At 30.8% G+C, this 72,089-nt stretch overlaps 1 protein-coding gene and 2 long non-coding RNA genes across 7 annotated transcripts in view; all 3 read left to right on the top strand.

Moving 5' to 3' along the window:
- The first annotated feature begins 16,389 nt into the window (after window positions 1-16,389).
- LOC142220434 (transmembrane protein 135-like) lies at window positions 16,390-59,168 on the top strand. 5 transcript variants are annotated; one of them, XM_075289572.1, is made up of 6 exons: window positions 16,390-16,835; window positions 50,878-51,052; window positions 51,122-51,931; window positions 52,228-52,368; window positions 52,439-52,605; window positions 58,629-59,168. In XM_075289572.1, exons 2-6 carry the CDS (start codon window positions 50,906-50,908, stop codon window positions 58,759-58,761), a joined length of 1,398 nt encoding a protein of 465 aa, XP_075145687.1. In that variant the 5' UTR covers window positions 16,390-16,835; window positions 50,878-50,905; the 3' UTR covers window positions 58,762-59,168. The 5 variants fall into 5 exon arrangements, with proteins under 5 accessions (XP_075145687.1, XP_075145689.1, XP_075145691.1 ...); XM_075289574.1 differs by lacking the exon at window positions 16,390-16,835 and adding an exon at window positions 28,897-28,986; XM_075289576.1 differs by lacking the exon at window positions 16,390-16,835 and adding an exon at window positions 44,562-44,697.
- LOC142237798 (uncharacterized) lies at window positions 40,099-40,574 on the top strand. The gene is made up of 2 exons (XR_012722575.1): window positions 40,099-40,316; window positions 40,379-40,574. It is a non-coding gene; the product is annotated as an uncharacterized LOC142237798 (long non-coding RNA).
- Window positions 59,169-69,140: 9,972 nt separating the features above from the next.
- Window positions 69,141-72,089, top strand: part of LOC142220433 (uncharacterized) — a 12,184-nt gene continuing 9,235 nt past the window's right edge. The window contains exon 1 of the long non-coding RNA XR_012717872.1: window positions 69,141-69,198. This is a non-coding gene — a long non-coding RNA (uncharacterized LOC142220433). The remainder of the gene's footprint in view (window positions 69,199-72,089) is intronic.

Here is a 72,089-nt window from a genome sequence, read left to right as displayed (position 1 = left end):
TTTTCTATAGAAACAAAATTTTTACAAAATTTTCTATAGAAATAAAATTTTGACAAAATTTTCTATAGAAACAAAATGTTGACAAAATTCTCTATAGTAATAAAATTTTGAGAAAATTTTCTATAGAATAAAATTTTGACAACATATTCTAAAATTTTGCAGAAATTTTCTATAGAATAAAATTTTCTATAGAAATACAATTTTAACAAAATTTTCTATAGAAATAAAAATGTGACAAAATTTTCTACAGAAATAAAATTTTGACAAAATTCTCTATAGTAATACAATTTTGAGAAAATTTTCTATAGAAATAACATCTTGACAACATTTTCTAAAATTTTGCAGAAATTTTCTATAGAAATAAAATTTTAACACAATTTTCTATGGAAATAAAATATTAACAAAATTTTCTATAGAAATAAAATTTTGACAATATTTTCTAAAATTTTGCAATAATTTTCTATAGAAAAACATTTTCTGTAGAAATAAAATTTTAACACAATTTTCTATAGAAATGAAATTTTAACAATATTTTCTATAGAAATAAAATTTTGACAATATTTTCTATAGAAATAAAATTTTGACAAAATTTTCTATAGAAATAAAATTTCGAGAAAATGTTCTATAGAAATAAAATTTTGACAAAATTCTCTATAGTATTAACAGTATAAGAAAATTTTCTATAGAAATAAAATTTTGACAATATTTTCAATAGAAATGAAATTTTGACAAACTTTTCTATAGAAATAAAATTTTGATAAAATTTTCTATAGAAATAAACATTTTAAAAAAATCTATAGAAATAAGAAAAGTTTCTAAAAATTTGACATTATTTATTAAAAACGTATTGATCCTGTTCTTCATCTATAATGTTATTTAGGATATTCTTTTGAAAAGTCTTGCGACAAGTGTAGAATTTCTGAAATTGATAAGCATGCCACTAAATATTAATATGAAAGAGACTTCCTTCAAATATTAAAGTACTAGAAAATATTTCCAAATTTAATGTCGAAAAATATATTTTCGCCTCTGAAAAAACATATTATTAAATTCATTACTGATCAAAACGTATTGAATGAATGTAAAATAAACATTAAAGATGATAAAGCTGTACACTTGTATAGAGGTTCATAATTTCATAAAAGTAAAAACGATTCAAATCAAATCGGTACCCAAATCATCTATAATATATCTTTGAAAGTTTCGACTTTGAATTTCAGCTGGCTGGAGTAGTTTTTGTGGTGGGAACTGCTATGTTAGAATTTATAATATATTTTTGGTGCTTTTTTCCCTTCGGGAGTTGGCATCACTGCAAAATTCAATTTCCATTGAAACTGTTGTCAAAATTTTATTTCTATAGATAATTTTGTCAAAACTTTATTTCAATAGAAAATTTTGTCAAAATTTTAATTCTATAGAAAATTTTGTCAAAATTTTATTTCTATAGAAAATTTTGTCAAAATTGTTTTTTCTATAGAAATTTTGTCAAAATTTTATATCTATAGAAAATTTCGTTTCTGTAGCAAATTTTGTCAAAGTTTTATTTCTATAGGAAATTTTGTGAAAATTTCATTTCTATAGAAAATTTTGTCAAAATTTTATTTCTTTAGAAAATTTTGTAAAAATTTTTTTTACAAAATTTTGTAATTTTTTTTTTAGAAAATTTTGTCAAAATTTTATTTCTATAGAAAATTTTGTCAAAATTTTATTTCTATAGAAAATTTTGTCAAAATTTTATTTCTATAGAAAATTGTGTCAAAATTTTATTTCTATAGAAAATTTTGTCAAAATTTTATTTCTATAGAAAATTGTGTCACAACATTTATTTATGCTGCGACCTGAAAAAAAACTTACATATAAAATACCAATTCGATTTAAACAAAGAATTACTTAGAAAACGCTAATTATTAGGCGAATATGTTTGTCATGGGTATAAATGGTTTTTTATTCTGTTTTATAGTCCACAGAAGAAATAAAGTAAAACACAAACCTAAAAAAATATTGTCCGTGGAAAGAATAAGAAACTAACTGATAGTTTCAATTTTGGCTCTCTATAAAATAAGCTGTTGGGTAAAGAGGGGAAGAGGATATGGAATGCATGTAACTCATGTTGACGGCAACGGAAACTCTCAGTGTTTGTGTGTGTTTGTTTTTATCGGAAGAGAACGTAAAATCGAACTCTTCTTTTCTCACTTGCAGTTTTGGGTTTTTGGTCCCCTTTATACCACCACACCCTTGTAGATTTATTTTGCCGCTCTTCCCTTGTCAATGATGGTGATGCTCTGTAAATCACCTTCTTTATTCTCCACTATGTTCTCTCGCCATTTTTTTTTTTGTGGTGAACACTGTTAAACAATGGTGAATTGAATTGAACGGTAAACCACAAGCAATGTATGCTCATCATATTTAGTCTAAAACTTATTTTATTTTCCTACCACAAGAACTGCTTATGGTTGATGTATTTCTAGTAAATAACGCAAAATTTCATACTCACTAAAACTACTTCCACAAAAGTACAGCACGTAAGTGATCTAACATCGTGGGTATAGTTTTTAACATTGTTATATAGTCCACAGGAGAAATAAAAAAAATACACACACACACAACAACAACATATACCAACTTTTCATAACACACTACACGATCTACACGATACGAGCATAAAAACCGAACTGTTGGTTTAGTTTTTGGATGACAATAAAATAACCTGTTGAGTAAGGAGTGAAAGCGGATATTAAACGAATGCAGCGCAGGGTTGATAAAGTTGACACTTTTGTACTTTTCTGATACATTTTTACTGCCAAAGGCACCATGGCACGACCGCAAGCCATTGGGTACTTTTTCATCAAAATTACTTTACACAGAGTTATTCTGCCTTAAATTCTTATAATATTATATATAGGACATTGAAGAAATAATGATATACCAAAATTAGGATATTTCAGTTTTTATGATAGGATCTCAACATTCATGAAAAGAATATTGTCTATACCACATCGTCCGCAAAGGACCAAGAAAGAGACTCAGGGGCCATGTCCGTCTGTCTGTAAATACATTTTTGTGATCAACGTATAAACCGTAGTCCAATCGACTTAAAATTTGACATAAGTATGTGTTTTGGATCAAAATAGATTTTGCAGGAAATCTTTTGAGATTTATATATAGCTCTCATATATATCTTTCCCCCGATATGCACTTCTATGGCCATGGAAGCCAGAATTTTACCTTGGTATGCTTAAATTTTGCACAATGAGTACAGTTGAGCGCCTCAAGTGTGCCAAATTTGTTTGAAATCGGTCCCTCATATATATCTATATTTGGACAGATTTACACTCATATGACCACCGAAGATCAAAATTTTACTCCGATAAAGAAATAAAATTTTCACAGAGGGTAAAGTAAACATTTCAGCATAATTTGCCTAATTTAGTCAAAATCGCCTCAAATTTAAACAAAGCCTCTATATATGTATAACAGGTTGGCTGATAAGTCCCCGGTCTGACACATAGATGGCGTCGCTAGTATTAAATGCATATTATTTTTATATAGTACCAACCTTCAAATGATTCGTGTCAAAATTTGATGTCTGTAACTCAATTAGTTTGTGAGATGGAGCGTCTTTTGTGAAGCAACTTTTGTTATTGTGAAAAAAATGGAAAAAAAGGAATTTCGTGTTTTGATAAAATACTGTTTTCTGAAGGGAAAAAAATACGGTGGAAGCAAAAACTTGGCTTGATAATGAGTTTCCGGACTCTGGCCCAGATATCAATCAAACAATCAACAATAATTGATTGGTATGCAAAATTCAAGCGTGGTGAAATGAGCACGGAGGACAGTGAACGCAGTGGACGCCCGAAAGAGGTGGTTACCGACAAAAACATCAAAAATATCCACAAAATGATTTTGAATGACCGTACAATGAAGTTGATCGAGATAGCAGAGGCCTTAAAGATATCAAAGGAACGTGTTGGTCATATCATTCATCAATATTTCGATATGCGAAAGCTCTGTGCAAAATGGGTGCCGCGCGAGCTCACATTTGACCAAAAACAACAACGTGTTGATGATTCTTAGCGGTGTTTGCAGCTGTTAACTCGTAATACACCCGAGTTTTTCCGGCGATATGTGACAATGGATGAAACATGGCTCCATCACTACACTCCTGAGTCCAATCGACAGTCGGCTGAGTGGACAGCGACCGGTGAACCGTCTCCGAAGCGTGGAAAGACTCAAAATTCCGCTGGCAAAGTAATGGCCTCATTTTTTTGGGATGCGCATGGAATAATTTTTATCGATTATCTTAAGAAGGGAAAAACCATCAACAGTGACTATTATATGGCGTTATTGGAACGTTTGAAGGTCGAAATCGCGGCAAAACGGCCCCATATGAAGAAGAAAAAAGTGTTGTTCCACCAAGACAACGCACCATGCCACAAGTCATTGAGAACGATGGCAAAAATTCATGAATTGGGCTTCGAATTGCTTCCCCACCCACCGTATTCTCCAGATCTGGCCCAGCGACTTTTTCTTGTTCTGAGACCTTAAAAGGATACTCGCAGGGAAAAAATTTGGCTGCAATGAAGAGGTGATCGCCGAAACTAAGGCCTATTTTGAGGCAAAACCGAAGGAGTACTACCAAAATGGTATCAAAAAATTGGAAGGTCATTATAATCGTTGTATCTCTCTTGTAGGGAACTATATTGAACAATAAAAACGAATTTTGACCAAAAAATGTGTTTTTCTTTGTTAGACGGTGGACCTTATCAGCCAACCTCTTATGTCTTTCCGATTTGGGTGAATATGACCAAATTTTCCTTGTAAACTAGTTACCGCTATGTCGAAAACTTGCAAAAATGATTAAAATTTCCTTATACCTCTGATCCATAGCTATCGACAAATAATTCATAAATGCACTTTTGCGAAATTTTATAAAAATACAAAAAGTGAAATTGATTTAAATTTTAAATTTTCCTTTGTAGAAGTGTAAAAAAATTTGTCCAAATCGGTATAGATTTAATATACGTATACTTTTACAATAGTCTTTAAATTTGATATTTTGCAATTATAGCACTTTTTGGTTTCGAAAAGTACATTTCTAGTACTTTTTCGTTTATATAATTTATCATCACTGATGCAACGCATATTGACAGCAACGGAAGCTCTCTCAATGTTTGTTTCTTTTTTTTAAGAAAGAGAACCATAGACCTTATAATACATAGATGAGCCATGGGTGTCAAACTATGTTTGACAGTTCCGAAGATTAAGAATAAACGAGCAAAATAAGAGCACGCTTACAATCTCTTTCATTTTCCTTTTTGTAGTTTGCCAATTTACACAAAATTAGAACGTTTATGATGCAACAGAGGATTTATAAATAAATTAATATATTAAAAGTTCATATTTGAACAAAAAATTATGACCAAAATCGCGAAAATACGAAATTTAATTTTGAGCAGCATTGCTCTTTACGAACAACACAAAAGCAAATGCACGAAAATTAATGTTTGGGACTGACTCTTTACGAAAAAATCAAAACGAAATGTCAGAAAATTAATTTTTGGAACGACATATTTTTTTAAAGAGAATAGTGGATCATCTATGTATTAAAAGGTCTATGAAGAGAACATACAGTTAAGATCTATTTTTCTCACTGGCAATTCTTGTTGTTTTGTTTCCCTTTAGGATTGTAATATAAAGGCCGGTACCATGTTCGGTTTTCGATTTGAAAGCTCGAAAATCATAGAATTTTCATATGAAAAATAAAGATCGCACAAAAGCACAAAATTAATAAAAGTAAACAAAAACCTTTTTAAATAGCTCTTTCGAAATTATACTGAAACATTTTTTAGAAAGCCTTAGGCCAGAAATTTGTATTTCTTTGCTTGTTATTATGGAAAAAAAAAAAAAACTGTTAGTAATAGATGGGAAGCGGATCTACACAGAGCTAATATCTTCATTTTCGAGTGAAAAATCAGAAAATCTGCATTTTTCGTGTTTTTTTTTTCTTTTTTTTTGAGAGAGATTCGTTAAAATGCCGATAAATCAACAACATTGGCAGCACTGGTTTTAAGTTTGTTATTATAAATGAGAACAAAACCCAAAAATGCGAGTGGGAGAAGTAGAGCTCAAATTTATGTTGTTTTTCGATAAAAAAGAAACCAAACAAACACTGAGAGAGCTTCCGTCACCATCGATATAAGTTACATGTGTTTAATATCCGCTAAGGGTTGATAAAGTTGGCACTTTTTTGATACAAAAGCACCATGGCAAGACCGCGAGCCATTTGGTACTTTTTCATCACAATTACTATATAGAGTTATTGTGTCCAGGTTAGAGGTGTGCACGTGAGTAATATTGTGCTCACGCTCACGCTCACGCACACTCACGACGGAGAAATCTTATTCACGCACACTCACGCACGATATTTTTTGGTAGGACTCACGGTCACGCACGCTCACGAAAAGAAAATTTATACTCACGCACGAAAATCTTTTAAATTTTACCTATAGAACCTGACTGAAAACATGAGTATGGTTAAAATCGAGTGCGATATAAAACTCTTACCACCTAGGATGTCACTAAAATTATAAAAGAATTCAACTCGTAAGCATTTTATGTTCGTAAGCGGGATTATTTTCGTGAGCGTGTTTTTCCGAAATTCGTTACTCACGCACACTCACGAAGATATTATTTTCGTGACTCACGATCACGCACGACATTTGGTTGGTGAATCACGCTCACGCACACTCACACCGTTGCCGTCAGCGTGACTCACGACTCACGCGTGAGTCACGAAAATGTTCGTAAGTCACAACAATTTCGTGTCACGTGCACACCTCTAGTCCAGGTATCAACTCAATTTTTAAGATTATAAAAAGAGGAAATATACACATGGTCTATTTAGCAATAATTCTCAGAGCCGACCCCTGAGTCGATCTAACCATGGCTGTCTGTCTGTGAAAACATTTTTGTGATCAAAGTCTAGGTCTTAGGTTTAGTCTAATCGACTTCAAATTTGGCTTAAGTATATGTTTTGGGTCAGAATAGAGCCCTATTGATTTTGGAAGAAATCACTTCAGATTTAGATATAGCTCCGATATACACTTATATGACCCCAGAAGCTACAATTTTACCCTGATTTGCATTAACTGTTTCACAAGGAGTACAATTGATAGTGTAAAGTGTGCCAAATTGGTTGAAATCGGTCTCTTGCTGGTCAAAATTTTACTCCGACTTACTAAAATTTTTGCACGGAGAGTACAATTAATATTACAGAAATTGCAAAATTTAGTCAAAATTGGCTCATATTTATACCAAGTCCACCATATACTAAATGTATATAATATAGCCACACTTTCCTTGTAAAATCGTTACTGCTAAGTCGAAAACCTGTAAAAATTACTAAAATTTTTCTATTCCTCTAATACATATCTATCGACCGATAAATAATAAACCCAATAATCGCAAGCATTGGAGAAATGCTTATATTCAATACGCTTTCAAACATTTTCTCAAAGAATTTGATTAGAATTTAATTTGAGAAATTGTTGAGAAAATCGCGTTCTCAACAAAAAAAAAACAGACATTACACGCAAAGAAAAAAAAAACGTTTGGAAAACGTATACCGAAAACGTTTTTCTTTTGTTAGAGTTTTTTGAATTGCTTCGAAAATTTTAAACTTTTATCACCAAAAAAAAAATTCGTTTGTTACAACATTTTTATTTTTTCAATAAAAAAAAGTTATTTTTGAAACAACAACACAGTCTATTTCATTTATATCAAACACTGTTCTTTTCTGACTTTAGGTCTTTAATAAGACACATTTTACAGTTCAAAATTTAATATACTACAATGTAATGTTGAACATTTTTTCGGAATCTTCCGAATATATGAAATATATGAAAAAAAAAACAAAAAAAAACTTTGGTCGAAGCAGGGATCGAACCCACGACCCTTGGCATGCAAGTCGGACGTAGCAACCAGTGCTCCACGGTGCCAAACTAAATATTTGTTTCTGTTAAATAAACTTTGTTTATTCGGTTCGTGGGCGCCGCAAGCTATGCTATATAAATATAACTTATATGGATATTTATCTATTGATGACCATAACAGGTACATAGCTCAGTGGTTAGTGTGTTGGTTTACAAAGTGCATGGTCCGCGGTTCGATTCTCCGTCCAGGCGAAAGGTAAAAAAATTTTAAAAATTTATAAAATCGTATAATTACTTCTACATTGTTGGTATAGGCCGGTACTATGTTCATTCTTGCGAAAAAATTTTATGGAAACCATTATTTCGCACATAGAAAGCGGCATTTTTTTAGGTAGCTTGGAACGCTATTTTACAGGGAGCGATATTGGATTAAGTTGGTGGTTGTTGCTTGTTTTTACAAAATAACATTTTATTTTTCCTTGGGCAATTGATCAGCTATTCCTTTGATCCTTTGTATAGTTTCGGAACAAAAATATGGTCCGTGTTTGATTTATAAACCCGCACAAATAGTTTTTAATAAATAAATTATTTCTTAATTCACATTGCCAATGGCGCCGTGCTATAAACGTCAGTTTTTCAACACGAAAAAACAAAGTATCACAAATGGAAAAAATTTCGCAAATTTTTCGCATGTTTTGGTTTTGTATGGAGTTTCAACGCGAAAACCGAACAGAGTACCGGCCTTATTACAGGAAAAGGTGTTAAGAACTAAAAAGCCTCGTGGATGTGAGAAAGATGTGAGGGAAAATGCAATTAGCAAGAAAACAATGTTTTTTTTTTTGAGTTTGTCTTTATGAAATTGTTTTTACATCCTGGAAAAGAATAAACGTTTATCACAAAAAGTATATACTTTTCTTCCAAATACACTTCCTTACAGCGAAAAGCAAATGAGAAACGAACTTTGTTTGTCTAAAATTTCGTTTGGGAGGAAAGAATTATTTTTTTTGCGTGTACCCTCAACAGTAGAATTCAACACGTTAGCAACAATTTCTCAACATATTAGCAACAACTTTTCAAACTAAATTTCATTTTAATGCTTCAAATCTATTGGAGAATTTTGTTGAAAGCAAGCAATTTGCAAGGCCATTTTAATTAATGTTTAAAGGCCGGTACTATGTTCATTCTTGCGAAAAATTTTTATGGAAACCATTATTTCGCACATAGAAAGCGGCATTTTTTTAGGTAGCTTGGAGCGCTATTTTACAGGGAGCGATATTGGATTAAGTTGGTGGTTGTTGCTTGTTTTTACAAAATAACATTTTATTTTTCCTTGGGCAATTGATCTGCTATTCCTTTGATCCTTTGTATAGTTTCGGAACAAAAATATGGTCCGTGTTTGATTTATAAACCGGCACAAATAGTTTTTAATAAATAAATTATTTCTTAATTCATATTGCAAATGGCGCCGTGCTATAAACGTCAGTTTTTCAACACGAAAAAACAAAGTATCACAAATGGAAAAAATTTCGCAAATTTTTCGCATTTTTTGGTTTTGTATGGAGTTTCAACGCGAAAACCGAACAGAGTACCGGCCTTAAGAAGGGATTCACTATCAAATTGATACGGCGTTACCTATGAAAAATGCTCATCCTTGTGTTTGCTGGGAATGCCAAATATCAAAAAAAATTTTAACTCACTTTCAAAATACTGAATTCGGATCACATTTAAAAAAGTGATGCAAATTCAGTGCAACGGCTGTTGAAATGGTGGATATCCGTCCTATAACAAGCCCATGGTAAATTCATCGCTTCTGCGCCAATTTTGCAACACTTCCGAAACCAAAAAAATATTTTCACTACTTTTTTGCCGACGCTTTTTTGCTAGGTATGATACATTTCATGTTTTTTTTATACATTATTCCTGTAAGTCAAATGAGTCTCCATCTTTTATGATTTAATAAATATGGTAAAAGTATAAGATAAAGAATATAGACGTGCATTTTTCTCTTACAGTAGTCTTTAAATTTGACATTTTATAATTTTAGCACCTTTTGGCTACGAAAAGCAGCGTTGCCAGAATTGTTTCACCAAAAACCGCTAGATTTGTACAAAAAACTAGCCAAAAAAGGCTAAAAAATGTTAAAAAATAGCTAGAAAAAAAGCTAAATTTTTTTTGTATCAAAAGTCAAATTTTTGATTGAAATTTAACAAACTTAAAGGCTTTATTTCACTTAAAATGCATGTTGTTTTAATTGTATTCATTTTTTTCCATTTCTGTGAGACTGTAAGAAAATCTAAGTCATATTAGCTCTGTTTGCGTACTCGATACATTTTGACAATCACAAATTTTTACTGGAAGTCCTTCATTTATATTTCCTAGTAAAAACTTTTTTCCCCGTAAACTTGCAATTATCAGCTGGTTAATCATCAACAAGTCCAATATCACATAGAGCTGAATTAGAAAATATCAATATATTTCGTTTTAACTGAATTAATGATAAATTCGTTATTCGAAAATTTCCCATACAAATCTATTGTTGTCCAATTTTCGTAAATGTAAATCCATTCCATGAATAAATAGCAGATTTGTTTTAGATTGCATTTTTTTGATGTTAAAAAATAATACCACATTCAAAACTTTATTTCCTTAATTATTTCTATGTTCGGTTCCAAAGATTTTGTACACTAATGATTTTGGTATTGATTCCGAGTCAAATTTTAATTTATTCGTTTTTTCAGCTTTTTCTGCATGAGCTATCACAGTGCTTTAAAAACGTGCTAACGACAATATTTTTTCAGTGTACAAAGCAATTGACATCTATTTTTTTTAATTTAGTAATATCATAATAACTTTAGAATACGTATTATAATAACATAAAAAGGATAAACGAGTCAAATGCTACTATTCCTAATAATTTACTGACAGTTTATATAAGGAATTTGTATGGTAATAGTAGATTTAAAGTTTACGATAACTTTTATGAATACGAGGAAAAAACTTTACAACACGGTGTATTTGCTGCAAAAATGCCCGCATAATGGCTGGAATAATTATTAAGGCTTCAATTGAGCTTTGAAATATGTGGAAACCCTTTTTCTGGCAGCAAGACTTAGATAAAAACGAAGTTTTATCCACATTTCAATAGGAACATGTCGAAAATAAAAAAAGCTAAAAAAGCTAAAAGGGTCATGAAAAAAAGCCAGAAAAAAAGCTAAAAGCTAAATGCATTTTTTTTCCCGCTAAACGTCTTCAAAAAAAGCCAAATCTAGCGGGAAAAAAGCTAAATTGGCAACGCTGACGAAAAGTACTTTTTAATACATGTTTAGTACTTTTTCGTCAACATCATTTATCATCCCTGTATCCGCTTCCTCTCCTTGCTCAACAGGTTATTTTATTGTCGGCCAAAAACTTAAGTAACAGTTCGGTTTTTATGCTCGTAACGTGCAGTTCGTGTTGTGTATTATGAAAATTTGCTATTTTTGTAGTGTTGTGTGTGTGTTTTTTTATTTCTTTTTTATGAACAGTGTTAAAAAAGTATGCCCATGACAAACCTACTCGCCAACTAATTTGAATAAATCCACTTGGTGCTTTACATGTAAATTTTTGTTACTGTTCCAAGTTTTTCAAATGCTTACATAAATTTGTTGTTAATGGAGAAATTCATTTTGTCCAATACATAACTGATAGATCACTTACGTGCTGTACTTTTGTGGAAGTAGTTTTAGTTAATATGAAATGTTGCGTTATAACGCAACATTTATATTTACAACATTTTATATTTTCTAGAAATACAACATCAACCATAAACTGTTATTGTGGTAGGAAAATAAAATAATTATAAGTTTTGTATTTCTTCACACACTCAAGCTTACACTAAATATGAACATACATTGCTTGTGGTCTACCGTTCAACCAATTCACCATTGCTTAACAGTGTTCGCCACAAAATAAAGTAGTGAAATAACATAGTGGTGAATAAAGCAGAGGATGCACAGAGCATCAACATCGTTGTTAGATCCCATCCCCATTGGGGTAGCTTTGGTGAGTACATAATTTTTCGTTATTTACTAGAAATACTACACAAACTGTAAGCAGTTATTTTGGTAGGAAAAAAAAATAATATATGTATTTATTCACATATGCACAAGCATGCATTAAATATGAGCATATACAGTGCGTTTCATACAAAAGTTCTGATTAGACTGGCAAAAGCTTAAGAAACTTAACTAAATTGCCAAATATAGAATTTAATTGTTATGAAGGTGGTATGGATCCTGTTCTTAATCAATATTGTTATTTACGGTATATTTTTGACAAGTCTTGCGACGAGTGCAGAATTTCTAAACTTGACACCCAGAAAAAAGTTTAGCCATTTTATTTCCATTCAGTTAAATTTTTGTGCGAAATAATAAAATTTACTTGTTTCAGTAAAAAAATCCTAAACTGAAAGCAGTTAGGAATAGTTCATTAACTACAATAGGGCATGGCATTTTACTAATACCGTTTTCTTCGCTGGGTATAAGAATTTACTACTGAAAAAGAAAATTTTATTCACTGATAACAAAGCATTCGTAAAAATAAACAAAAACCGAACTAAAACCAAGTTTCCTTAAATTTAGTAAGATTTCTTATAAAAGGATAATTCTGACTTCCTTTATTATAGAAAGCTTATCATACATACGAATAACACTTGGCATCAAACATATTTTAGTTCATTCGTACTAAGAAGTATTCAATCCTTTCAAAACTTAAGGAAACACACTTGTTAGAATATAGGAAAATTTCCTACATTTCTTTTATGTACCTGTAAACGATACCTGTCATCGATGTATTTGCGCGTGGGTTGTTTTTTTTAGTTGGAATCGCGTTGTTATGGTATACGGAGAGATTATTAAAAATAATATTGTAAAATAATATAATAAAAAACAAATAAAATATATAAAATATATGTTATTTTAAATTAGTGAGAAAAATGTTCGTTTTTTGAAAATTGGTTTATAAAAAAGAAGACACCAGCAGAATAACAACCCCTTCATTCGACTTCATTTTGGAATCTTCAATTATGAGGTAATATTCAGTGACGCTAACCTTTTGTGAAAAAATTAGTTTAGGATTTTTATACCCACCACCATAAATGGTGACGGGGGTATAATAAGTTTGTCATTCCGTTTGTAACACATCGAAATATCGATTTCCGACTATATAAAGTATATATATTCTTGATCAGGGAGAAATTCTAAGACGATATAAGCATGTCCGTCTGTCTGTCTGTTGTAATCACGCTACAGCCTTCAATAATGGCGCTATCGTCCCGAAATTTGGCACAGATTAGTTTTTTGTTTGCAGGCAAGTCAAGTTCGAAGATGGTCTATATCGGTCCAAGTTTTGATGTAGTCCCCATATCAACCTACCTCCCGATTTGGGGTCTTGGGCTTATAAAAACCGTAGTTTTTATCAGATTTGCCTGAAATTGGAAATCTAGAGGTATTGTGGGACCATAAAGAGGTGTGTCAAAAATGGTCCGTATCAGTCCATGTTTTAGTATAGCCCCCATATAGACCGATCTCCCGATTTTGCTTCTTAGGCGTCTAGAAACAATATTTTCTATCCGATTTGTCTGAAATTGAAAATCTAGAGGTATTTTAGGACCATAAGGAGTTGTGTCGAAAATCGTTCGTATCGGTCCATGTTTTGATATAGCCCCCTTATAGACCGATCTCCCGATTTTGCTTCTTGGGCGTCTAGAAACTATATTTACCATCCGATTTGCCTGAAATTGGAAATCTAGAGGTATTGCGGGACTATAAAGAGGTGTGTCGAAAATGGTCCATATCGGTCCATGTTTTGGTATAGCCCTCATATAGACCGATCTCCCGATTTTGCTTCTTACACGTCTAGAAACAGTATTTTCTATCCGATTTGTATGAAATTGAAAATCTAAAGGTATTTTGGGACCATAAAGAGGTGTGTCGAAAATTGTCCGCATCGGTCCAAGTTTTGATATAGCCCCCATGTAAACCAACCTCCCGATTTGGAGTCTTGGAGTCTGTAAAACCCGTAGTTTTTATCCAATTTGCCTGAAATTGGAAATATAGAAGTATTTGGGGACCATAAAAAGGTGTGCCGAAAATGGTGCTCATCGGTCCATGTTTTGGTATAGCCCCCATATACCGATTTTGCTTTTAGGGCTTCTAGAAACTATATTTACCATCCGATTTGCCTGAAATTGGAAATCTAGAGGTATTTGAAGACCATAAAAAGGTGTGCCGAAAATGGTGCTCATCGGTCCATGTTTCATATAGCCCCCATAGAGACTGATTTCCCGACTTTGCTTCTTGGGCTTCTAGAAACTATACTTCTATCCGATTTTCCTGAAATTGAAAATCTAGAGTTCTTTTGGAACCATAAAAAGGTGTCCCGAAAATGGTGCCCATCGGTCCATTTTTTGGTATAGCCCCCATATAGACCGATTTCCCATTTTGCTTCTTGGGCTTCTAGAAACTATATTTACCATCCGCTTTGCCTGAAATTCTTGAGCTACAATAAACTGTATTTATTACATGATTTGCCTGAAATTCGAAATCTAGAGGTATTTTTAGACCACAAATAAGAGTGCCGAAATTGAGGTATATCGGTCCATTTTTTTGGTATAACCCCCATATAAACTGATCTCTCGATTTTTACTTCTTGGGCGTCTAGAGACTATATTTTCTGGCCGAGTTGTTTGAAATTGAAAAACTGGAGGTATTTTAAGATTACAAATATGTGAGTAGCAAATGGTGCCTATCGGTCCATGTTTTAGTATAGCCCCCATATACACCGATCTGCCGGCTTTATTTCTTGGGCTTCTAGAATCCGTAGTTTTTATCCGATTTGCTGGAAATTAGTAATCTATAATAAAATTTTAGACAAACGAAATTTCTTTTTCTTATAAAGTGTTTTCGTTTATTCCACGATTGTCTCTAAAATTTGTGTCAAAAGAAAACACTTCTTTCAGGGTATAGCAGGCGCACTGATAATGAAAATTGCTTCAAACTGAAAGTAAAAGTTCCAGATTTTACTCATCGTATTTAAATAAATGCGGAAAAATATACAGATTTAAGATTTTAAATCAAGGCGTAATTTCAACATATATACGATATGTTTATATTTTCTTTAAAACTCAAACAAAATTGGTTCTCATAAATCCAGAATCTTATCTGGTCTTCATAGGTAGAATCTATAAAGTTTGTCTTCGGGAGCTGGCTCGTTTTTGAGAAGATTTGTCATCAAACCCCCTACAATTCTATATATTATCAAGTAACCCACTACGACGAAGAGTTTTCATTGTAAACTATTATACTTGATTCATGGCGGTGGGTATTTAAAATTCGGCCCGGCCGAATTTACTGCTTTAAATACTTGTTTTGTTTATATTTGTAGGTATTGAAATTGTAAAAGGTAGACAACATAGCTAGGCAGCAACTTATTCAACGTGAAAGTTACTACAAGAAGAAAATAATGTGTTTTAATATTTCAAGGCCAGTCGATGCTGTTGATTCTTAATAAATATTTTCAATATATTAATAAAACATGTCTTTTATTGAAGAAAAAATGCCTACATAAATACATAAAATTGTATTTAAAAACGAAAGTAAGAAGTTCTAAATTTGATGTAAAAAGTTTACCACAAATATGTAAGATTTGTCCAAATGAATGAAAAAAGTTCAATAAAATCATTCCATATATGAATTCATTTCAGTTAAATTTTGTTCATTCTGTAGTATAGTGGTACATAAATATAGGAAAATGTTAACTAATATATGGAATGCATTCTACCTAATTTCTACGAAAATCACATCGTTCAAACAAATAAAAATGTCTTTGGCGCTATACGAAGTTCAACTTTCTTCACAATGAGTTAATTTTAACTTAAAGAAGTGGTCACTTTTTTCTGGGTGCACCTTTATGCAAATCGTCTTCTTTTTTAATTTTCAATTATACAGCATATAATTTACTTCATTTGATGAGCACTTTCTTTTTCATCTTTCTCTTTCTTCGATATTTAACAGTATTATATACTGGTTTTCATTTATAATTTCGATTATTTTAGCAGACGCAATAAAAACACATCTATTAATTGTTTTACCACCAGTTTAAATTGCCAACTACACATAAACCGCCAATTGCCAACCAATAGAGTATTATTTTGTGTTGACAACATTCTATTAATTGCTCTACAAACACTTTAAATTGCCAACTACACATAAACCGCCAATTGCCAGCCAATAGAGTATTATTTTACGTTGGCAACATTCTTGTAACTGCTTTGCCAATTAGTAAACTACTCCCCCCAATACGACGAACATGTGCCAACATATGTTCCATATCGCCATATTCACCACTATACTTGTGTCAGCTGTTGCTCTATTGTCAAACACTAGTCACAAATTCACCATGAATGTCGTTGTTTTTATTAGTTGGTGCAATCTTATCAGAAAGAGGGAACAGTTGTGGAAGAAAATAAAAGAAAAACTAAACAAAGCAAATTTAAAGATAACTCGGAAAAATAAATAATTAAACTACAGTTTGTTTGGTGCATACATAGTACAAATCCGATTTGAATGAGTTATAGTGAAATGGGTGTTTGTTTATTTACATAGAGATGACCAAAGAAAATCAATAGGTCCTATGACCCATATATGAATTACACCGAAAAGTCATACAAAGATAGCCAAATATTTATTAATTGCTGTTGTTAATAAAAGTGTTTTTGTTTCAATATTTTGTATATTTAATATATAAAAAATATTGCAAAACATATGTGCTCTTCAATTACCTGTCTCTGGAATATACAGACTAAAAAGAAACACGCCACCATTTTCATCGATTGCAAAAATAATAAACATCAATACCAGTTCCAAGGCAAGTATTTATGTTTATTCATATACACAAACACCCAAACCCGGAAAAAAGAGGGCGATTTTATTAGCCCCGTTCGCGTACCCGATAATTTTGGATAATAATAACAAATTTTGAATGAAAGTTGTTCACCTACTGCACAAAGCCAGGTAGATAGAAAGAAATTAAATTTGATAGTTAACGAACATATTTGATAGAGAATTTGCAAGTGTTTGCTGTAAATTTTTTTCCCGGTAAAAATTGCAAGAGCTAGTACATAATTGGCAGCTGTTTTTTATACCCTGCGCCACACTGTGGAATAGGGTATTCTAAGTTAGTGCATATGTTTGCAACACCCAGAAGGAGATGAGATAGACATATGGTGTCTTTTGCAATATTACTTAGGGCCGGCCCCTGAGTCGATCTAGCCATGTCCGTCCGTCTGTCTGTGATAACATTTTTGTGATCAAAGTTTAGGTCGCAATTTACGACCAATCGTTTTCAAATTTGGCACAAGTATGTGTTTTTGGGTCAGAATAGAACCCTATTGATTTTGGACGAAATCAGTTCAGTTTTAGATATAGCTCCCATATATATATTTTGTCCGATATCTACTAATATCGCCCCAGAAGCGAGAATTTCAGCCTGATTTACTTTAAATTTTGCCCAAAGAGTGCAATTGATAGTGTTGTTCTTGTTGTAACAGATTTTAATGTAGTTTTATCCGTTTTGTTCTATCCTTTGGTAGTTCAATTAGTATCCAGATCAAAGAACTCTCCGACAAGAATGGGGTGTGTCCGAAAGCGAAAGGGTGACGAGTGTCATGTGGACCTTGATTACAGATGGGCTACACGTCAGCTACGTTGCTATCAATCAATGATATATAGGAATTGAGGCGGCTGCACTTACCTGATCTTAGTTGGACCAAGACTACCCTTGTCTACCGTGGGAGGTCTATCTCCTCCGATGCTTATAGTTTCTCACCGCTTCATCTACAGTATCCTCATGAATTCTGTTCAGACCAGTGCTGCCGCTAGTGAAAAATTGAGTGAAGTAGATTTTGGAAAAAAGTGGAGTAGATTGAATAAAATTGAAGTAGCATACATTTTTGAAATCAAAACAATAGCATTGACACTTATACCCAGCAAAAAAATTTGGAAGTTCTTCCAAAGGCACACCTTTAAAAGCACTTCCAGAAGATGCACTCCCAATGATGTTCTTTATTTTAACTACCCAGGAAGTTCTTTTAATTCAATTTTATATAACTTGGGTCTTTCATACCCATAATGGATAATTTTAACTTTTTTTGTTTCAAATTGGTTAAAAACAGTTTAAGAATTCATAAAATGGTACAAATCATTTAAATAATGTCGGCAAAAATGCTAAATCCAATCTGGAAAAATTGTGAATTTTTGAAAATATTTGAAGTCAAACTTTTCCGACAAGCGTTAGAATCCATTAAAAATTATAAAAAGTTATAAAAATTATTTATTTGACAAAATATCATATAATTTTTTAATTTACATCCAAAACATTGAATTCGGTTTACACCTAAAGAAGTGATGCAAATTCAGTGGAATGGCTGTTGAAATGAAGGACTTTCGTCCTATGACAAGCCCATGTTAAATTCATCGCTTCTGCGTCAATTTTGCACCACTTCCGGATCCAAAAAGAACATTTTCATTACTTTTTTGGCGATGAAAAATAGGGTTTGCATATGTTCAATGATTAAATCCACTATGTTCATCGTAATTATAGGAAAAACAATTAGGTAATATGGGGAAAATTTTAAAAATTTGAAGCAGAACAAAAAGTGAAGCAGATTTTTGGAAGAAGGAGTGACGAAGTAAATTTTTTGAAAATGAAGCAAAATACTTCGATTGAAGTAGTAGCGTCAGCACTGGTTCAGACCTGTCTGGAATGCTGCCTGATCTAGAGGCTCTCTTTTATAACGCTGCATCTCGCGCTCTAGAAAGTGAAGATCAACTCTTACATTCCAGAGTGGAGGTTGCCTATCCACAAGATGGTGAATTGGATGACAACTGCGATAGCAACCCAAGAGGTAATGAGACACCGTGTTCACACTTATCTGGTATGCTGCCTGATCTATCCTTTATAACGCTGGATCTCACGCTCAGATTTAGATATAGCTCCCATATATAGCTTTTGCCCGATTAACACTCATATGACAACAGTGGCCAATCTTTTACTCCGATTTAATTGAAAATTTGCACAGTGAGTAGAATTAGCATTGTAGTTATGCGTGCTAAATTTGTTTGAAATCAGTTCAGATTTAGATATAGCTCCCATATATATCTTTCGCCCGATATGCTCTTATATGGACCCAGAAGCCAGAGTTTTATCCCGATTAGCTTGAAATTTTGCACAGGAAGTAGAATTAGCATTGTAGCTATGAGTGCTAAATTTGGTTGAAATCAGTTCAGATTTAGATATAGCTCCCATATATGTTTTTCTGATTTCGATAAAAATGGTCAAAATACCACCATTTTCTTTGTAAAATCGCCACTGCTTAGTCGAAAACTCGTAAAAATGACTCTAATTTTCCTAAACTTATAATACATATATATCGAGCGATAAATCATAAATAAACTTTTGCGAAGTTTCCTTAAAATTGCTGCAGATTTAAATGGTTCCCATATTTTTATACCCTGCGCCACACTGTGGAACAGGGTATTATAAGTTAGTGCATATGTTTGTAACACCCAGAAGGAGACGAGATAGACACATGGTGTCTTTGGCAATAATGCTCAGGGTGGGTCCCTGAGTCGATATAACCATGCCCGTCTGTCCGTCCGTCCGTCTGTCTGTGAACACATTTTTGTGATCAAAATCTAGGTCGCAATTTAAGTCCAATCGCCTTCAAATTTGGCACATGTTCCTAACTTGGGTCAGAATAGAACCCCATTGATTTTGGAAGAAATCGGTTCAGATTTAGATATAGCTTCCATATATATCTTTCGCCCGATATGCACTAATATGGACCCAGCAGCCAGAGTTTTATACCGATTTGCTTGAAATTTTGTACAAACATAACACTTAGTCGTATAGTCAAGTGTGCAAAATTTGATCGAAATCGGTTCAGATTTAGATATAGCTCCCATATATATCTTTTGCCCGATATGGACTTATATGGCCCCAGAAGCCAGATTTTTGGCCGAGTTTGGTTGAAAATTTTCACTAGGAGTACAATTAGTAGTATAGTCAAGTGTGCAAAATTTGATTGAAATCGGTTCAGATTTAGATATAGCTCCCATATATATCTTTTGCCCGATATGGACTTATATGGCCCCAGAAGCCAGAGTTTTGGCCCAATTTGGTTGAAATTTTGTACAGGGAGTAGATTTAGCATTGTAGCTATGCGTACCAAATTTGGTTGAAATCGATTCAGATTTAGATATAGCTCCCATATATATCTTTCGCCCGATATGCACTTATATAGACCCAGAAGCCAGAGTTTTATCCCGATTAGCTTGAAATTTTGCACAAGGAGTACAATTGGTAGTATAGCCATGTGTGCCAAATTTGATTGAAATCGTTTCAGATTTAAATATAGCTTCCATATATATTTTTCGCCCGATATGGACTTATATGGCCCCAGAAGCCAGAGTTTTGGCCCAATTTGGTTGAAATTTTGCACTAGGAGTACAATTAGTAATATAGTCATGTGTGCCAAATTTAATTGAAATCGGTTCAGATTTAGATATAGCTCCCATATATGTTTTTCTGATTTCGATAAAAATGGTCAAAATACCACCATTTTCCTTGTTAAATCGCCACTGCTTAGTCGAAAAGTTGTAAAAATGACTCTAACTTTCCTAAACTTCTAATACATATATATCGAGCGATAAATCATAAATAAACTTTTGCGAAGTTTCCTTAAAAGTGCTTCAGATTTAAATGTTTCCCATATTTTTATACCCTGCGCAACACTGTGGAACAGGGTATTATTTTTACTAAAATGGTGTTCCACCCTAGTGCATTAGCCAACTAAAATTTTGAGTCTATAAGTTTTGTAAAAGTCTATCAAATTCTGTCCAGATCGAGTGATATTTAAATGTATGTATTTGGGACAAACATTTATATATAGCCCCCAACATATTTGACGGATGTGATATGGTGTCGAAAATTTAGATCTACAAAGTGGTGCAGGGTATAATATAATCGGTCCCGCCCTACTTTAGACTTTCCTTACTTGTTTTTACTAACATTGTGTTCCACCCTAGTACATTAGCCGACTTAAATTATGAGTCTATAGATTTTGTAGAAGTCTTTCAAATTATGTCCAGATCGAGTGATATCTAAATATACATACATTTTAATTCCAAATACATATTTGGGATAAACCTTTATATATAGCACCCAACACATTTGACGGATGTGATATGGTATCGAAAATTTAGAGCTACAAAGTGGTGCAGGGTATAATATAGTCGGCCCGCCCGACTTTAGACTCAAAAAAATGCTAAATCCATTCTAGAAAAATTGTGAATTTTTTGAAATATTTGAAATATTTGATTTTCGAACAAAGGTTAGAATGCATTAAAAATCATAAAAAATTAAAAAAAAAAAAATATTTATTTGGCAGAATATAATTTTTTTTTTTTAATTTACATCCAAAACACTGATTTCGGATTACACCTTAATAAGTGAAGCAAATTCAGTGCAACGACTGTGGAAATGGTGGATATCCGTCCTATGACAATCCCATGTTAAATTCATCGCTTCTGCGCCAATTTTGCTCCACTTCCGGATCCAAAAAGCACACTTTCACTACTTTTGGCGACGCTTTTTTTGGTGGGTGACGGTATTTGGCAGTTTTTCCGCCACAAAGTTGCTTCTTTTTAAGAAAAACTATATTTTTGGAATGCGTTCCACAAAGTTAAATTCGTTCTACAAATTTAAATTTTACTTAGCCGAGACAAAAACCACGAATTTATCTATATACCCTTAATCACTAGTAATATATTTTTGTATATAAATGATCTTATGGTTATAATTAATGATTTAATTGAAATATAACTAAACTGTTTTTTTATTTATAATATCAAATGAATATTCATTTGAAGACCCTGGGCTTGAAATGGAAATTCATTAATAGGTTTTATTGTTAGACATTTCTTTCTTTTGTACAATCAATTCTATTTTATTAATGAGGCTTATTGTTGCTTGTAAAATCCAATAAATATTATATTAAATCATGATTTAGATTAAATTAAATTTTTAATAACGAAACTTTCATACGATGTCTTTGAACTTTAAACAAAATATAGAGGAAGTTAAAAATGCATTCTATTATTCTACAATGCAAACTAACACTTTTAAACAAATGAAAGGAGGAGGTTTATATGGGTCGTAAGGTCCCTGTCCCTGTGGACTTTTTGCGCTTTTATTAATCTGTCTTCTATATGATCTCAAAAATGATGGTATATCACTTCCCGTAATAATACAGGTATAATGCAACCCCACGGCGGCGGGTTTTCTGCTCCGGATTGGCCCGATGGGTCCGACTCATCGGCCAGCGGCTGCCACATCAGTGTACGTGTGGTTTCGTCCACTTTTTGTGTTGGAGGAGGTGCATCGCGGAAAACCTTCTCCGTTAGCTTTTAGTCCGAGCCGGGATAGAGGAGAACCCCGGACCATGGTACTGTTCGGTCTACCGAAACCAACTTCACCATCGTTCGGTTTCGGTTAGGTGTAACCGGTGCTTGGAATGGGTGCACTTCCGGAATTTTTCCGGCTTAACATCGATGCGGGAGTATAGTCATACTGACTACGTGGCAGGATGATGTGCCAGTGATAGCAGAAGTGGGTCATTATATTGTGCTACTCCCCCTGACATCTCCCGCACAACAATATTCTCCGCCGCAGCATCTGACTCCCAATATTGTTGTGCTAGTTCCCGAAAGTGCATCATTTTTGCAATTTAATTACAACGGGCTCCGATGTATGATTAGCGAAATCGTAGATTTTATGAATCGGAAGAGGATCAGGGTCGCGGCGATCCCAGAGACGAAGCTATATGAATCCTGTAGCTTGCGCCATTGTGACGGATGCAATGTGCTGCGTAAGGATCGCACTAGAAATGGAGGTGGTTGCCTGGCTTTCACATGACACCGTTCCGTGCAGCGGGATAGGCCGCTTGTACCAGACACTAGTGACCCCTACATGGAATGTATGGGGGTAGCAGTCAAGTCTGGGGCTGCCGAGATAGAGCTATACAATGTGTATATACCGCCGGTTGGTAGCTGTGCTTCAGGTTATTGCCCAAACATTGAGTGGCTGTTGTGCGGGCATGACCGATTGGTTCTAGGAGACTTTTATGCCCATCACGAACTTTGCCATTCTCTCCTGGATAATGACCAGAGAGGCATAGCTTTGACAGAGCAGATAGATGACTTGCACACGGTTAACGAAGAGGCCCCCACGAGATGGTATTGCAAATGGGTCATATCGGTCCACCTTTACGTATAGCCCCCATATAAACGGATCCCCATATTTGACCTCCGGTGCCTTTTTGAGAAGCAAAATTCATCCGATGTGATTGAAATTTAGTACATGGTATTTTAACAACCATGCCAAAAGTGGCCCATATCGGTCCATAATCATATATAGTCCCCATATAAACCGATCTCGAGATTTGGTTTTGGAGCCTCTGGGAGGAGCAAATTCCATCCGAGTCAGTTGAAATTCGGTACACTGTGCTAGTATATGGCCTTTAACAACTACGCCTATGCCTATATAGCCCTCAGATAAATCGATCCCCAAACACACAAAAATTGGTCAATATGAAGTTCATAATTGTATATATCGCCCCCATATAAGCGACCCCCATATTTCGATTCTGGCTCTCTACGTACCGTGCAAAAGTCCATATCGTCCATGTATATTTTTTGTCTAATATATTCCACGTATGGACTAACTCACAATTTAGAAAACGATGTTAAGAAGTTTTAAGATACCTTGCTATCGGCAAGTGTTACCACAACCCAAGTAATTCGATTGTGGATGACAGTCCTTCGTATAAGTTTCTACGCAATCCATGGTTCGGCCTGGCCGAACTTACGGCCGTATGTACTTGTTTTTATACCCTTCACCACTACAGGGTATAATAAGTTTGTGCATTTGTATGTAACGCCAAGAAATAGTGGTCATAGACCCATCTCTTAGTATACCGATCGGCTTAAAATTAAATTCTGAGTCGATTTTGCGATGTCCGTCTGTCTGTCTGTCTGTCCGTCTGTATATGTAATTTTGTGCACAAAGTACAGCTCGCAATTTAAGTCCGATCGTCCTCAAATTTGGCATTGGGCCGTTTCTTGGGACAGAGACAATCGCTATTGGTTTTGGAAAAAATCGGTTCAGATTTAGATATAGCTGCCATATATATTTATCCCCGATTTGGTCATAGTTAGCGTGTTTATCAAACGATTTTCTTGAAATACCGTACATCCAAATATTTTATGAATCTCGAAAATCTTGCAAAATATCAGCCAAATCGGTTCAGATTTAGATATAGCTCCCATATATATATTTCGTCCGATTTAGACTCATATGACCACAGAGGCCAAAGTTTTCTACCGATCTTCGTGAAATTTTGCACAGAGGGTAGAATTGACATTCTACCAATGCTTGCTAAATTTTATTGAAATCGGTTAAAATTTAGATATAGCTCCCATATATATCTTTCGTCCGATTTGAACTTATATGGCCACAAAAGCCAGAGTTATGCCGTGATTTGCTTCAAATTTTGCACAAGGGGTACGTTTACTAGTATCGTTAAGTGTTTCAAATTTTGTTAAAATCGGTTCAGATTTAGATATAGCTCACATATATATCTTTCGCCCGATTTGGACTTATATGGTCTCAAAAGCCAGAGTTTTGCTCTGGCTTACTTCAAATTTTGCACAAGCGCCACATTTAACGGTTTTCATTAAATGTTCTACTAAAATTAAATTTTCTTCAAAATTTCTAAGAAAATTCGATTTTCATTAATTTTTTATAAAATTTTACAAAATTTTCAAAAAAAAAAAACTCAAATTATCTAAACAAATTTGATTTTTATCAAATTTTATAAGAAAATTTGGTTTTAATAAAATTTTATAAAATCTTTGATATTTTCCATTTAATAATTGTCCAATATAGTTTTTAAGAAATTCCAAAAGGAATACAAATTAGATATTGTAAAGTTAAGTCCGCTTGACTTGGGCATTTTCTTACTTGCTTTTTTATAAAATGTAAGCTAATATAGTTTTTGAAGAAATTAATTTAAAAATAAATCTTATCGCAAAAATCGATAACCAAATTTCTAAAAAAAAATAAAATAGTGGCGATTTATAGTTCACTACTGCGAAAAAATAATATTATACTTAGAACTACAAACATTTCATGTCGCCGCTTCCTCATGTATAAAATAAAATTTACCTATAGGTTAAGAAATCACCACAATTTATTTTATACCATCACATATTACCTATAGACAATATGTGATAGTATGAAACATTTTGGGTAAATTTTATTTTATACATGACAACAGATTAAGCTCTAGCCATTGCCTAATTATACCCCAGTACACTTCTTCAACATAAAAAAATGTGACGAATTTTCAATTAGTGTAAAGAATTGATAATGTTGATATCAAATGTATTGCTTTATAGAAAACAAAATTTTTGGTGTGTGTCTATTGTCCATTTATTTGTTTTTTAATAAACTGTCACTACCGTTTAGAGGCCTTCTACACGAAATTCAATTCAAAATTATTGCATTTTTATTTGAGTAGATAAACATGTCGTAAACATTGTTTTTTGAAGCAAAGTTCACGTAGGGGGGGCCAAAAAAAAGTATTAACAAATGAGTTTATTTTAAAAGCTACGTTAGAGATGTACGCGTGAGAGACAATTTACCATCAAATATTTCTAGAAAATTCCAACTCTTAAGAAAAATTTCATAACATTTTCTAGGAAAACTCGATTTTCATAAAAGGTTCTATGAAAATTCCATTTTCATAAAATTTTCTAAGAAAATCTTTTTTTTAATAAATTTTCTACGAAAAATAGATTTTTGGAAAATTTTCTAAAAAATCGATTTTTAGCAAATTTTGTTTTATAATAAAATCGATGTTCATTCAATTTCGTAAAAAAAGTAAATTTTGCAAGAAAATTTATATTTCCATCATTTCTTTTAAGAAAATTCGATTTTCATAAATATTTTAAAATACCTAAAAAACTCGATTTTTATCATATTTTCTAAGAAAATTCAATTTTTATTAAATTTTCTATGAAAATTCGATTTTCATCAAATTTTCTGAGGAGATTATCATAAAATTTTCCAACAAAAATCGATATCGATTTCTATAAAAAATAGATTTTTATCAACTTTTATAAGAAAATTTATTTTCATCAAATTTTCTAAGAAAATTCGATCTTCATTCAATTAGATTTTTTAAATTATATATAAAAAAAATGTGAATTTCTCCAAATTTTCTAAAAACAATCCATTTTCAGTACATTTGTTAAGATAATCGATTTTCATCACTTTTTACAAAATTCGATTTTTTAATTTTTTTCTGAAAAAATCGATTTTAGTCAAATTTCCTTAAATTCCAATTCTACTTTTGTTATATTATATAATAAAATGTAATTTTTTAGAAAATTCAAATTTCATAAATTTTTAAAAAAAATAAAAAATTTAATAAAATGTTCCAAAAATAAAAATTTTCATTAAATTTTCCAAAAATAAAAATTTTCATTAAATTTTCCAAAAATTCTATATTTATCGAATTTTCTTCAAACTTTCTATAGAAATACGATTTTCATTAAATTTTCCAAAAACCCGATGTTCGTTGAATTGTCTAAAAAACATTTTCGTGAAATTTTATAAGAAAATTTGATTTTCTTTCTTCTTCATTCTCAGTAAACTTTCCAAGAAAATCGATTTTCATCAATTTTTTTACAAAATTCGGTTTTTATTATTGTTTTTTTAGAGAATCCGATATTCATCAAATTTTCTACCAAAATTTGATGTGCATCACATGTTGTATGAAAATTCAATTTTCATCAAATTGTCTGAGATTTTTTTTTACAAAATTCGATTTTTATCATTAAATTATCCAAAAAAATCGATATTTATCGAATTTTCTAAGAAACCGATTTTCATCAAATTTTATAAGAAATTTGATTTTCATCAAATATTGTAAATATATTTTCCCAATTGTTTATCAAAAAAAGTTTAATTGTCCCAAATTCCATTTCTACTTTTATAATATTTATAAAAAAATGTGATCTTTTTTAGAATATTCGATTTCCTTCAAACTTTCTACGAACATTCGATTTTCTTCAAGTTATCTCAAAAAAACAAATAACGAATATCATAAAACTTTCCAACAAATCGATATTCATCGAATTTTCTAAAAGACATTTTTGGCTAATTTTATAAGAATTTTTTTTCTTCTACATTCTCAGTACATTTTATAATCGTTTTCGTAAATGTTTTTTTTTTTTTCGAAAATTCGATTTTCATAAATTTTTCTACCAAAATTCGATGAACTCACATTTTGTATGCAAATTCGATTTTCATCAAATTTTCTAATAAAATTCAATTTCCGTCAAAATTTCTAAGAAATTTCGATTTTCATAAAATTTGTTAAATTCAATTTTAATCAAAATAATCGATTTTTCGACCGATATTTTTTTAAAATGTAATTTTTATAAAAAATTTTGGTTCAATTTTTTTTTAAATATTCTAAGAAAGTTCGATTTTCATCAAATTGTCCAAAAACATTTTCAAGAAAATTTCTAAGAATATTAGATTTTCATTAAATTTTCTAAAAAAGTTCAATTTTAAGAAAAAAAAATAGATTTTCATCAAATTTCCTATAATTCTGTTATCATAAATTTTTGGTTAGAAAAGACGAATTTATTATTTTTTGTTGAAACTTCGATTTTTGTGAACTTATCGACGAAAACTCGATTTTAAATTTAAAATTTTCTCAGATTTTCATTAATTTTCTAAAAAAGTTAAAATTTAAGAAAAAAAATCGATTTTCATCAAATTTCCTATAATTCTATTATTATCAATTTTTGGTTAGAAAAGACGAGTTTATTATTTTTTGTTGAAACTTCGATTTTTGTGAACTTATCGAGGAAAACTCGATTTTAAATTTAAAATTTTCTCAGAAAATTCGATTTTCGTTAAATTCTCTAAGAAAACTCGATTTTCATCAAATTTTCCAAAAAATATTTATAGAAGTTTCGAAATAACAAAAACTATTTTCATTTATAAAAAAAATTGATTTTTAATTAATATTTTAAGAAAAAACGATTTTGTAAGGTAATTCGATTTTCATCCAATTTTCTAAGAAAATTCGTTTGTGATAATTTTATTTTAAGAAAATTCGATATATGTCTTTTTAAGAATCTTCGCTTTTCATCTCAAAAAAATATTTCCTTATTCATTTAAAAAATCTATTTTTATTTCGATTTAATCTATTTTTTTTAGGATAATTCAATTTTTTGTCAACTAAAAAAACTAATGTATTTTTTAAAAAATCAAACTTCACCTAATTTTCTACAAATTTTTTGAATGCAAATTTGATGGTTCAAACATTTCTGTGGATTTTCTTAATACAAATTGATATTCATGGAAGATTAAAACGATCTAAGTCTAAGTCGTTACCCAACATAATAAAACCTAAATTTGTTTTTATAATTTGATTCTGTTTTTTTTTTTTTTTTTTTTTTTATCGCGTTCCTATTGAAAATTATGTTTGTTGATATTTACATAGAAGAAAGTGTCCCTTATCAAACAAAAGTTGTTGGTTGTTTAACATATTCACCTATTTGATATGGTTAAATTGTTGCAACTTCATTGCGTTCTATTTGGTCTCAAGCCTATTGAGAAGTAATCGCTTTGAACTTTATCATTATTAGAGGATTAAAAGACCAAAGCTGCTACATATTGCCATGTAGAACGACCCTCTCTTATCTTATCCCTCTATTTTAGATTATATGTTATTGAGTGACCAATGTTTAGGGTTTATGTTTAAAAAAACTCAATTTAATTATTAGTTGATTTTTTGATGTGTCTTTGTGAGAAGTGTTTTTAGTGGATTATTTTTTTCCTCTAACATAATAAAAAAAATTCTATAGTATAAATAAAGGTAATTGGAGAGGAGATATGACAAAGTGCCAAGTGATTTTTTTCTAAATAGGAATAAACGAATCTGTAGATGCTTTTCTTTAATTCATTTTTCTAAAGAATATAATAAACACGCTAATATTTGTGCTTTAATCTGAGAAATTTAATTTTTTCATTTCGAAAGATATTGGGATCAAAGTCTGTGGAGATAAGATTTAAATTTGAACAACTTTTAAAATACTATTATTTACGGTTTATAAATCGAAATGAAACAAAATTTGGCCACGCCAAATGGTATGCACTCTACACCATGGATTGTGTAGAAGGTTCTAATAAAGACATTACACACCGAATTTTAACATGATCTGATGAAATTTGCTTCTCCAGGAAGATTCCAGCAGAAAAATTGGAAGTTGTTCCATAGAAACTTAAGCGCATGCTGGGATCCATCCAAAAGGGACATATCTTAAACATTAAAAATAAAAAACTTGACGCAGTATAACTCTTTTCTAAAGAAAACATTTTAAACACTTTATTATGACGCTTACTGTGTATTATGGATCTTGGTAAAATTTTGAGTCGAACTAGCGATTAACGTCCGTCTGTAGAAATCACGCTAACTTCCGAACGAAACAGGCTATCGGCTTGAAATTTTCCACAAATGTTTGTTATTGACGTAGAACAGATGGTATTGCAAATAGGCTATTCGGATCATTTTTAGGTACAGCCCCATATAAACCTATCCCCAGATTTGACTTCTGGGCACGGTTGCCGCAGTTGGTAGAATTCTACCAAAAATGGTAAATTTTTTACTGTTTGGTAGATTTTGGGAGATTTTGTAAAATATTCCTCACCAACTATGGGAAACTTCAATTTTCTATAGAAATAAATTTTTGATAAATTTTTCTATAGAAATAAAGTTTTGACAAAATTTTCTATAGAAATAAAGTTTTGACAAAATTTTCTATAGAAATAAAATTTTGACAAAATTTTCTACAGAAATAAAATTTTGACAAAATTTTCTACAGACATAAAATTTTGACAAAATTTTCTATAGAAATAAAATTTTGACAAAATTTTCTATAGAAATAAAATTTTAACAAATTTTTCTGTAGAAATAAAATTTTGACAAAATTTTCTATAAAAATAAAATTTTGACAAAATTTTCTATAGAAATAAAATTTTAACAAATTTTTCTGTAGAAATACAATTTTGAAAAATTTTTCTATAGAAATAAAATTTTGACAAAATTTTCTATAGAAATAAAACTTTGACAAAATTTTCTATAGAAATAAAATTTTGACAAAATTTTTCTATAGAAATAAAATTTTGACAAAATATTCTATAGAAATAAAATTTTGACAAAATTTTCCTATAGAAATAAAATTTTGACAAAATTTTCTATAGAAGTAAAATTTTGACAAAATTTTCTATAGAAATAAAATTTTAACAAAATTTTTCCGTAGAAATAAAATTTTGAAAACTTTTTTCTATAGAAATGAAATTTTGACAAAATTTTCTATAGAAATAAATTTTTGACAAAATTTTCTATAGAAATAAAATTTTGACAAAATTTTCTATACCAATAAAATGTTGACAAAATTTTCTATAGAAATAAAATTTTAAAAAAATTTTTCTATAGAAATAAACTTTTGACAAAATTTTCTATAGGAATAAAGTTTTGACAAAATTTTCTATAGAAATAAAATTTTGACAAAATTTTCTATAGAAATAAAATTTTGTTGTTGTTTGTTATTGCAGCTTAAAACCATACATTGAGTAAACTACAAGTGTAGCTTAACCAACAGAGGAAAAGAATGTTTGTCAAATTTATTTGGGCAAAGCCCTATAGACTGCAAGATGGTTGGATGGACGCACGTTTCGGAATTACCACATTCCTCATCAGCATCCTCTACTTGCAGCAAAACTATCAACCAATTATCAGAATAAATTCAGGCAGTTTATTAAACCCAACTATAAACAACACTTGAACCCTCCGAAAAAAGGTTTTACATTGATAGCCGGCTTATGCCGAAATAAATTCAAAAATTTTTCTGTAGAAATAAAATTTTGACAAAATTTTCTATAGAAATAAAATTTTGACAAAATTTTCTATGGAAATAAAATTTTGACAAAATTTTCTTTAGAAATACAATTTTGACAAAATTTTCTTTAGAAATACAATTTTGACAAAATTTAGAAATAAAGTTTTAAAAAATTTTTCTGTAGAAATAAAATTTTGGAAAATTTTCTATAGAAATAAAATTTTGACAAAATTTTCTATCGAAATAAAATTTTGACAAAATTTTCTGTACAAATAACATTTTGAAAAATTTTTCTATTGGAATAAAATTTCACGAAGTTTTCTATAAAAATAAAATTTTGAGAAATATGTAATCAAAAACTTCAAAATAAGATTAAATTGGCAACCGTGCTTCCGGGTCTTCATCCCATCCGGTTGAAATTTGGTAAGCGATGTTAATATATGGCTTCTAAAAATTTTGAAAAAATCGGTTCATATCGGCCCAAAATTATATAAAGGGTGATTTGTTAAGAGCTTGATAACTTTTTTTTTTAAAAAAACGCATAAAATTTGCAAAATCTCATCGGTTCTTTATTTGAAACGTTAGATTGGTCCATGACATTTACTTTTTGAAGATAATTTCATTTAAATGTTGACCGCGGCTGCGTCTTAGGTGGTCCATTCGGAAAGTCCAATTTTGGGCAACTTTTTCGAGCATTTCGGCCGGAATAGCCCGAATTTCTTCGGAAATGTTGTCTCCCAAAGCTGGAATAGTTGCTGGCTTATTTCTGTAGACTTTAGACTTGACGTTGCCCCACAAAAAATAGTCTAAAGGCGTCAAATCGCATGATCTTGGTGGCCAACTTACCGGTCCATTTCTTGAGATGAATTGTTCTCCGAAGTTTTCCCTCAAAATGGCCATAGAATCGCGAGCTGTGTGGCATGTAGCGCCATCTTGTTGAAACCACATGTCAACCAAGTTCAGTTCTTCCATTTTTGGCAACAAAAAGTTTGTTAGCATCGAACGATAGCGATCGCCATTCACCGTAACGTTGCGTCCAACAGCATCTTTGAAAAAATACGGTCCAATGATTCCACCAGCGTACAAACCACACCAAACAGTGCATTTTTCGGGATGCATGGGCAGTTCTTGAACGGCTTCTGGTTGCTCTTCACTCCAAATGCGGCAATTTTGCTTATTTACGTAGCCATTCAACCAGAAATGAGCCTCATCGCTGAACAAAATTTGTCGATAAAAAAACGGATTTTCTGCCAACTTTTCTAGGGCCCATTCACTGAAAATTCGACGTTGTGGCTCGTTAGTAAGTCTATTCATGATGAAATGTCAAAGCATACTGAGCATCTTTCTCTTTGACACCATGTCTGAAATCCCACGTGATCTGTCAAATACTAATGCATGAAAATCCTAACCTCAAAAGAATCACCCTTTATAGCCCCCATATAAACTGATCCCAAGATTTGATTTTCTCAGCCTCTAGGAGGGGCAAATTTCATACCATGAAAATTTTAGTATATGGCTTCTAATAACTTTGCAAAAATCGGTCATATCGGTCCAACATTATAGGTACGTGATGTCAATATACATTTTCTACCAATTGTACAAAAATTGGTTCATATCGGTCCATAATTATTTATAACTCAATTGGCATATATAGATGCTTGTCTAACATATACTCCATATGCTAAGAAGTCTTAAGATATCTTGCCATGGGCAAGAAACGCAATTTGTGGTGGTGAATGAGAAAGTTAGAAAACCCCATGGTGGAGCTTTATTACACACTAAAAATAATATGGTCATCATACGCAATGATATGATTTTCGCTCCTCAAAACTATGTCAAACACTGTTGATCATACCCTGATTAAATCGATCATTGACATGGATTCGTAATAAATAATTTATTTGAATTTGCATATCATTTGGGGCTCATATGCGGAACAATCCGGTTTAGGTTACGATATGCATTCAAACATATTAAGCCACTAGACTGATAGACTCCTTTTCGCAGGAACGATATTTCAAAATAGAAAGTTTTCCATTTTATGTTAGCCTGATATCAATGCACGCTGGGTTTTTCGCCTAAATTAATTATTCTATATATATTATTAAAAATTTCATACGAGCTTATTGGCCATGAAGATATAGATGATATTATTGAAAATGCCACATACCATCTTTTGGCAATAAGAAATTTTTCTTAAAAGTAACTAAAATCCTTAAAAGATAATCGTTAAATCGCTTGTTTCAAATTCGTATTATTTTGCTCTCTAAGCAACATTTTTGTGGGAAAGAAGAATTTCTTTTGTCTAAAATTTCGTTCCGGAGGATAGTGGTTTTTCTTTGTTTGTAAATGTCACTATTTTCCTAAGTTTGGTGTAGGGTTTCACATAGTCGTCCCGACTCTTTTGACCATTTGTTATGGCACATTTTAATCTGACTAAGAGTTCATCAACTAAATAGCTTAGCAATAAAATCCATTCATAATTCACAAATAATATATCCCCACCTATATTACTTGGTCCATTTCGTTTTGTACTTTGTAATCGTGTCATATACGTATATATAATACATATATGAGACATGCCATAAATTGGAATGTTGTGATATTTAAATCGACTACATGACACACTTAAAAAAGGGGGCGCTAATGCCAACTCAACTTTAGTTTAGTTCATGAAGATTAGTTGATTTTAGTTAAATTTTGGCCAATACGAGCAAATGTGCCTTATTTGAATAATTGGTTTCTTACTTTAATGATGTGAACTAAAAATAAGAAAAACAAGTATATACGGCCATAAGTTCGGCCAGGCCGAATCTAATGTACCCTCCACCATGGATTGCGTAGAAACTTTTACGAAAGATTGTCATCCACAATGGAATTACTTGGGTTGTGGTGCCACCGTGGTGCAATGGTTAGCATGCCCGCCTTGCATACACAAGGTCGTGGGTTCGATTCCTGCTACGACCGAACACCAAAAAGTTTTTCAGCGGTGGATTATCCCACCTCAGTAATGCTGGTGACATTTCTGAGGGTTTCAAAGCTTCTCTAAGTGGTTTCACTGGAAAGTGGAACGCCGTTCGGACTCGGCTATAAAAAGGAGGTCCCTTGTCATTGAGCTTAACATGGAATCGGGCAGCACTCAGTGATAAGAGAGAAGTTCACCACTGTGGTATCACAATGGACTGAATAGTCTAAGTGAGCCTGATACATCGGGCTGCCACATAACCTAACCTAACCTAACCTTGGGTTGTGGTAATACTTACCGATGGCAAGGTATCTTAAAACTTCTTAACATCGTCTTCTAAATTGTAAGCTAGTCCATACGTGGTATATATTAGACAAACAAGGTAACTATAGGTAAGTGTACAAATAATTACGAGCCCATATGGACTTTTGCGCGGTGCTTAGGGGGTCAGAATTGAAATATGGGGGTCGTTTATATGGAGACTATATACAATTATGAACCGATATGGACCAATTTTTGTGTGATTGGTGATCGATTTATCTGAGGGCTATATATAACTATAGACCGATATGGTCCTAGTTGGGCATGGTTGTTCGCGGCCATATACACACAAAAAAATGTTTTTCTGATTCAATCACGAAAATAATTGATCCAATTAATTTGTTAATTGAAATGTCTTCAATCACAGAAATGATAGTATCAATTAAAAAATTAATTGACGATCAATTAAAAATTAATTGATCCAATTAAAAAATTAATTGATACTATTAATTTTTGTGATTGATTTTTGTTTCAATTAAAAAATTTGTTGATTCAATTAAATTTTTAATTGAATATTTTTTAAAACTCAATTAAAATTTTAATTGGAAAATTTTTCGTGAAATTTGTTTCTGTGTACTAGCACAATTTACCAAGAGGCTCCAAAACCAAATCTGAGCATCTGTTTATATGGGGGCTATATCGCTTAATATGGGGGCTATATCGGTTAATATGGGGCTATATATAATTATGGACCGATATGGACCAATTCCTGCATGGTTGTCAGAGATGGTCTGTATCAATCTTTTTTAGGTTTGCGACTGTCGCAAAGTTGTAAACGTCGTAAACGTCACATACGTGTCTTAAATGTAGAAAAAGTAACAAAAGTCGCAAACTGAAAATATTTTAGTCGCGTCAGCTATGCAGCGAATTCGATGATATCCAAGACGATGGTATGTGCGAAGAAGTTTCAATTCTTAGGAATGTTCACAATTTTCGGTTTTAGTCCCCACATTTTCCCTATTGCCTTTTGCACGAGTACAGGGTAACCGTGGATTTTCTCGTCCTTTCTTAGCTTTAAGTTCAGTCTCCTGTCCAATATAACCCCAAGGTATTTTGCACACTCACCAACGGGAATTTCGATACCACCTAAGAAAATAGGCTTGACCATGGGAAAACTTTCACAAATTTCTGCAGAAACTCACAGCGAATGCTGTCAAACTAAATTAAAAAATGTTCAGGATTTCTTCTATTCAAAATTTGGTTTTCTACAGTAGGTTTACGACTTTTGCGACATACGTATTATACCGTCGCAAATGTATGACGCAAAAGTCACAGTTTGTGACAGGCCAATCCTGATGGTTGTTAGAGACCATATACTAATACCACACCCAAAAAAATAATTCTTTCCTCCCAAACGAAATTTTAGACAAACAAAGTTCGTTTCTTATTTGCTTTTCGCTGTAAGGAAGTGTATTTGGAAGAAAAGTATATACATTTTGTGATAAACATTTATTCTTTTCCAGGATGTAACAACAATTTCATATAGACTAACTAAAAAAAATTTTTTTCTTGCTAATTGCATTTTCCCTCACATCTTTCTCACATCCACGAGTTTTTTTAGTTTTTAACACCTTTTCCTGTAATACCAACAATGTAGAAGAAATTATACGAATTTATAAATTTTTAAAATTTTTTTACCTTTCGCCTGGACGGAGAATCGAACCGTGGACCATGCACTTTGTAAGCCAACACACTAACCACTGAGCTATGTACCTGTTATGGTCATCAATAGATAATTATCCATATAAGTTATATTTATATAGCATAGCTTGCGGCGCCCACGAACCGAATAAACAAAGTTTATTTAACAGAAACAAACATTTAGTTTGGCACCGTGGAGCAGTGGTTGCTACGTCTGACTCTCATGCCAAGGGTTGTGGGTTCGATCCCTACTTCGACCAAAGTTGTTTTTTTTTTTACATACATTCTACGTATGTTCGGAAGATTCCGAAAAAAAATGTTCAACATTACATTGTACTATATTAAATTTTGAACTGTAAAATGTGTTTTATTAAAGACCAAAAGTCAGAAAAGAACAGTGTTTGATATAAACGAAATGGACTCTGTTGTTGTTTCAAAAATAACTTTTTTTATTGAAAAAATAAAAACTTTGTAACAAACGAATTTTTTTGGTGATAAAAGTTTAAAATTTTCGAAGCAATTCAAAAAACTCTAACAAAAGAAAAACGTTTTCGGTACACGTTTTCCAAACGTTTTTTTTTCTTTGCGTGCACGTACCAAATTTCAACCGAATCAGATGAATTTTGCTCTTCCAAGAGGCTCCGGAGGTCAAATCTGGGGATCGGTTTATATGGGGTCTTAGAGTAATATTTCGATGTGTTACAAACGGAATGACAAAGTTATTATATAAAAAGTTGTGTAAAATTACTACAAATTAAAATAGTTCATATTTTCCTGATATGAGAGAAGTTTGAGTTAACTTGAGTTCATAAGTCTCTCAAATGAGTAAATTGTACCTGTCTCGTATAGCGCTAAATACATTTTAACAATTTTTATACCCTTCACCACTACTGTGGTACAGGGTATAATAAGTTTGTGCATTTGTATGTAACGCCAAGAAGGAAAAGTCTGAGACCCATCGTTTAGTATACCGATCGTCTTAGAATTAAATTCTGAGTCGATTTAGCGATGTCCGTCTGTCTGTCTGTCTGTTGGTGTATTTTTGTGTGCAAAGTACAGCTCGCAGTTTTAGTCCGATTGTCCTAAAATTTGGTATAGGGTCCTGTTTCGGCTCAAAGACGATCCCTATTGATTTTGGAAAAAATCGGTTCAGATTTAGATATAGCTGCCATATATATCGATCTGGTCATAATTGGCGTGTATATCAACCGATCTTCCTCAAATTCCGTATATCCGAATATTTTATGAGTCTCGAAAAACTTGCAAAATATCAGCCAAATCGGTTCAGATTTAGATATAGCTCCCATATATATCTTTCGTCCGATTTGGACTTATATGGCCACAAAAGCCAGAGTTTTGCCCTGAATTGCTTCAAATTTTGCACAAGGAGTACGTTTAATAGTATCGGTAAATGTGCCAAATTTGGTTGAAATCGGTTCATATTTAGATATAGCTTCCATATATATCTTTCGCCCGATTTTGACTTATATGGCCTCAAAAGCCAGAGTTTTGCCCAGAATTGCTTCAAATTTTTTCACAAGGAGTACGTTTAATAGTATCGGTAAATGTGCCAAATTTGGTTGAAATCGGTTCACATTTAGATATAGCTTTCATATATATCTTTCGCCCCATTTACACTCAAATGACCACGGGGGCCAGAGTTATACTCCAATTTACGTGAAATTTTGCAGAGATAGCAGAATTATTATTCTAACTATGCATGTCAAATTTAGTCAAAATCGGTTCAGATTATATATAGCTCCTGTTCATATTTTAGACCCATTTTCAATGCGATTTTCCTCCAATCGACTGGATAGTTTCCACAGAGAATATATTTAATATGATATTTAAGTGTGTCAAGTTTGATCTAATTTGGTTCAGATTTAGATAAAGCCTCCATATATTCGTTTTTTTCCGGTTTATACAAATATGGCCAAAATTCCCACACTTGACACAAAATTCTGTGATGATTTCCCCATATCTTATGACCTAAACACTGTAATGCCAGAATTTCCACAGAACGGTTGAGTTTTAAATAAGGCTCCAAGTCGCCCGACTTGACCAAATAATATATCATAACCCACACTTGACCACATATCTTCGCGAGATCTAACCAATATCCTTGTAAAATCGCCACTGATGAGTTGCAAAAATTGTTAATAGTACTAAAATTGTCCTATATCTCGAATATATATGTATCGCCTGATAAATCATAAATGATCTTTTGTACAATTGCATTAAAATTTCTCTCGCTTCCTATTTCCCATATTTTTTTACTAACATTGTGTTTCATCCCAGGGCGTTATTTAAATTGTAATTCTAGAGTTTTTGCAAAAGTACAAAAAATTGTCTCCATTAAAAGTATTTGTATCTGGAAATGCAAACCTTTATATGTTATAGCTCCCAGCAAATTTGAAGTAGTTGAGATGGTTACACAAATTTTGTCTACATAGTGGTGAAGGGTATAATATAGTCGGCTCCGCCCGACTTTAGACTTTACTTATTTGTTATATCTAATTTTTCCCCTTCAACATATGAAATTTTCTTAAATAACAGAAAAAATTATTATTTTTAATAAAATTTCTTCAATTTGACAAAAAGTATTAGCTAATTTGTAAGATGTTACAATTAAAAAACTATTTTAGTTAATTTGTTTTTTTAATCGTACACCCAGAAAAAAGTGACCACTTCTTTAAGTTAAAATGAACTCATTGTGAAGAAAGTTGAACTTCGTATAGCGCCAAAGACATTTTTATTTGTTTGAACGATGTGATTTTCGTAGAAATTAGGTAGAATGCATTCCATATATTAGTTAACATTTTCCTATATTTATGTACCACTATACTACAGAATGAATAAATTTAACTAATTTGAATTCATATATGGAATGATTTTGTTGAAATTTTTTCATTCATTTCGACAAATCTTACATATTTGTGGTAAAACCTTTACTTCATAATTAGAACTGCTTGCCTTCGTTTTTAAATACAATTTTATTTATTTATATAAGCAATTTTATCTTCAATAAAAGACATGTTTTATTAATATATTGAATATATTTATTAAGAATCAACAGCATCGACTGTCATTGAAATATTAGTTTATTATTCCACTATTTCCAATTTCCATGTGATATTATCAACTGTAAAACGCACTTTTTCATCTTCTTCTTGTACTTTTCACTTTTAATAAGTTGCTTCCTAACGATTTTGTCCTCCTTTTACAATTTCAATATCTACAAATATAAACAAGTACATACGGCCGCAAGTTCGGCCAGGCCGAATCTTATGTACCCACCACCATGGATTGCGTAGAAACTTCTACGAAAGACTGTGATTTAGTCCATACATGGTATATATTAGACAAAAAAGTTATGTATAGTTAAGTCTACAAATAATAACGAATCGATATGGACTTTTTGTACGTAGAGAGCAAGAATTTAAATATGGGGGTCGCTTATATGGGGCCTATATACAATTATGAACTTGATATGGACCAATTTTTGTGTGATTGGGGATCGATTTATCTGAGTGCCATATATAACTATAGACCGATATGGACCTAGTTAGGCACACCCAGAAAAAAGTGCCTTCGAAACTAAAGGAAAAAATTTTCATCAATATAGTTTATCCATTTTATTTCCATTAAAGTAAATTTTTGTGAAAAATAATAAAATTTACTCGTTTCAGTAAAAAAATCCTAAACTGTAAGCAGTTAGGATTAGTTCGTTAACTAGAATAAGGCATGGAATTTTACTCATACTATTTTCTTCGCTGGGTATAAGAATTTACTACTGAAAAAGAAAATTGTATTCACCGATAACAAAGCATTCGTAAAAATAAACAAAAACCGAACTAAAACCAAGTTTCCTCAAAATTAGTAAAATTTCTTATAAAATGATAATTGCGACTTCCTTTATAATAGAAAGTTTTTCATACATACGAACAACACTTGGCATAGAAAAATATTTTAGTTCTTTCGTACTAAGAAGTATGCAATCCTTTCAAAACTTAAGGAAACACACTTGTTAGAATATAGGAAATTTTCCTACATTTCTATTGTCTACCTGTAATCGATACCTGTCATCGTAATCGATGTGTTTGCGCATGGGTGTAATCGATATATTTGCGCGTCGGTTGTTTTTTTAGTTGGAATCGCGTTGTTTTGGTATACGGAGAGATTGTTAAAAAATAATATGGTAAAATAATATAATAAATAACAAATAAAATATATAAAATATTTGTTATTTTAAATTAGTGAGAAAATTTTTCGTTTTTTTAAATAAATCTATCAATGTTCGTGATAGTGTATAAAGAAAGAAAACACCAGCAGAATAACAATCCTTTCATTTGTCTTCATTTTGGAATCTTCAATTATCAGGTAATATTCAGTGACGCTAACCTTTTGCAACAAAAATGTTTTATGATTTTTTATATTTGTAGGTATTGAAATTGTAAAAGGAGGACAAAATCGATAGGCAGCAACTTATTAAAAGTGAAAAGTACAAGAAGAAGGAAAAGTGCGTTTTACAGTTGATAATATCACACGGAAATTGGAAATAGTGGAATAATAAATTAATATTTCAAAGAGATTCGATGCTGTTGATTCTTAATAAATATATTCAATATATTAATAAAACATGTCTTTTATTGAAGATAAAATTGCTTATAGAAAAAAATAAAATTGTATTTAAAAACGAAGGTAAGCAGTTCTAATTATGAAGTAAAAAGTTTTACCACAAATGTGTAAGATTTGTCGAAATGAATGAAAAAATTTCAATAAAATCATTCCATATATGAATTCAAATTAGTTAAATTTATTCATTCTGTAGTATAGTGGTATATAAATATAGGAAAATGTTAACTAATATATGGAATGCATTATTCCTAATTTCTACGAAAATCACATCGTTCAAACAAATAAAAATGTCTTTGGCGCTATACGAAGTTCAACTTTCTTCACAATGAGTTCATTTTAACTTAAAGAAGGGGTCACTTTTTTCTGGGTGCATGGTTGTTAACGACCATATACTAGCACAATGTACCAAATTTCAACTCACTCGGATGAAATTTGCTCCTCCAAGAGGTTCCAAAACCAAATCTCGGGATCGGTTTATATGGGGCTATGTACAATTATGGACTGATATGGACCACTTTTGGCATGGTTGTTAAACATCATATACTACCACCACGTACCAAATTTCAAGCTGATCGGATGAATTTTGCTTCTCCAAAAGGCACCGGAGGTCAAATCTGGGGATCGGTTTATATAGGAGTTATATATAATTATGGACTGATAGGAACCAATTCCTGCATGGTTGTTGGATACCATATACTAACATCACGTACCAAATTTCAACCGAATGGCAAGAATTTTGCTCTTCCAAGGGGCTCTGGAGGTCAAATCTGGGGATCGGTTTATATGGGGCCTATATATAATTATGGACCGATATCGACCAATTTTTGCATGGGAGTTTGAGGCCATATATTAACACCACATACCAAATTTCAACTGAATCAGATGAATTTTGGTCTTCCAAGAGGCTCCGGAGGTCAAATCTGGTGATCGGTTTATATGGGGGCTATATATAATTATCGACCGATATGGACCAATTTTTGCATGGTTGTTAGAGATCATATACCAACACCATGTACCAAATTTCAGCCGGATCGGATGAAATTTTCTTATCTTAGAGGCTCCGCAAGGCAAATCGGGGGATCGGTTTATATGCGGGCTATATATAATTATGGACCGATGTGGACCAATTTTGCACGGTTGTTAGAGACCATATACGAACACCATGTACCAAATTTGAGCCGGATCTGATGAAATTTGCTTCTCTTAGGGGCCTCGCAAGCCAAATCGGGGGATCGGTTTATATGGGGCCTATATATAATTATGGACCGATATCGACCAATTTTTGCATGGGAGTTTGAGGCCATATATTAACACCACATACCAAATTTCAACTGAATCAGATGAATTTTGGTCTTCCAAGAGGCTCCGGAGGTCAAATCTGGTGATCGGTTTATATGGGGCCTATATATAATTATGGACCGATATCGACCAATTTTTGCATGGGAGTTTGAGGCCATATATTAACACCACATACCAAATTTCAACTGAATCAGATGAATTTTGGTCTTCCAATAGGTTCCGGAAGTCAAATCTGGTGATCGGTTTATATGGGGGTTATATATAATTATGAACCGATGTGGACCAATTTTTGCATGGTTGTTATAGACCATATACTAACATAACGTACAAAATTTCAGCCGGATCGGATGAAAATTGCTTCTCATAGAGGCCTCGCAAGCCAAATCGGGGGATCGGTTTATATGGGGGCTATATATAATTATGGACCGATGTGGACCAATTTTTGCATGGTTGTTAGAGACCATATACTAACACCATGTGCCAAATTTCAGCCGGATCGGATGAAATTTGCTTCTCTTAGAGGCCTCGCAAGCCAAATCGGGGGATCGGTTTATATGGGGGCTATATATAATTATGGACAGATGTAGACCAATTTTTGCATGGTTGTTAGAGACCATATACTAACACCATGTGCCAAATTTCAGCCGGATCGGATGAAATTTGCTTCTCTTAGAGGCCTCGCAAGCCAAATTTTGGGGTCCGTTTATATGGGGGCTATACGTAAAAGTGGACCGATATGGCCCATTTGCAATACCATCCGACCTACATCAATAACAACTACTTGTGCCAAGTTTCAAGTCGATAGCTTGTTTCGTTCGGAAGTTAGCGTGATTTCAACAGACGGACGGACGGACGGACGGACATGCTCAGATAGACTCAGAATTTCACCACGACCCAGAATATATATATACTTTATGGGGTCTTAGAGCAATATTTCGATGTGTTACAAACGGAATGACAAAGTTAATATACCCCCCATCCTATGGTGGTAGGTATAAAAATGATAAAACATTTTTGTTACAAAAGGTTAGCGTCACTGAATATTACCTGATATTTGAAGATTCTAAAATGAACACAAATGAAAGGGTTGTTATTCTGCTGGTGTTTTCTTCCTTTATACACCATCACGACATTGATAGATTTATTTTCAAAAAACGAAAAATTTTCTCACTAATTTAAAATAACAAATATTGTATATATTTTATTTGCTATTTATTATATTATTTTACCATATTATTTTTTAACAATCTCTCCGTATACCACAACAACGCGATTCCAACTAAAAAAAACAAACCACGCGCAAACATATCGATTACACCCACGCGCAAACACATCGATTACGATGACAGGTATCGATTACAGGTAGACAATAGAAATATAGGAAAATTTCCTATATTCTAACAAGTTTGTTTCCTTAAGTTTTGAAAGGATTGCATACTTCTTAGTACGAATGAACTAAAATATTTTTATAAGCCAAGTGTTGTTCGTATATATGAAAAAGTTTCTATTATAAAGGAAGTCGCAATTATCATTTTATAAGAAATTTTACTAATTTTGAGGAAACTTGGTTTTAGTTCGTTTTTTGTTTATTTTTACGAATGCTTTGTTATCGGTCAATAAAATTTTCTTGTTCAGTAGGAAATTCTTATACCCAGCGAAGAAAACAGTATGAGTAAAATTCCATGCCTTATTCTAGTTAATGAACTATTCCTAACTGCTTACAGTTTAGGATTTTTTTTACTGAAACGAGTAAATTTTATTATTTCTCACAAAAATTTACCTTAATGGTAATAAAATGGATAAACTATGTTGATGAAAAATTTTTCCTTTCCGAAGGCACTTTTTTCTGGGTGTAAACCTACAGTTGCTTTCATGGCGCGTTCACTTTTTTTGGTGTATAGGGGAGAGATCACTCTCACAACCTACATTTTAAGATGCGCAATTTACACAATATTAGGGACAAATTTCTTTAAAAAAATGGAATTTGAATTAAAATAAAATTTATAATATTTGCTTCAATATTTTTTTTTATTAAATTTAGGACACAATTTTGAGAAAGTTGCCACTCTCCGTAAAAGTTCCGTTGTAAAAATTTCTTGAAAATTGTAAATGTAAATAAATGTAAAAATTTGCGCTTTTCATAAATATTTTTGTAATGAAGATTTTTGTGATTAGTGATTTTTGTGAAAGCTAAGCTCAAGTCCTTTCCAATGAACCTAGTCTCTATACCGCAAGCGGCTTAGTTTTGGAACAGTGAACCCCATAGAAAAAAATTGTTGAAAAATTATTTTGTAATTTACACTTTTCACTAAAAATACAATCACACATTACTTAACTGAGAACTACTTCACATATTGCCTCTTTTAAGGTTCGTTGGAAATATATCGGTAAATTTGTTTTGGAATGTCTCATATATATTTTTTTTTAATAATTATCTTCATCGTATGAATAACTACAGCATTTCACGGAGTGACCATTGAACCTTTACAGCAACCGTATTTGAGTTTGAATATTAAATCTAAAGCTAAAAGTCAGTAGTAATAGTAATGATAATAAATATAATGTGTATTTATCAGGTCTACCAATTGTAGTTGAATGCAAAACGTTTTTACATCATAAAACCTGTTGCTTAGTTCATTCTAAACTGATGTTAAAAAATACAAAAAAAAAAAAAATACAAAATACTATATTTGTGAAGTGATAAAGTTACACGTTTAATATTTTTTTTTTCGTAAACAATTAGTATCACGTTTTCAGATAAAGTCATTGACAGATTACAATCAAAGACAAGGAATAGTTAATCTTGAGTTACACTGACAAAAAGGTTTGTTTTGTGTGTGTGTGTGTTTTTTTTTTTTTTGTAATAAAACTAACGAAAGTTCGAAAACCACCGTTTAAGTGGCTGATATCCTAGTAAAAATGGAGCACTATTTCAGCAGGATTGTAGGGGAAAGCGGCAGTACCAACTGCTTACAAAACAACTGAATCAGCGCTGATTTTTGTGGGCGATGTCCCGATTTAAAGCAGCTTCTACATAGCGCTGATATGATTGTTCATTTCAATAGCAATATTGCTCAGAAGTGTTATAACAGGTTGGCTGATAAGTCCCCGGTCTAACAAAGAAAAACACATTTTTTTTGTCAAAATTCGTTTTTATTATTCAACATAGTCCCTTCAAAAGCGATACAACGATTATAACGACCTTCCAATTTTTTGATACCATTTTGGTAGTACTCCTTCGGTTTTGCCTCAAAATAGGCCTCAGTTTCGGCGATCACCTCTTCATTGCAGTCAAATTTTTTCCCTGCGAGCATCCCTTTGAGGTCTGAGAACCAGAAAAAGTCGCAGATCCTGAGAATACGGTGGGTGGGGAAGCAATTCGAAGCCCAATTCATGAATTTTTGCCATCGTTCTCAATGACACGTGGCACGGTGCGTTGTCTTGGTGGAACAACACTTTTTTCTTCTTCATATGGGGCCGTTTTGCCGCGAATTCGACCTTCAAACGCTCCAATAACGCCATATAGTAGTCATTGTTGATGGTTTTTCCCTTCTCAAGATAATCGATAAAAATTATTCCATGCGCATCCCAAAAAACAGAGGCCATTACTTTGCCAACGGACTTTTGAGTCTTTCCACGCTTCGGAGACGGCTCACCGGTCGCTGTCCACTCAGCCGACTGTCGATTGGACTCAGGAGTGTAGTGATGGAGCCATGTTTCATCCATTTTCGCATATCGACGGAAAAACTCGGGTGTATTAAGAGTTAACAGCTGCAAACACCGCTCGGAATCGTCAACACGTTGTTGTTTTTGGTCAAATGTGAACTCGCGCGGCACCCATTTTGCACAGAGCTTCCGCATATCCAAATATTGATGAATGATATGACCAACACGTTCCTTTGATATCTTTAAGGCCTCTGCTATCTCGATCAACTTCATTTTACGGCCATTCAAAATCATTTTGTGGATTTTTTTTGATGTTTTCGTTGGTAGCCACCTCTTTCGGGCGTCCACTGCGTTCACCGTCCTCCGTACTCAAGTCACCACGCTTGAATTTTACATACCAATCAATTATTGTTGATTTCCCTGGAGCAGAGTCCGTAAACTCATTATCAAGCCAAGTTTTTGCTTCCACCGTATTTTTTCCCTTCAAAACACGAAATTCTTTTTGTGCTGATTTTTTAAATTTTTAATTAAAAATGTATTTCAAACAATCATTTGTTAATCCAAATAAAAACTCTAAGCCAATTCAGAAAGTAATTAAAAATAGTTACCTTTTTTAATTAATAAATTAATTGAGTTTTGCAATCAACATCAATTAAGTTTTTAATTGAATCAATTAAAAAATTAATTGAAATTTACTGAAAAAAAAAATCAATTAATTTTTTAATCAAGAACTTTTTCTATGCCCAATTAAAACTGTGATTGATGCTATCATTTTCGTGATTGAAGACATTTCAATTAAAAAATTAATTGGATCAATTAATTTGGTGATTGAATCAGAAAAATAATTTTTTGAAATAATAGGTTTCTTCTAAATCGCAGTAATGCAGCATATACGAAACGGAGCTTTATCGCCAAAAATTGAAATATGTTAATCGATGCACTGTTGTTGAGTTAATACACGTCGAAAGTTGTAAAAAATACTCGCACGGAAATGTTCACGATTTAATCCCATTTTTTGGGCGGGGTATACCTGGTATACATCAGAATGAATATTTCGTTCAAACTTTCTGCAGTGATTGGGAATCGGCGATTTCCTCGACTATCTCTTTTATCTTTCTCCCTTAGTTCCGATTCGTTAACTCAAGACATCTGGGAAGGCCCATTTTCTACGCTAATCTTTCCGATCTTGAAAAGGATAAATTTTAAATAAAAGATCGTCTTTTCTATAACCAACAAGTAAGGAAATTGTATTTCTTGTTGTTTTGATTTCAGCTACAAGAGTAGCTTAACCAACAGAGAGAAATTGTTGTCAACATTTTGTCAAAATTGTGTTACTATGGCAGTTTAATCAAAATTTTATTTCCACCATAAATCTTGTTAAAATTTTATTTCTATAGAACATTCTGTCAACATTTTATTTCCATAATTGATTTTGTCAAAATTTTATTTGCATAAAAAATTTTGTCAAAATTTTATTTCTATAGAAAATTCTGTCAAAATTTTATTTATATAGAAAATTCTGTCAAAAATTTATTTCTATAGGAAAGATTGTCAACATTTTATTTCTTTAGAAAATTTTTGTTAAAATGTTATTTCTATAGAAAATTTTGTCAATATTGTATTTCTATAGAAAATTTTATCAAAATTTTATTTCTAACGAAAATTTTGTTAAAATTTTATTTCTAAAGAAAATTTTGTTAAAATTTTATTTCTATAGAAAATTTTGTCCAAATTTTATTTCTTTAGAAAATTTTGTCAAAATTTTATTTCTAAATTAAATCATCTAAATAAAATTTAGTCAAAATTTTATTTCTTTAGAAAATGTTGTCAAAATTTTATCACTATTAACTTTTGTCAAAATTTTATCACTAGAAACTTTTGTTAAAATTTAATTTCTATAGAAAATTTGGTCCAAATTTTATTTCTTTGGAGAATTTTGTCAAAATTTTATCACTATAGAAAATTCTGTCAAAATTTTATTTGCATAGAAAATGTTGTCAAAATTTTGCTTCTATCGAAAATTTTGTCAAAATTTTATTTCTATAGAAAGTTCTGTCAAAATTTTATTTCTATAGAAAATTTTATCAAAAGTTTACGTCTGTAGCAAATTTTGTTAAATTTTATTTCTATAGAAAATTTTGTCAAAATTTTATTTCTATAGAAAATTTTGTCAAAATTTTATTTTCATAAAAATTTTTGCCACAATTTTATTTCGATGGAAAATTCTGTAAAGATTTGATTTCTATAGAAAATTTTGTCAAAATTATATTTCTGCATTTTTATCAAATTTTATTTCTAAAGAGAATTTTATCAAAATTTTATTTCTGTAGAAAATGTTGTCAAAGATTTTATTTCTATAAAAAATTTGGTCAAAACTTTGTTACTATAGAAAATTTAATCAAAATTTTATTTCCACAAAAAATTTTGTCAAAATTTTATTTCGACAGAAAATTTTGTCAAAATTTTATTTTGATAGAAAATTCTGTAAAAATTTTATTTTTATAGAAAATTTTGTCAAAATTTTATTTCTATAGAAAATTTAGTCAAAATTTTATGTCTATAGAAAATTTAGTCAAAATGTTTCTACAGAAAAATTTACTAAAATTTTATTTCTAAAGAATTTTTTTTTTTAAATTTTATTTTTAAAGAAAATTTTGTTAAAATTTTATTTCGATAGATTTTTTTTCAACAATTTATTTCTATAGAAAATAGAAAATTTAGTCAAAATTTTATTTCTTTTGAAAATTTACTCCAAATTTTATTTCTATAGTAAATTTATACCAAATTGTATTTCTTTAGAAAATTTTGTCAACATTTTATCATTAGAAAATTTTGTTAAAATTTCATTTCTATAGAAAATTTGGTCAAAATTTTATTACTATAGAACATTTTATCAAAATTTTATTTCTAACGAAAATTTTGTTAAAATTTTATTTCTAACGAAAATTTTGTTAACATTTTATTTCTATGGAAAATTTTACTTCTGTAGAAAATTTTGTTAAAGTTTTATTTATATAGAAAATTTTGTCAAAATTTTATTACTATAGAATATTTTATCAAAATTCTATTTCTAACGAAAATTTTGTTAAAATTTTGTTTCTATAAAAAATTTAGTCCAATTTTATTTCTTTAGAAAATTTTGTCAAAATTTTATTTCTATAGAAAATTTTGTAAAAATTTTATTACTATAGAAAATTTTATCAAAATTTTATTTCTAACGAAAATTTTGTTAAAATTTTCCTTCTATAGAAAATTTTGTCAAAATTTTATTTTTATAGAAAATTTTGTATAGATTTTATTTGCATAGAAAATTTTGTCAACATTTTATTTCGATAGAAAAATCTGTAAAAATTTTATTTCTATAGAAAATATTTGTTAAAATTTTGTTACATAGAATATTTTATCAAATTTTATTTCTAAGAAGAATTTTACCAAAATTTTATTTCTATAGAAAATTTTGTCAAAATTATATTTCTTTAGAAAGTTTTGTCAAAATTTTTTTCTTTAGAAAATTTTATGAAATTTTATTTCTAAAGAGAATATTATCAAAATTTTATTTCTATAGAAAATTTTGTCAAAATTTTATTTCTATAGAAAATTTTGTCAAAATTTTATTTCTATGGAAAATTCTGTCAAAATTTTTAATTTCTATAGAAAATTTTGTCAAAATTTTATTTCTGTAGAATATTTTATCAAAATTTTATTTCCATAAAAAATTTTGTCAAAGTTTTATTTCTATAGAAAATTTTGTTAAAATTTAGTTTCTAATATTGTCAAAATTTTATTTCTTTAGAAAATGTTTGTCAAAATTTTATTTCCATAAAAAAAAATTCTGTAGAAAATTCTGTCAAAATTTTATTTCTATAGAAAATTTTATTTCTATAGAGAATTAAAGTACCGAGGAGTGATTCCCCAGAGAGGAGCGATTCCCATAATCTATCAAAACAAGTTGTTTCAAGTTAACAACAGCAAAAAATCTACCAGTTTTGGTAGAATTCTACCAACTGTGGAAACCGTGCTTAGCTGTGGTGATTTTAGAAGGAAAATTTAGGGATTTTGGCTATAACATATTAGCCCAATTCGGAAGAACATATGTATGGCAGCTATATCTAAAACTGACCCGATTTCAATCAAATTTAGCGCACTTGACTATACTACTAAGTATTCTCTTTGTGCAAAATTTCAAGCAAATCAGGGTAAAACTCTGGCTTCTGGGGCCATATAGGTGCATATCGGGCGAAAGATATATATGGGAGCTATATATAAATCTGAACCGATTTCTTACAAAATCAATAGGATTCTATTTTGTCCCAAAACAGAAACTTGTGCCAAATTTGGCTGGACTAAAACTGCGATCTGGATTCTGATCAAAAAAATGTGATGATGACGGACGAACATGGCTAGATCGTCTGAGGGGTCGGTTCTGAGCATTATTTTTAAAGACACCATGTGTCTATCTCGTCTACTTCTGGGTGTTTCACTAACTTATAACCCCATGTTCCGATATTCGGAATCGCAAGAATTTAGTTTTCTTGTAAAGAAAAAAATTAAGATTTTATTGCACTTAAATTCAATTTGTAATTAACCTTCTTATTAAAGAGAAACTTGTTGCAAAATTTCAAATCTATATGTTTTAGGGTTAAAAAATATCGTCAAACAAAAATTTTGCAATTCAGAATATCAGAGAACAGGGCCCATAATACCCTGTATAAAAATGTAAACTTTCGACTTTTTCGATTATTGAAAAGAGTAGAAATGTCTATTATTGGATAGTATGAAAGAGTCCCAAAGTCGACTTCTCATTACAATCGTTAATCGATCACTGGGTACCCGGGCAAGGGTAAGAGAATTTTCAATATTTTAATTTTGAGATATCACTTTAGGTCCGCGGGTACGTAGCATGCATAAAAAACGACATACGACATCACAAAGATGAACGTCTTACGTCCATGCATCTTCTCTTCGTAGTTCTTCTATTTCTAAAGTATTTTTTCTTTGTGTGTACTATAACATTGTTTTGCAAAGTCATAGTTACTTGAGACTAGAGAAAGTTCAAGTTAACCACCTTTAGTGGTCTCTTGAAATTATTTATTAAATAAAATTTTATTATAACTTTAATTGTAGATCTGTTTAAAAATGTAATGTTAGAACTATGTAACTATGTACGTATTGCGATATAAGATTGTCACGTGAAAAGGTCTTAGTCATTCAACTATGGCCTGCCTATGATGAAAGTATTCTAGATTGTGGAAAAACAAAAGGTTGTGATATGCCACTTCTAACAAATTCGGGTTTTAATTCAATAAAATTTTAGTTTTTTTCTTTAATTTCTTTACAGACGAATTTAATTCATACACAGCATCAAAATGACCGTCCAAAGTAAGGTGGCTATGACCCTATGTACCTGTAAAGACTTCCATCATCCATGGACTGACAAATGTATAAATGCTTCGGCTGGCCTTATATTATCGGCCACACCATATTGCCTTAGGGTTTATACAATGGTGTATTTGGTAAGTAATGAAAGATAGTCCTTTTGCGGCCACTCAATTCACATTTCCCGATTTCCATTTTATTTGCAGCTTTCCCTAGTTATGCGTCATAAAATTCCCACATTAGAAGATCTAAAGAAAACCGTAATGGGAATTTTACAGTCTACCGCATTTTTGGTGACCAACAGTTATGGATTTGCTTTATTCAATTGTCTTGTGAGGCATTTGCTGGGTCGCTATACATTATTGTCTGTGGCATTTATACCCACGTTTTTGGCCAGTCTCATGGCCATTTTAGTGGAAAGACCTCAAAGACGCCCATTGCTTGCCCTATATGTAGCCAATGTGGCCAGTGAATCATTATGGAAAATGGCCGAGGCTAGAGGTTGGGTTAAGTCTATACCAAATGGTCAGGTTGTTATTTTTGGTGCCAGTATTTCAGCTTTACTTTATTTGTATAGACTGGGTTTACACAAAACCACCTGCAAAGATTCACTCTTTGGTATTTTACGCATATTTGTGGGTAAAACCGAAGAAGGTGATGCCAAAGCAAAAGAAATTGAAGCATTGAATGAATCAGTGAATGCTTCAACGTCTACAAGATCTCGTCCTCCTGTGAATTTTTCCACCATCAATGGTTGGGTTCAAATATATGCTCGCTTTGTGGAGAAATTGAAAGGAAAACATCATAGCTGTAAACACAAATGTGGTTGTATCAACTATGCTGTGATGGGTGGCCTAAAACCTTTATTGGGTGGTATTGGTATACAGGTCGCTTTGAAATTGCTGATGAACATCAAGAAAGTGGTACAGAATAAAGTCAATTGGAAGCAGACCATATTCAATCAGAAAACATTGAATTTGGGTTTGTTCCTGGGTTCATTCTCATTCCTATACAAGGTAAGTTGTGGATATGATTTGTTTTTATCAAGTCAGGACTTGGACAGACCTGAAGGACAACTATGCAGTGTCACTGTGAACTCAGCAGACATACATACCTGTGACAACCTTGTCCTCAGAAAAGGTAGGAGTTCTTCTATATATATTCATATAAAATTTTAGCACTGCGGCTCCGTTTTTAAAGCCTGTAGGGTGACAATAGCAACCAGACGGACGGATAATTTTTCGAAAAATTTTAGAATTACTCTCCAATAATTACACACACACATTCTCGTGTATCTCCCCCTATTTTTCAGTCAGTTTCATGTGGCCTTAGACATGGTTTCAATCGTGATGATCCCAGATTTGCCATACCTGCTGGTTTAATAAGCAGTTTAAGCTTTTTCTATTATCCAGATACAACAGTGGCGTTATATGTCATGTGGAAAGCTCTACAGGTAAGAGAAAATATGCTTATTAAATAGTTTTTGGTTTTTTTCAAGTTGACAACACTTAATTTCCTTATAGATTATTTACAATTTGGGTATTCAAGAGAAGAAAGTACCTGAAGTTCCTGGATTCACTATATTTTTGTATGCCTTCTGTACGGCAGTGTTATTCCATTCGGGTATTTTGGAAGCACAAACTCTGAGACCAAGTTATTATAAATTCCTACAAGCCATTTCTGGACAAAGGTAAATAGATAAATAAGTTTTAGTGTTACACGAAACGAAATTAACTTGGTTCATTTAATTTTTTTTATTCGAAATTGCTTCAACCACGAAAATTATAATATCAGTCACACAATTAATTACATATTAAATATTTTATTGATAGATTAAAAATTTAATGGATTTTTTTGACATTAAAATATTTTGATCACAATTAATTTTTTAATTGGAAATAATCAAATATTTAGTTGGATTTCACCCACGGTTGTCACAGTTGGTAGAATTCTAACAATAAAATAAAAGATTGGAATTTTTTTGTATAGAAATAAAATTTTGAAAAAAAATTCTATGGAAATAAAATTTTTAAAAAAGTTACTATAGAAATAAAATTTTTGAAAAAATTTTCTATAGAAATTTTTATATCGATAGAAATCGATATAAATTTTTTGCGAAAATTTTCTATAGAAATAAAATTTTTGAGAAAATTTTCTATAGAAAAAAAAAATTTAACAAAATTTTCTATAGAAATAAAATTTTGTAAAAATTTTCGATAGAAATAAAATTTTGACAAAATTTTCGATAGAAATAAAATTTTGACAAAATTTTCTAAAGACATACAATTTTGACAAAATTTTCTATAAACATAACATTTTTACAAAATTTTCTGTAGAACTAAAATTCTGACAAAATTATCTATAGAAATAAAATTTTTCAGAAAATTTTCTATAGAAATAAACATTTGAAAAAATTTTCTATAGACATAAAATTTTGACAAAATTTTCTATAGAAATAAAATTTTGATAAAATTTTCCATAGAAATAAAAGTTCGAAAAATTTTTCTATAGAAAAACAATTTTGAAAAAAAAAAATTCTATAGAAATAGAATTTTTGTGAAAATTTTCTATCGGAATAAATTTTATTTATTTATTTTATTTATTTTTATGTTGCGAATTTTTTGCGAAAATTTTCAATAGAAATAAAATTTTAGAGAAAATTTTCTATAAAAATAAAAATTTGACAAAATTTTCTATAGAAATAACATTTTTGAGAAAATTTTCTATAAAATAAAATTGTGACAAAACTTTCTATGGAAATAAAAATTTGAAAACAATTTTCGATAGAAATAAAATTTTGACAAAATTTTCTATAGACATACAATTTTGACAAACTTTTCTATAAACATAACATTTTTACAAAATTTTCTATAGAACTAAAGTTCTGACAAAATTATCTATAGAAATAAAATTTTTACAAAATTTTCTATAGAAATCAAATGTTTGAGAATTTTTTTCTATAGAAATAACATTGTTGAGAAAATTTTCTATAAAATAAAATTGTGACAAAATTTTCTATGGAAATAAAAATTTGACAAAATTTTCTACAGAAATAAAATTCTGACAAAATTTTCTATAGAAATAAAATTTTGACAAAATTTTCCATAGAAATAAAAGTTTGAAAATTTTTTCTATAGAAATAAAATTTTGAAAAAAATTTTATATAGAAATAAAATTTTGAGAAAATTTTCTATCGAAATAAAATTTTTGAGAAAATTTTCTATAGAAATGAATTTTGTGCGAACATTTTCTATAGAAATAAAATTTTCTATAGAAATAAAATTTTAGAAAAAAATTTAAAAAAATTTCTATAGAAATAAAATTTTTGAGAAAATTTTTTATAAAATAAAATTGTGACAAAATTTTCTATGGAAATAAAAATTTGACAAAATTTTCTACAGAAATAAAATTTTGACAAAATTTTCTATAAAATAACATTTTTGGGAAAATTTTCTATAGAAATAAAAATTTGACAAAATTTTCTATAGAAATAAAATTTTTGAGAAAATTTTCTATAGAAATAAAAATTTGACAAAATTTAATTTAACATAACATTTTTACAAAATTTTCTATAGAAATAAAATTCTGACAAAATTTTCTATAGAAATGAAATTCTAACAAAATTATCTATACAAATAAAATTTTGACAAAATTTTCTATAGAAATAAAATTTTTGGGAAATTTTTCTATAGAAATAAAATTTTTGAGAAAATTTTTCATAGAAATAAAAATTTGAGAAAATTTTCTATAGAAATAAAATTTTGAAAAAATTTTCTATAGAAATAAAATTTTGAAAAAAAAATCTATAGAAAAAAAAATTTTTAAAAAAAAATTTCTATAGAAATAAAATTTTGACAAAATTTTCTATAGAAATAAAATTTTGACAAAATTTTCCATAAAAATAAAATTTTGAAAAGATTTTCTATAGAAATAAAAATTTGAAAAAAAATTCTATAGAAATGAAATGTTGACAAAATTTTCTATAGAAATAAAAGTTATGAGAAATTTTTCTATAGAAGTAAAATTTTTGAGGAAATTGTGTATAAAAATAAAATTTTTGAGAACATGTTCTATAGAAATAAAATTTTGACAAAATTTTCTATAGATATACAATTTTGACAAAATTTTCTATAAAATAAAATTGTGACAAAATTTTCTATGGAAATAAAAATTTGACAAAATTTTCTATAGAAATAAAATTCTAACAAAATTTTTCTATAGAAATAAAATTTTGACAAAATTTTCCATAGAAATAAAAGTTTGAAAAAAAATTTATATAGAAATAAAATTTTGAGAAAATTTTCTATCGAAATAAAATTTTTGAGAAAATTTTCTATAGAAATGAATTTTTTGCGAACATTTTCTATAGAAATAAAATTTTAGAGAAAATTTTCTATAGAAATAAAATTTTAGAAAAAAATTTAAAAAAATTTCTATAGAAATAAAATTTTTGAGAAAATTTTTTATAAAATAAAATTGTGACAAAATTTTCTATGGAAATAAAAATTTGACAAAAAAAATAAAATTTTTGGGAAAATTTTCTATAGAAATAAAAATTTGACAGAATTTTCTATAGAAATAAAATTTTTGAGAAAATTTTCTATAGAAATAAAAATTTGACAAAATTTAATTTAACATAACATTTTTACAAAATTTTCTATTGAAATAAAATTCTGACAAAATTTTCTAAAGAAATGAAATTCTAACAAAATTATCTATACAAATAAAATTTTGACATAATTTTCTATAGAAATAAAATTTTGACAAAATTTTCTATAGAAGTAAAATTTTTGGGAAATTTTTCTATAGAAATAAAATTTTTGAGAAAATTTTTCATAGAAATAAAAATTTGAGAAAATTTTTTATAGAAATAAAATTTTGACAAAATTTTCTATAGAAATAAAATTTTGGGAAAATTTTCCATAGAAATAAAATTTTGAAAAAAAAAAATCTATAGAAAAAAAATTTAAAAAAAAAAAAAAAAATCTATAGAAATAAAATTTTGACAAAATTTTCTATAGAAATAAAATTTTGACAAAATTTTCCATAGAAATAAAATTTTGAAAAGATTTTCTATAGAAATAAAAATTTGGAAAAAAAATTCTATAGAAATTAAATGTTATGTTATGAGAAATTTTTCTATAGAAGTAAAATTTTTAAGGAAATTTTGTATAAAAATAAAATTTTTGAGAACATGTTCTATAGAAATAAAATTTTGACAAAATTTTCTATAGACATACAATTTTGACAAAATTTTCTATAAAAATAAAATTCTGACAAAATTTTCTATAGAAATAAAATTCTGACAAAATTTTCTATAGAATTAAAATTCTGACAAAATTTTCTATAGAAATAAAATTCTAACAAAATTATCTATACAAATAAAATTTTGACAAAATTTTCTATAGAAATAAAATTTTGACAAAATTATCTATACAAATAAAATTTTGACAACATTTTCTATAGAAATAAAATTTTGAAAAGATTTTCTATAGAAATAAAAATTTGAAAAAAAATTTTGACAAAATTTTCTATAGAATTGAAATGTTGAGAAAATTTGCTATAGAAATAAATTTTTTAAGAAAATTTTCTATGGAAATAAAATTTTTGAGAAAATTTTCTATAGAAATTTTATTCGTTTGTCAACATAAATTTTATAAAAATAAAATTCTGACAAAATTTTCTAGAGATATAAAATTTTGAAAAAATTTTCTATAGAAATAAAAATTTGAAAAAAAATTCTATAGAAATAAAATGTTGACAAAATTTTCTATAGAAATAAAATTTTGGAGAATATTTTCTAAAGAAATAAAATTTATGAGAAATTTTTCTATAGAAGTAAAATTTTTGAGGAAATTTTGTATAAAAATAAAAGTTTTGAGAACATTTTCTATATAAATAAAATTTTGAAAAAATTTTCTAAGACATAAAATTTTGACAAAATTTTCTATAGACATACAATATTGACAAAATTTTCTATAGAAATAAAATTTTGACAAAATTTTCTATAGAAATAACATTTTTACAAAATTTTCTATAGAAATAAAATTTTGACAAAATTTTCTATAGAAATAACATTTTTGAGAAAATTTTCTATAGAAATAAAATTTTTGAGAAATTTTTCTATAGAAATAAAATTTTTGAGAAAATTTTCTATAGAAATAAAATTTTTGAGAAATATTTCTATAGAAATAAAATTTTGAAAAAATTTTCTATAGAAATTAAATTTTGAATTTGGTAGAATTTTCTCAAAATTTTGGTAGATTATTTTTGGCTTGTGTGGCAACCGTGATTTCATCTCCTTTTGCAATTTATTTTTTGGATTATTTGAAATTGCTTCAATCACGAAAATGATAGTATCAATCACAGTATTAATTGCACATAAAAAATAGCCTTGATTTCTTCGACATTTTCAATTAATTTTTGTTATGAATCAATTAAAAATTTATTTGATTTTGATCACAAAACTGAATTAAGCTTTTAATTATTAGAATCATTTATTTAGTTGGATTTCACTTTCCTTTTCAATTAATTTTTTGGATTGTTCAGTTAACAAATGCATATAATTTAGCACTTTCTGATGGTTTTCGATTATAATTATTTCCGAGAAAATTTTTCCATTATTTTTTTTTAATTAAAATGTTAATTGGGATAATTATTTAATTTTAATTAACAAACGTAACATTTTCTCATTTTCTTTTTTTCAATTGACTAAAGTTTTCTCATATTCTTAACTGTGTTTATTTTTTAATATGTTTAAAAATTTGATAAAATTTGTTAGATTACACTAGTTTGCAAAAATATTTTTTTCATGTACACTTGATGAGAGGCAACTTTTCTTATTCATTTTGATCTGTTGAATACGAAAAAATGTCTAAATTGAGATATCCCGTTATTTTTAGTTTTTCGCTCTTTTTTCACTAAACAAATTATATCTCGAGTTAGAAATGTCGTATATCGTTGTTGTTACATAAATGAAATGTATTAAGATGACGAATAATCGTTCATAATTGAATCTGTGATAAGTTAAGTGGTTCCAAAAATACCGATGCGAAAAGGCCACATTAAAAAAAAAAATCATTTTACAATGGACCTTTTCCGCCAGAAAAGTATAAACCATTAACAAAATGTTTTCTCTCCATGGTCGTGATGATACTCTAACGTAAGCAATAAGACAAACTACACACAAAAAAATTTTTTTCTGATTCAATCACGAAATTAATTGATCCAATTAATTTTTAATTGAAATGTCTTCAATCACAGAAATAATAGTATCAAATAAAAATTTAATTGAAGGTCAATTAAAAAGTTAATTGATCCAATTAAAAAATTAATTGATACTATTATTTTTGTGATTGATTTTTGTTTCAATTAAAAAATTTGTTGAATCAATTAAATTTTTAATTGAATATTTTCTAAAACTCAATTAAAATTTTAATTGGAAAAATTTTCGTGAAATTTTTTTGTGTGTAGAAGAAAAACGACCGAAAAATGACAAAGTTATAAGCAGTTGAGTGAACAAATCCGATGTCAAATCATGCTAATATGAGCAACTCACCCACAGAAAAATGCCTCTGGGCCACTGAGAAATTAATTTTTAGCATTAAAAAAATGAAATAAAAATTTATTTTTAAGAATTTATTTATTCATTTAATTTCCAAGGTATTCGTAATCCTAATAATTAAAATATCACTCTCCTCTTTCCCCTTTCAGATTAACCAATTTCAATTTGGAACCATTGGAAGTCTTTGGCTTAAATACCGTAGGTCAAACAAAGGAAGTATTGAAACTTCATAAAATACCACATAATAAAATTGTGCCAAAATTTTCATTGGCTAATTGGTAAATGCAAGAATCAAACAATCAATCAATCTATGTAAATAACAACTATAAATGTATGTACTAAATATTAGATACATTTATAAAAGTTTATGTACATATTCATACCAGGGGATTGGCAGAAGAAGATAATGTCAATTCCTTACACCTTAGTATCCTTGAGTTTGAAAAACAAACCATACGTTAATTTCTTTAAGAAGAAATTTTCGCAATGTGATTTCATTTTTCTAAGAAAAAAAAAAAAAACAAAACAAAAGAACAGTAACTTTATCTTGTTTTAGTGTAATATACTATTTGTTAATATTTAAACTTAATATGTTATTTGTCTTCAGTAATAATGATGATTACATTTATTATAATAATAATAATATATATTTTTTATACTTCCATTGAAACATATACAAAACAAAATAACATATGACTTTTTTTAATGGTTTTTCTAGGACAAAGCTCAAGAACTCTAAAATAATCAAATTTTAATCTCAATAAAAACACACAGCAAATGGAAAACGAATTGAAATATATCGGTAAGTTAAATTTAATTATTTATTTAGTTTCTTCTTAATATTCTACTTTATGATAATAATGAAAAATAACATTTTCGTTGCCTTTTCGGGACACTTTTCCCTTTTGGGGGTCTTACCCACTTGAAGACCATTAATTGGAAAAATATGTTAACAAGCAACGAAGTTTGAAATGATAATCTCAAAAGCCTATTTATAAAAATGCTGCAGCAGATGAGCCCAAAAGTGTGGCCACAATATAAAATGGCCATTAACATTAAATTCACTTTTTTATGGTCAATGGAAACATGATGGATGAACTAAAAAATGGAAAGCATGAAAAAATATATTTCCTTTGTGATGGTTAAAATTTATATGAAGGCATGTGAATATTACTAGGATATTTATTGGGGTTATTTATTTATTTTATTTTTTTTTTTTTTTTGGGAAATTATGATGATTTCTAAAATGTTGGGCCAGTTTATCTTCAAGAGGTGAAAGTGTTGAATGGAAAAATGAATGAATGAATTTCAGCTTTAGCTAACAATTGCTTGCAATTTCTTGGCATTATAAACAGACACATGACAAACCGCATCTTTGTTTGTTTTTTAATAGGGAATATGATATTTAATTGAAAATGCTAAGCTAATAGCTTAACAAGTTTTTGTTTAACGTCATATATCTATAGAAATAGTTTTTTTTGCAGCCGCATACTAATATCGATTTCTTCTTTGTCATTCATATATAAAATATTATGACAAGAGGTAGCAGCCCATCGTTAGAATGAAGCAAATTGGCTTTAAATTCTTTATTGCTTTTTAATAAAAATGTACTTTAAAACAAGTAAGGAAAGTCTAAAGTCGGGCGGGGCCGACTATATTATACCCTGCACCACTTTGTAGATCTAAATTTGCGATACCATATCACATCTGTCAAATGTGTTGGGTGCTATATATAAAGGTTTGTCCCAAATACATACATTTAAATATCACTCGATTTGGACAGAATTTGATAGACTTTTACAAAATCTATAGACTCAAAATTTAAGTCGGCTAATGGGCTAGGGTGGAACACAATGTTAGTAAAAAAATATGGGAAACATTTAAATCTGAGGCAATTTGAAGGAAACTTCGCAAAAGTTTATTTATGACTTATCGCTCGATATATATGTATTAGAAGTTTAAGAAAATTAGAATCATTTTTTCAACTTTTCGACTAAGCAGTGGCGATTTTACAAGGAAAATGTTGGTATTTTGACCATTTTTGTCGAAATCAGAAAAACATATATATGGAAGCTATATCTAAATCTGAACCGATTTCAACCTAATTTGGCACGCATAGCAACAATGCTAATTCTACTCCCTGTGCAAAATTTCAATTAAATCGGAGCAAAAAATTAGCCTCTGTGGTCATATGAGTGTAAATCGGGCGAAAGCTATATATGGGAGCTATATCTAAATCTGAACCGATTTCAACCAAATTTGGCACGCATAGCTACAATGCTCATTCTACTCCCTGTGCAAAATTTCAATTAAATCGGAGTAAAAGTTTGACCTCTGTGGTCATATGAGTGTAAATCGGGCGAAAGCTATATATGGGAGCTATATCTAAATCTGAACCGATTTCCACCAACATAGCTATATTAGCATTATAGCTATGTCAACATAGCTATAATGCTAATTCTACTCCGTGTGCAAAATTTCAACTAAATCGGAGCAAAAAATTGGCCTCTGTGGACAAAGGAGTGTAAATCGGGCGAAAGCTATATATGGGAGCTATATCTAAATCTGAACCGATTTGGATGATATTTTGCAAGTTTTTCGAGACTCATAAAATATTCGGATGTACGGAATTTGAGGAAGATCGGTTGATATACACGCCAATTATGACCAGATCGGTGAAAAATATATATGGCAGCTATATCTAAATCTGAACCGATTTTTTCCAAAATCAATAGGGATCGTCTTTGAGCCGAAACAGGACCCTATACCAAATTTTGCACACAAAAATACATCAACAGACAGACAGACAGACGGACATCGCTAAATCGACTCAGAATTTAATTCTAAGACGATCGGTATACTAAACGATGGGTCTCAGACTTTTCCTTCTTGGCGTTACATACAAATGCAAAAACTTATTATACCCTGTACCACAGTAGTGGTGAAGGGTATAAATAGCTAGATACCCTACGGGAAATGGATCACCCTCATGACCCTTACAGGGTTAGTCCCTGGTGTGTATGGACCAGTCACAGTTCTGGTCCAAGCGTATGGAATGGACTTTAACATGGGTTTGTCATTGCCTGGGAAAATTAACACTTTAGAACACGACTTGTACTCATCCCAAAGGACACGTCCTGGAACAACTTAGTAGGACTACCCCATAGACAACTGCTCATGCTCACCACAAAGAAATATGTTGAATAATAAATAATTCTGATAGTTGTATTGTAGTAAAAGTGTGGATTCAAAATAAAAAAAATAACAAGTATATACGGCCGTAAGTTCGGCCAGGCCGAATCTTATGTACCCTCCACCATGGATTGCGTAGAAACTTCTACGAAAGACTGTCATCCACAAATGTCAACTCACATGGTTGTTAAATATCATATACTACCACCACGTACCAAATTTCAACCAGATCGGATGAATTTTGCTTCTCCAAAAGGCACCGGAGGTCAAATCTGGGGATCGGTTTATATGGGAGCTATATATTATTATGGACTGATAGGAACCAATTCCTGCATGGTTGTTGGATACCCTATACTAACATCACGTACCAAATTTCAAACGAATGGGAAGAATTTTGATCTTCCAAGGTGCTCCGGAGGTCAAATCTGGGGATCGGTTTATATGGGGCCTATATATAATTATGGACCGATATCGACCAATTTTTGCATGGGTGTTTGAGGCCATATATTAACATTACGTACCAAATTTCAACTGAATCAGATAAATTTTGGTCTTCCAAGAGGCTCCGGAGGTCAAATCTGGTGATCGGTTTATATGAGGGGTATATATAATTATGGACTGATATTGACCAATTTTTGCATGGTTGCTAAATACCATATACTAACACCATTTACCAAATTTCAGCCGGATCGGATGAAAATTGTTGCTCTTAGAGGCTCTGCAAGCCAAATCGGGGGATCGGTTTATATGGGGGCTATATATAATTATGGACCGATGTGGACCAATTTTTGCATGGTTGTTAGAAACCATATACTTACACCATGTACCAAATTTCAGCCGGATCGGATGAAATTTGCCTCTCTTAGAGGCCTCGCAAGCCAAATTTGGGGGTCCGTTTATATGGGGGCTATACGTAAAAGTGGACCGATATGGCCCATTTGCAATACCATCCGACCTACATCAATAACAACTACTTGTGCCAAGTTTCAAGTCGATAGCTTGTTTCGTTCGGAAGTTAGCGTGATTTCAACAGACGGACGGACGGACGGACATGCTCAGATCGACTCAGAATTTCACCACGACCCAGAATATATATACTTTATGGGGTCTTAGAGCAATATTTCGATGTGTTACAAACGGAATGACAAAGTTAATATACCCCCCATCCTATGGTGGAGGGTATAAAAATCAATAAATTATATGACAATTAAAAATGTTGATAAACTGGAGCACCAGTCCTGCAATGGGTCCATTAGTGGCAATTTGCACTAATTTCCCGTAGGGATAGTATGGCAATATGTGAATTTCTAAACATAATAGGTTGGCTGATAAGTCCTCGGTCCGACACATAGATGGTGTCGCTAGTATTAAATGTTTCGTGTCAAAATTTGACGTCTGTAAGTCAATTAGTTTGTGAGATAGCGCGTCTTTTGTGAAGCAACTTTTGTTATTGTGAAAAAAATGGAAAAAAGGAATTTCGTGTTTTGATAAAATACTGTTTTCTGAAGGGAAAAAATACGGTGGAAGCAAAAACTTGGCTTGATAATGAGTTTCCGGACTTTGCCCCAGGGAAATCAACAATAATTGATTGGTATGCAAAATTCAAGCGTGGTGAAATGAGCACGGAGGCAATGAACGCAGTGGACGCCCGAAAGAGGTGGTTACAGACGAAAACATCAAAAAAATCCACAAAATGATTTTGAATGACCGTAAAAAGAAGTTGATCGAGATAGCAGAGGCCTTAAAGATATCAAAGGAACGTGTTGGTCATATCATTCATCAATAGTTTGATATGCGGAAGCTCTGTGCAAAATGGGTGCCGCGCGAGCTCACATTTGAGCAAAAACAACAACGTTTTTGCTTGTTTCTTGTTCTAAGACCTCAAAAGGATGCTCGCAGGGAACAAATTTGGCTGCAATGAAGAGGTGATCGCCGAAACTGAGGCCTATTTTGAGGCAAAACCGAAGGAGTACTACCAAAATGGTATCAAAAAAATTGGAAGGTCGTTATAATCGTTGTATCGCTCTTGAAGGGAACTATGTTGAATAATAAAAACTAATTTTGACCAAAAAAAATGTGTTTTTCTTTGTAAGACCGGGGACTTATCAGCCAACCTGTTATATGGAGTATTTTCCCAACACAAGGCCCAGATATTCGCATAAAGTTTCCCCCTAATTCTAGTCATACATTGACCTAGTGTTATAATAGCTTTAGCCTTTGCACTATAGCTAAATCACTAATAGTGTCATTATTCGAATACTTAAACGATTTGTTTTTATTATAGCTAAGAACTTGTTCTGAATGCACCACTTATTCTATTAATTATATGGATAAATAATATGAAATTAAATATATATTGCTACATTAATAATTGATTTTAGAATATCTTTTGCGGCTTTCTTTTGCTCGCTCATCTATACATAAACATTGCAACATGGTGTAGCTTGTCATCAAAACGAATTAAACTGGATTTTAATTCTTGATTAGATATTAATAAAAAAAAAAATGTGCATTGAGTATAGCTAGATTTTATTACGATGATTGAATGCTTAAATGAGTTAGCTCGACATAACGAAATTCATCTATGTTTAAAAAAGGTTTCGTGGTTTGAAATAATTATATTTTTAAATAAATTTAAAAAAAAATATATAAAACTAAATTAAATTTATATGAAATGAATTGAAATGAAACGAAATAAAATAAAATGAAAAGAAATGAAATAAAATAAAAATCTACACATGCCTACACCCACAAAAGGAATATGATCACCTCAAAGATGTTTCAAGAGCAAAAGGTTATAACGGATATTTAAAAGAAAAAAATGTTTTCTTAATTCCAAAAAAACTTCAAACCAAGGACGCTAAATCCTCAAAATAAGTCTTTGCCTATATTTGAAGCGTTTTTATCTTAAATCTAAAGTTTCAATATTTCAGTTAATTTAAAGACAATTTCTTTAAATCGAAAATGCGTTAATTCAAAGACATGCGACTTTAACGGAGGGACGCAAATCTACAAAAATTGCCTCCTAAATTTAATGAAAAAAATTTAAAGCAAAAATTATAAACTTTATTTTAATTAAAATTTCATTATTTTAAAGAAATTTGTCCTTTTGTAAATTTCGCACCCTATAATTGTTGCGTAATTTTTATTATCATGTAAATATTTTTTTTCTCAGTGTGGGGGTTGTTAACGGCCATATACCAAATAACGTACATAATGTACCAAATTTCAACTGACTTGGATGAAATTTGCTCCTCCAAGAGGCTCCGCAGGTCAAATCTGGGGATCGGTTTATATGGGGGCAATATATATTTATGGACCGATATGGATACATTTTTACATGGTTGTTAGGGACCATATACTAAATCCACGTACTAAACTTCAACCAGATCGGATGAATTTTGCTCCTCCAAGAGGATCCGGAGGTCAAATCTGAGGATCGGTTTATATGAGGGCTATATATAATTGTGGACCGATGCGCATACACTTTTGCATGGTTGTTAGGGACCATATATTAACACCACGTGCCAAATTCCAACCGGATCGGATGAATTCTGCTCCTCCAAAAGGCTCCGGAGATCAAATCTGGGGATTGTTTTATATAATTATGGGCCGATATGAACCAATTTTTGCATGGTAGTTAGGGACCATATACTAAATCCACGTACCAAATTTCAACTAGATCGGATGAAACTTGCTCCTCCAAGAGGCTCCGCAGGTCAAATCTGGGGATCGGTTTATATGGGGGCAATATATATTTATGGACCGATATGGACCAATGCTTGCTTGCATGGTTGTTATAGACCATATACTCACACCACGTACCAAATTTTAACCGGTTCGGATGATATTTGCTTCTCTAAAAGGCTCCGCAAGCCAATTCAGGGGGTCAGTTTATATTGGAGGCCATATATAATTATGAACCGATATGGACCAATTTTGGTATGGTTGTTAGGGACCATATACTAACACCACGCACTGAAAGGAAAAAGTACGTCATGAGGATGAATCTTTACATCACGGTGACGAATTTTTCGTCAAAAATGAGCTAACGTAACATTTCGTCCCATTGACGATTTTATCGTCACAGCGATGAATTGAATTCATCCCTGTGATGATCTTATTTACATCCCATATACAACTATGTTACGTCCAGATGATGAATGTATTTCATCTATGTGATGATATTTTTCGTATCTGCGATTATTCTCTTTCATCCATGCGATGATGCAATTCTTCAAAAGTACGATTCTCGTTCGTCATCGCTACAAACGCCATCGTCATAGCGATGAACTCTTTCCCTAAATTTGACGTAATCCATTCATCAATATGATGTAATAGATTCATCAATTTGATGTAATCGATTCATCAATACGGTGTAAACATCAAATCGATAAATTGATTATTAGAAATATTTTCTACGACACTTTTAATAAAGAACCATATTGTTTTTTATTTTAATTAAATTTAAATTTTATTTACTTGAAATATGTGCAACAAACGAAGTAAAAACGTATACAAAATTTTTCATACACATCTACCAAAGCTGTTGATTTTGATAAATTGACCATCTTGACACACAAACATTCTGTTACCTTAATTAGTGTTTAGATTACCAAGGATAAAAAGTTTTATGGGTTCATCCTGTGGAGTAAACAAATTATAAAGAAGAATTTAAAAACGGAAATTTTAAATTATTGTAAAATATATTCGATCTTTTTAGAACAAAATTTAACTCACCCTTTTTGTGCCCAACTGTTCCTTTTCGTTTTGAATTGTTTGCTCATCCAATTCATCTTTATTCTTTAATTTCTTTATCCGTATTCGGTTTTCACAGAACGAAAAATGTTGCGGCATTTATCTGTAAATTAAGAAATACTTCCATAAACATATAACATATAAATGTTAAAAAAATTTTTGGTTAAATTTTTTTCCATATATAATACTTCATGTTTTTTTATTTTTACTCACATTTTTGTTTTTCTTTTCACTTTCACATCTTTAAGCATTAGCCCTTTATTTTCGGCACGCGCGACCACCTTTACACTTTGGACTAAACTCAACAACTGAGAAGAACCATTTGAAATGTTCTTACCGCACAAAACAAAAACAATATTTCTACCATACAACTACGTATGGATGTGTTATTGCATTGGTATTTGAATACATGTCAACGGAGTAGATGAAACTTTTCGTCTATTTGATTACTTTTTCGTCAATTTGACGACTTTTATTGTTCTCATATGTCTTGGAAGCCAATTTAAAAACAAACATGTGAACAAATGTTTGCTCGAATACTCGTTTGAGTTAAGTTAAATGTGGAGAGAGCATGAAATACCCAACAAAAATAACTTAGCTCTCATTAATGATAGCTGTGTACAGTTATCTTAAAAACAAAACGTGGCAAGCGCATTTGGTTGTGTGTGTGTTTTTTTAGGTAGAGAAATAAACACACATCTACAGAACGTATGAATTTTATCATCACATTGAACACTGTTTCGTCATATTGACTATTGATTCGACTTTTAGGTGTTTCACTTTAGTACTAATGGAAAAATGTAAATTACAAACATCTATATACTATATACACCGTATATCGTTTTATGTTTTAGTTAGCATTGAGATTTTTTGATACACATTCCAGAGAAAAGTGTGTTTCATCAATTAGAAGATTATTTCATCGCATTGACGAAAACCAGCATCCTTGATACATCATGAAAATAAAACACTTAAAACTTTTGTCCAACTTCTATTAATATGTGTAATTCATATATTGGGACTTCATATAAACGAAATTAATTTAAATCAAATGTTAATTTTGGTTAACTTTCGCTGAATCGGGACGAAAATAATTTCGTCTCATAGACAAAACTAGATCATCAATGTGACGAACTATGAAAAGAACAAAAATTGACTTTGATGATTGATTTCTTCACGTGGACTACGGAAATACTCCCATGGACGAAACTTTTCATCGCATAGACGAAAACGCATTGATGAAACTCAATCGTCAAGGTGACGAACGCTTTTTCTTTCGGTGCGTGCCAAATTTCAACCAGATCAGACGAATTTTGCTCCTCCAAAAAGCTCCGGACGTCAAATCTGGGAATCGGTTTATATGGGGCTATATATAATTATAGGACGATATGAATATATTTTTGCATGGTTGTTAGGGACCATATACTTACACCACGTTCCAAATTTCAACCAGATCGGATGAAATTTGCTTCTCTAAGAGGCTCCGCAAGCCAAATCTGGGGGTCGGTTTAGATGGGGGCTATACGTAAACGTCCGATATGGCCCATTTGCAATACCATCCGACCCACATCAATAACAAGTAATTGTGCCAATTTTCAAGTCGATAGCTTATTGCGTTCGGAAGTTGGCGTGATTTCAACAGATGGACGGACGGACGTGGCTAGATCGACTTGAAATTTCTCCACGACCCAGAATATATATACTTAGTGGGGTCTTGGAGCAATATTTCGATGTTTTACAAACATGGTGGAGAGTATAAAAATGAATTTGACATAATGTAGTAATTATATAAATCCACCTTTGATTGGAGTCCTCAAGGCTCCAGAATACGTGGTTGCTCTAGAAATAAAAAAATTAAAACATGCCAGCAAAAAAAAATTTAAAGTTCTTCTAAAGGCACAATTTTAAAAGCACTTCCAAAATGTCCTCCCAAAGATGTTCTTTATTTTAACAGTAGAGGAAGTTCAATTGAGTCAATTTTTTTATAACTCGCTTTTTTCATATTTTTAATAGAAAATTTAAAAATTTTTTGTTTCAAATGCGTTAAGAACAGATTAAGAATTAATAAAATGGTACAAATTATTAAAATTTTACCGAAAAAAAAAATGCTAAATCCTTTGTAGAAAAATCGTAAATTTTTGAAAATATTTGAGAACAAACGTTCCAGACAAGCGTTATAATGCATTAAAAATCATAAAAAAAAATTAAAATTATTTATTTGTCAAAATATCACAAAATTTCTTAATTCACATCCAAAACACTGAATTCGTCTCCTTAAGAAGTGATGCAAATTCAGTGCAACGGCTATTGAAATGGTGGACATCTGTCCTATGACAAGCCCATGTTAAATTCATTGCCAATATTGCACCACTTCCGGATCCAAAAAGAACATTTCCACTAATTTTTTGGCGATGCTTTGTTTTCTTGCGATGTGACGAAATTAAAACCATTAGTAATATATTTTTTTCACTGGGTTTAGTAGCTCTTTGAATCGTAGACCTTAGCCGTAAATTCATTCTATACCAAAAAACATATACTGCAGTTTAAAAATTCATATGATTCTATGTTTAGTTAGAACATTTTAAAATCTAAGTAATAGCAGAAAGAACAAAAGAATTCTTATACAAGCTATAATATTTCGTCGAATTTAGATAATAACAAAAAACTGGAAATTTATAAACAAGTTCATCACGAGATTGAAATCCTTTTTGAAATCAGTATTTATTTTAGTTTTATTATGTTAAGTCAAGGGCGGAGAAATTTATAAAAGTAAATATTAAACGTTTGTACTAAGCTTTTGCTTTGTGTGTTTTCTTTTTTTTTTTCAAACGAAAAGATCCAATTTCGAATTTAAACCTGGAGATTATTTAGTCAATATAACTCATTTACAAGGCAAGAAACAATGATTATCAAATCATTTGAGGAATCTAACATCATTCCACTAAAGGCGAAATTTTTGGAATATACCATAAGAACATGTTTAGTAGCAGCATTAGTCCTCGATATGACTTTATTCTTCATTATAAAAAGTTGTATGATTCTATTTCGAGATAATCCTATGCCAGAGTTGATACCCTTGGATATACAATTGAATGATCACATTCGGCTACCGGATAGAATGTTGATAGTTATTAGTACATGGATTTGTGTTGTGTGATAGTAGATTTTAAGAAACGAAAAAAAATATATAAATTAAGAAAATTAAAATAAAAAAACCCAAAAAATTGAGAAATATATTCAACGGAACTTATTCAAAAAGTGAGATAAAATAGTAGTGCGAGAGTCAAAATTCAAAATTTTAGGACAATATTATTAATATTCAGACAATAAGTTCAGGTGGGATCTACATGCAAAAAAATAATTCTTTCCGTCCAAACGAAATTTTAGACAAACAAAGATCGTTTCTAATTTGCTTTTCGCTGTGAGGAAGTTTATTTGGAAGCAAAGTATATACTTTTTGTGATAAAAGTTTATTCATTTCCAGGAAGTAAAAACAATTTCATAAAGACTAACTCAAAAAAAAAAACAATCTTTTCTGGCTACTTACACAGAAAAAAATTTCACGAAAAATCTTCCAATTGAGTTTTAAAAAATATTCAATTAAAAATTTAATTGAATGAACAAATTTTTTAATTGAAACAAAAATCAATCACAAAAATTAATAGTATCAATTAATTTTTTAATTGACCTTCAATTAATTTTTAATTGACCTTCAATTAATTTTTTTTATTGATACTATCATTTCTGTGATTGAAGACATTTCAATTAAACAATTAATTGGATCAATTAATTTCCTGATTGAAACAGAAAAAAATTTTTTTGTGTGTAGCACCTGTAATACAAACAATGTAGAAGAAATTATTCGATTTTATATATTTTTTTAAATTTTACCTTTCGTCTGGACGGAGAATCGAACCGCGGACCATACAATTTGTAAGCCAACAAACTATCCACTGGGCTCGGTAGCTGTTATTGTCATCACCAGTCAAAGAGTTATATTTATATAGCATAGTTTTCGGCGCCCACGAGCCGTTTAAACAAACTTTATTTAACAGAAACATACATTTAGTTTTGCACCGTGGAGCAATGGTTAGTACGTCCGCCATGCATACCAAGAGATGTGGGTTCGATCCCCGCTTCAACGGAACACCAAAAAGGTTTTTTTTTTATACCATCCACCATAGGATGGGGGAGTATATTAACTTTGTCATTCCGTTTGTAACACATCCAAATATTGCTCTAAGACCCCATAAAGTATATATTCTGGGTCATGGTGAAATTCGGAGTCGCATGTCCGTCCGTCCATCCGCCTTTTGAAATCACGCTAACTTCCGAAAGAAACAAGCTATCGACTTGAAACTTGGCACAAGTAGTTGTTATTAATGTACGTCGGAAGGTATTGCAAATGGGCCATATCGGACCACTTTTACGTATAGCCCCCATATAAACCGATCCCCAAATTTGGCTTGCGGATCATCTAAGAAAAGCAAATTTCATCTGATCCGGCTGAAATTTGGTACATGGTATTAGTATATGGTCTCCAACAACCAAGTAAAAAATTGATCCATATTGGTTCATAATTATATATAGCCCCCATATAAACCGATCCCCAGATTTGACCTCCGGAGCCTATTGGAGGAGCAGAATTCATCCGATCCGGTTGAAATTTGGTACGTGGTGTTAGTATATGGTTTCTAACAACCATGCGAGAAATGGTCCATATCGGTCCATAATTATATAGCCCCCATATAAACCGATCCCCAGATTTGACCTCCGGAGCCTCTATAAGGAGCAAAATTCATCCGATCCGGTTGAAACTTAGTACGTGGTGTTAGTATATTGTCCCTAACAACCATGCATAAATTGGTCCATATCGGTTCATAATTATATATAGCCCCCATATAAAACGATCCCCAGATTTGACCTCCGGAGACTCTATAAGGAGCAAAATTCATCCGATCCGGTTAAAATTTGGTACATTGCGCTAGTATATGGTCCATAACAACCATGCCAAAATTGGTCCGTATTAAACTATAGTTATATATAGCCCCGAGATAAACCGATCTCCAATCACGGAAAAATTGACCCTTTTTCGTTCACAATCACGATTGCCACTCGAGCCAAAAATAATCTACCAAAATTTTTATTGCCATAGCAAATGCTGTCAAAATTTTATATTTCTATAGAAAATTTTGTCAAAATTTTATTTCTATAGAGAATTTTGTCAACATTTTATTTCTTTAGAAAATTTTGTCAAAATATAATTTCTATAGAAAATTTTGATAAAAATTTATTTCTATAGAAAATTTTGTCAAAATTTTATTTCTATAGAAATTTTTTTTCAGAATTTAATTTCTGTAGAAAATTTTGTCAAAATTTTATTTCTATAGGAAATTTATGAAGTACTTCTTAGTTGGAGAGGAATATTTTGCAAGATCTTACAAAACATCAAGAATTCTACCAATCTACCAAACAGTAAAGAATCTGCCATTTTTGGTAGAATCGTGTTCACCGTGGTGCAATGGTTAGCATGCCCGCCTTGTGTATGCAGGTCGTGGGTTCGATTCCTGCTACGACCGAACACCAAAAAGTTTTTCAGCGGTGGATTATCCCACCTCAGTAATGCTGGTGACATTTCTGAGGGTTTGAAAGCTTTTCAT

The sequence above is a fragment of the Haematobia irritans genome, chromosome 1 (genome assembly GCF_050003625.1).
Source record: "Haematobia irritans isolate KBUSLIRL chromosome 1, ASM5000362v1, whole genome shotgun sequence".
NCBI classification, from domain to species: domain Eukaryota; kingdom Metazoa; phylum Arthropoda; class Insecta; order Diptera; family Muscidae; genus Haematobia; species Haematobia irritans.
This window is presented reverse-complemented; position numbering and strand designations above follow the sequence as displayed.

Bases quoted from the DNA above. Each gene is read 5' to 3' on its own strand.
- LOC142220434 (XM_075289572.1), top strand. From the start codon at position 50,906: ATGACCGTCCAAAGTAAGGTGGCTATGACCCTATGTACCTGTAAAGAC. The intron at 52,369-52,438 runs GTAAGAGAAAAT...ATTTCCTTATAG, and splicing joins TCATGTGGAAAGCTCTACAG to ATTATTTACAATTTGGGTAT. The intron at 52,606-58,628 runs GTAAATAGATAA...TTCCCCTTTCAG, and splicing joins CAAGCCATTTCTGGACAAAG to ATTAACCAATTTCAATTTGG.